General features: G+C 40.5%; 2 protein-coding genes and 1 long non-coding RNA gene across 5 annotated transcripts; all 3 read right to left on the reverse strand.

Moving 5' to 3' along the window:
- Positions 1-2,181: 2,181 nt before the first annotated feature.
- LOC311299197 (uncharacterized protein) lies at positions 2,182-13,386 on the reverse strand. 2 transcript variants are annotated; one of them, XM_084422633.1, is made up of 7 exons: positions 10,530-13,386; positions 9,255-9,842; positions 8,976-9,163; positions 7,063-7,322; positions 3,723-3,758; positions 3,506-3,602; positions 2,182-2,747 (listed from the first exon to the last, which is right to left on the reverse strand). In XM_084422633.1, the coding sequence occupies exons 1-7, from the start codon at positions 10,536-10,538 to the stop codon at positions 2,741-2,743; spliced, it is 1,185 nt and encodes a 394-aa protein (XP_084278759.1). In that variant the 5' UTR covers positions 10,539-13,386; the 3' UTR covers positions 2,182-2,740. The 2 variants fall into 2 exon arrangements, with proteins under 2 accessions (XP_084278759.1, XP_084278758.1); XM_084422632.1 differs by lacking the exons at positions 2,182-2,747; positions 3,506-3,602; positions 3,723-3,758 and having other exon boundaries at positions 6,766-7,322.
- A 2,128-nt stretch (positions 13,387-15,514) lies between these two features.
- LOC311299198 lies at positions 15,515-30,568 on the reverse strand. Its single transcript, XR_014629083.1, has 4 exons — positions 30,450-30,568; positions 30,078-30,201; positions 28,493-29,627; positions 15,515-15,554 (listed from the first exon to the last, which is right to left on the reverse strand). It is a non-coding gene; the product is annotated as an uncharacterized lncRNA (long non-coding RNA).
- Positions 30,569-32,612: 2,044 nt separating this feature from the next.
- Positions 32,613-38,374, reverse strand: 42sp43 (P43 5S RNA-binding protein). Of its 2 annotated transcripts, none has more exons than XM_084424377.1 (9): positions 38,161-38,374; positions 37,971-38,071; positions 37,489-37,585; positions 37,297-37,382; positions 37,105-37,178; positions 35,703-35,783; positions 35,340-35,569; positions 33,534-33,587; positions 32,613-33,361 (listed from the first exon to the last, which is right to left on the reverse strand). In XM_084424377.1, the coding sequence occupies exons 1-9, from the start codon at positions 38,296-38,298 to the stop codon at positions 33,104-33,106; spliced, it is 1,119 nt and encodes a 372-aa protein (XP_084280503.1). In that variant the 5' UTR covers positions 38,299-38,374; the 3' UTR covers positions 32,613-33,103. The 2 variants fall into 2 exon arrangements, with proteins under 2 accessions (XP_084280503.1, XP_084280502.1); XM_084424376.1 differs by having other exon boundaries at positions 32,916-33,361; positions 35,703-35,798.
- Between the last annotated feature and the right edge of the window lie 33,715 nt (positions 38,375-72,089).

Below are 72,089 nucleotides of genomic sequence, written 5' to 3' on the forward strand. Positions count from 1 at the left end.
AACTTTATTAAAACTGCATATAATCAAATTGCACGTCCAAAAGTCATACATTTGTGAAAAAAAAAAGAAAAAAAAACCGAATATACAAATTTATTTTAAGTATAATAAATAAAACAGTATAAATAAAAGTATAAAAAAGCAATGGCAGATCAGAACATTTAATGAACAAAACCGGGTCTGTATGGCAGACTGTAGCCGAAAGCTGGTGTCACCGGGGAAACATCCACAAATCCAGAGGAGCAAAGAAACGAATGAGACTAAATAGCGGAAAAATCAAACGAAAAACTAAACAGTGCGAGCGATGCTACATTAATCACATTAGAAATTAAAGTTGTAGGTTGTGTTTGATAGCTGAGGTAACTGTTAGGCTAAACGCAATACTCACGTATCCTTGCTCGATCGAGACAACACAATGAGCCCAACAGGTGGTTGGAATTTAAAAGGCTGATTTTCCCGCTTCAGGGCAGTGACGAGTACATTATGTAGTCCAGTGGTTGTTCAGACACCGTTGGCACAACCTTAAGCAATGGCCCTGAACGATGGTTTAATGTCAACATTGTGACAACGCTGTAACAACCTCACCACACAACGTAGCAACACTGTTAGAAAAATCTGTAGAAATTACAGTATTACTGGCAGCTACTTGCCAGTAACTTACTGTAGATTTAAATTGATGTTATTTACTGGCAACAATTTGTTCAAAATTAAATGAACATTAAACATTAACAAGTCTTTATCTTTACAGAATAAAACTAAAATAACAGCCTCATGCAAAGCATTCTGGGAACCAAAATCTGAAGGAAAAAAAAACAGAAAAAGGTTGATGAAGATTTCTGGTTCCCAGAATGCTTTGCATTAGATTGTTATTTTATAGTTTTATTATGTAAAGACAAAGACTTGTTAATGTTTAATGTTCATTTAACTTTGAACAAACTGTTGCCAGTAAATAGCATAAATTTAAATCTACAGTAAGTTACTGGCAAACAGCTGCATAACTACAGCAAATTTTTCACAGTGAACCTTTTGGCCATGTTGTTAAAACGTTGTTAGAAGGTTGGCTACGTTGTGCCAACGTGTTTGCTGGGAAACAAACACGTGCCAACGTGTTTGCTGGGAAGGTACACCAGTAAGAGGGAGATGAAAGAAAGAAAGAAAGAGCCATACAAATATATCAGAAGCTGTCATTTAGTCTTTATTTACAAACTTGGACACCACACACAGCTAGTGACTGACCACCAACAGGTAATAACTTGCATGTTTCATTCGGTAATGTCTTGGTGTTTTTTTCTCCCGTTTTTTTTTTTTTTTTTGAACAATTAAATTTTGGGCTAAAAGTGTGTTGTAACGCAAGCGTTACTGAACATGTACCGAGTAAAATATTACTGAAAATTGATTAGTAACACCTTACACTACTGCATTACAGCAAAAAGTAATGTTACTGTAACGCATTACTCCCAACACTGTTGTTGCTTGAGGATAATTAGTTGGAGGCAATTTGTCGTCAATATTTCCCTTACGAAAATTAACCATGGTTTTACTATAGTAAAACTGTAGTTAACTACGACCGTAGTAGCCGTGGTATTTTGGCGGAAACCATGGTTTTCAAAAACCATGGTTTTGATACCATGGTTTTACTACAGTTATATTGTAGTAATACTATAGTAAAACGGTAGTTAACTACGACCGTAGTAGCCGTGGTATTTTGGCGGAAACCATGGTTTTCAAAAACCATGGTTTTGATACCATGGTTTTACTAGTTATATTGTAGTAATACTATAGTAAAACGGTAGTTAACTACAACCGTGGTAACCGTGGTATTTTGGTGCGAACCATGGTTTTTAAAAACCATGGTTTTGATACCATGGTTTTACTACAGTTATATTGTAGTAATACTATATTAAAACTGTAGTTAATTACGACCATAGTAACCATGGTATTTTGGAGCAAACCATGGTTTTAAAAAACATGGATCATGTACCATAAAATTGGATGTATTACCATAGAATTATCTACATTGAAGCATTTAGTTACAACAAACATCTACAAAATAACAACAAAGAAGTGACCATTCTATGATACAGACTTTATTGCAGAAATTACATAATCTGAAAGAAATATAAACCTGCATTTGTTTTCACATGTGACCTAAAACAAACTACAAAGTTATACAAAGTTATTGGTCATAAAGTGGTGCTGTGCAATGGTTAAAATCAGTTGCTAATTTACAGATAAAAAAACAGCAATTTTTTTTCACTGTAATAATGATGTACAAAAATAAAATATTCATATAACATATAAGCACCTTTAAAATACACAGTATCTACCTCCTCTAAAATGTCTATAACCTGTAAACACGTGTCCAACACAAGAATATGTTTGCAAATTACGCTGTGCATACATTAACAGGATTACAACAACATTACTTAACAATTACTTCATTACTTAAAAATATTACTAAAAGTTTTTTTTTCTTTTAATGTATTCTACATAATACTACCAAGTAAATTCAGAAGTAATGAGCAGTTATTTTAAGAATGTTTTAAATTATATCCACTCACAAGAGATGAAGAAATGGAGACTCCTTATGGGGGATGAACACTTTAAACTCTAGGTGAAAAAGTTGTTGTTCAAAAACGTGATGCAGCATCTATGCCAGTAGCTGTCAGGGTGATGTCTGTCTTATAGGCCAGTAGGTTACAGTCCAGCTGTGGTTCTATCTCGACCTTCAGCCCAAATGGACTCAGGAGCTGAAATGAGAAGAATACACACCACATTAACACAAGACTTGCTGGAATACTCAACTGTACAATTGGGTTGCCGAGTAATAATGTGCAATAATGTCCATTCAGCCAGTGTTTTCATAACCCATAAATTATTAGGGCTCCAAAAGCCAAGCAGAAAGATTGTACATTTATATGATCAGCTGAGTGTATTCTCTTTTACTTGTACTTTTTTTCTGTTTAACCTTTCAAGAGTATAAGTCTCATATATACATCATTTGAAGAGAAAGAGAAAATGATTTGGAATAAAGGACAAAAGAGATGGAGAAAGTATTGGTTTGAGTAGAGACATCTGTAACCAACAAAGGGATAGAGCTCTAGACACTCAATTCAATCTTAAATGCAGAATAATAGAGAATTGAGAAATACCCAGACAGATAATCAAAGGGTTTTTCTCACCCAAAGCTATTGTATTGTTTCAACCTGGAAAACAGTGCATGAGTCATGTGGACCTATTCTATGGTGATTTTTCATTCCTTTTAAAGTTTAAAAAAAGATTGGCTCTGTAAAATTTCACTACATGAAAAGAACAAATCAGAACATTCTTCCAAAGTTCATGTTTTGTGTTCCACAGAGTGATAAAGGTCTGAAAAAAACGTGAGTAGATGACGACAGATATAAAATATTTTTTGGTAAGTTACTTATCCCTTTAATGTTTATCATATTTTGGGGAGTTATACTGACATTTGTTAGACAAAAATTAATTGGTTTGTAAATGTACTTACCACTGATACACTTGAATTGCCAATAGAACTCGCTTTCTTCCAGTCCAAGAATTCTTTTCTTCATGTTGGTATAGATTGGACAGGTTTTTTTGGCAGGCTGGGGACAAAAAAAGAAAAAGAAAAACAATTTTAAAAGACAGAAAACTGAGATGTACAGTACATACCATATAATCATTATATGTTTATTAATGGTATTCACTATGACTTCACTATTTACCTGGCAAACAGCTGATGGTTTCACACTCTCTCTTGTCTGTATTAAAGAAGATGATAATTACATTTTTGCCGGTCACAAATTGTCAAAAGTCTTTAAATGTAATGCTTAAGACCTGTGCATGGTTAAACAATTCTGTGTGGATGTCAAAATATATTAACAATAGACCCTTTGCACGTGACGTCACGCTCTACTCGCGCGAATTCTGAACGCCATGACGGACGGCGGAAGAGCTATTCTGTAGATGGACGGCAAGCCAAATGAGTACGTGTTTGAGTTCGTTCTAGTAGTAAAATGGTTATTTCGTGTTGTGCCGTGGGCTGTGCTAATAGACAGGGTAAAGCCAATATATCTTTTTATCGAATACCATTTGATGGGGAGAGAAGGCAGCGATGGGTTGCTGCTATCAGCCGAAAGGACTGGCAGCCCTCCAAGTAGGCTACTCCAGGATTTGCAGCGAGCATTTTTTACAAGGTAAGGTTCATGTATTTCCCAGTTACGTTTACTTAATTTGTGTAATACCACACCGTCATCCTTGTCCAGATGGAGACCCAGTCAAATTGTCATTTGTAACATGAGTAACCTAAGTTAGCTATGTAATGAGCAAGTACCAGCTAGCGTGATAAGGCTGTGCAGTCTAACGTTACCCATTCACAAAGGTAGCTAACGTTAGCTTAATGTCAGGAATAGCAGATTTTGGTGCCACTTAAATGTCTACGCTTCTCTCTGATGCTCATAAATTTACGTTAGAGGCAATGTAAACATTGACACATGTGAGGCTATTTAAAGGGATAGTTCGATCACTTTAAAATGAAAATTCTGTCATCATATACTCACCCTCAAGTTGAAAAAACAACACAGAGCAGACCTCATGCTGCATTCAAAGTGATTGTAAATGACCCTTTTCCCATCCAGAGGTTGTTTTTGTAATTTACTTTACAAATAGAAAATGGATGATGTGTCAGGAGGATAGTTATAGGCTGGGACCATGGTTCTAAGCTCCCTCTTGGTGGTACTCAGGCAGATGATTTGTTTTATCAGGACAGAAGAGTGATGACCCTTTATCCCCTGATTATGTGCCGTCAGTGTTTGCGCACACAAAGTCCCCCGAGAAGCGGCGAGCCCTGGGAAGTCTAGGGAAGTATGAGGTCAGAGAGGCAATGAAGAAAAAAAAGCGTCAGGCGTCGTCCAAACGTGAAGCTGCCAGGGCACTCCTCAATCTGTCAGCTGAGATGAATGTGTTATGTGAGGTTGAAGAGGAGATTGTAGAAGAGGCGATTGTAGAAGAGGCTAGTATTAGTGAAACTAGTGGCAAATGTGATGCAATGTGCCAAACCAACCTCACTTCAGACTACATTGAGTCTCTTGAATTTGAGTGTCAGCAACTCCGGGGTGATACGTTTGCTCTGAAGGAGAAGCTGAAGCCCTCAGATCTGGAACAGAGCACTTTTGAAAACAGTGACAAACTTAAAACCTTTACAGGACTGCCCAACTATAAAGTGTTTATGGCAATGATTGATCTGGTAACTCCATTACTTAAGGATACGGCAAACATCACCATCTTCCACCAGCTACTGTTGACATTAATGAGGATCAGGCTTAACCTTCCGATTGCTTTTTTGTCATATCTGTTTGGTGTTCATATGTCTACAATTTCAAGAGTGTTTACAAATGTCATTAATATACTAAATGACAACTTAGTACCTGTGTGTGTGGTATGGCCTGACAGAAATGATGTCCAAACATCTCTGCCAATGTGTTTCAGAAAGTCTTTCAGGCATTGCATGTCAGTAATAGACTGTTTTGAAATTACCATTGACAGACCTAAAGATTTGAAGGCAAGGGCCCAGACATACTTTCAGTATAAATCGCACAACACCATAAAATACCTAATAGGTATAACTCCACAAGGGATAATCTCCTTCATCTCCAAGGGCTGGGTTGGGCGGTCAACTGATGCTCACATTACAGCAAACAGTGGGTTTTTGGATAATCTCCTACCAGGAGACTTGATCCTAGCAGACCGTGGCTTTAGGATTCAGGAACAAGTTGGCTTGTACTGTGCAAGGGTTGAAACTGCTGCCTTTACACGGGGGAAAAAACAGCTGGGCGCTGTTGAACTGGAAGATTCCAGAAAACTTGCAGCAGTCCGCATACATGTTGAGAGGGTAATTGGTCAAGCACGATCCAAGTACAGAATGTTGCATGGACCTGTGCCCATTAGTCTTCTGATTAAGTCATCAGAAGAAGAAGAGTTCACCTCTCTTGACAAAATAGTCAGAGTGGCTTGTGCCCTGACGAATCTGTGCCCCTCAGTGGTGCCAATTGATTAGCTAAAAAAAACTGTTATTCTTTAACAGAGAAGTTTCAAAGTTAAACACATTTATTTGAGTAACAATTCCAAGTGTAAATAGTTGAATAAATTCATACAGGATTGAAACAACATGAGGGCGAGTATATGGTGACAGAATTTTCATTATAAAGTGGAGAATCCCTTTAACAATCAATTGTTTACTTATCCATTAAAATCAGCTGAAATGTAACTGAGTTATTAGTTAGTAGTTGCATAGAACCCATATTTGTGGATGAGAGCTCTTTTAAGACCATCTATTATATACTATTATTGAAGTTATGTATCAGGCTATTGGCTGCGTAATGTAAGATGGTGTGTACAGTGGCTACTGTATCACTCTGCTGTTTTATAAACCTCTTAAAATTGTCATGTGTCAGTTCCCTTAACACATTCACACTTTGTATTAAATTGAAACATGCAGGACAAACGTTATAAAAGTTGTATATGAGTGTACATTATGTAATTTAGGTTGGCTTTTATAAACGTGTTGAAAGATGTTTTTGTAAAATAAACCAGCCCTCAAACTTTTGACTATGCTGTTGTCCTTTATAAAAGGATATTAAATGTATGTAGAATTACACACTGGCAAATCTTACTAATAATTCAATTACATTTTATTTATAGTATCAAATCATAAGAAATTAAAAGAAAAACATTACAAATGGAGTAGGTCTAGACCACACTATAATTTACAAAGACCCAACAATTCTAGTAATTCTATTCATGAGTCTGTGGACTGCGTTTTGTCTGACAGCAGTCTATCTGGGCATGTATATGTCTTGGCCAATAACTCAGATAAAATGGCTGACCTATAGAAGGCCTCAACATTCTGCACTGCTTCTGTAAAAAAGTCAGCATCAGGCAAAATTCTCTGTATAAAAAAATCGGATGTAGACCACACCATGAAGTCACAAAACTTCCGCTTCGTCACAAACAACTGGGCTTGCACCTGGTAGTGGTATTGATGATCTCTGTTAAGTGCATGTGTACCATCTGTGTTCTCAATGCAGAAATGTTTCTTTTCAGTGGCACTGAGGACTCCGGTGTCTTTGGCACAGTGTGGGCACTTGATTTCCAAAATGCCATCGCCACAGCAGGAGCAGGACAGCAAGGCATCTGGAGATGCTCCAAGGTAGGGACGGGAGGTATCAATGTGGAGACCGGCATCACGAACACTTAGGTCCTGATGCCGTTGTGCAGCGTAAGCCTCATATGTCTCTCTGGCTTTTTGTTCATGTTCACATCCCCATCTGAAAATTAGAAAAATAATGTTATTAAAGGAATAGTTCACTTTAAAATGATAATTTTCATATACTCACCCTCATATTGTTTCAAACCTGTATGAATTTCTTCTGCTGAACAGAAAGGAAGATATTTAGAAGAATGTCAGTAACCAGACAGTTTCTGGGTCCCATTGACTTCCATAGTAGGAAAAAATATACTATGGAAGTCAATGAGACCAGGAACTGTCTGGTTACTGACATTCTTCTAAATATCTTCCTTTCTGTTCAGCAGAAGAAAGAAATTCATACAGCTTTGAAACAACATGAGAGTGAGTATATGATGACAGAATTTTCATTTTAAAGTGAACTATTCCTTTAAGTCATTGTAGCTCTTTGAGTGCCCTTTTCATTGGATTTGTTCTCTCATTTCCCTAAGAACTATAAGTACTATAGATGTCAGTACCCAAAATTGGCCTAATCTTAAAGGAGAACTCCGGTCAATTTTAACATTGAGCTCATTTTTTTGTACATTTGGAGTGCTGTCAATACAGAGAACAACGACAAAAATCGGTGTTGCCTACACCGTGTTATCCTCTTTTTAAAATTTGCACCCTGTTGACTTCAATGGGGCAAGTTTTAAACCTGCTTTTAGCCTCTTAACATCCTTGATGTGTCATTACAAGTGCACCAGCCATGTGAGTGATTCCTTCAGAGTGAACGCGGGTAAATCTGACTGCAGTAGATGTGAAAGATATGAATAAAAATGATGTTTATTCAGCCAGCGCACATACCTGTATTTACATCCTGTGTTCGGTCGAAGTCCATAGTAATCGATTGTCGAGTTCACGCGCGTGATAATAGGTAACTAAACCAATGCGCGTGAACTCGACAATCGATTACTATGGACTTTGACCGAAAACAGGATGTAAATACAGGTATGAGCGCTGGCTAAATAAATATCATTTTTATTCATATCTTTCACATCTACTGCAGTCAGATTCACCCGTGATCACTCTGAAGGAATCACTCACATGACCTGTGCACTTGTAATGACACATCAAGGATGTTAAGAGGCTAAAAGCAGGTTTAAAACTTGCCCCATTGAAGTCAACAGGGTGCAAATTTTAAAAAGAGGATAACACGGTGTAGGCAACACCGATTTTTGTCGTTGTTCTCTGTATTGACAGCACTCCAAATTTACAAAAAAATGAGCTCAATATTAAAATTGACCGGAGTTCTCCTTTAATAGCACATAATATTCTCTTGTATCATATTCTATCACAGATATCACAGAGTAGTTTAAAAAGGTGTAAATGAAATATAACAGGAACCATTTAAAAGGAAAAGGACCTACACCATACACCTGGGATTAAAAATAGATAAGGGCACTCAAAGAGATTGAGGGATGTAATCTGTCATCATGTTTGTAATTTAATGTTGATAATTTGTAATACTGACTATAATAAATATTCCAATGATAAATGCATTTCTTTGTCTTGTGTTTGTTTCTTTGATGTTTTTTTTTTAAGTAGGGGCCCTCTACATTAGAACACAGCATGTACTGTATACATTTCCATAGTTGAAACATAAATTCAAAGAACATCTAATTTCTTTACTCACTTAGACTATAGTGAAATTAAAAACAGTAACTGTATGTTTGTGTCATTATGTCACACATGCCTGGTTGCAACTGTTGAAAATCTGCATAGGTCAGGGTAACAGATCTGCCTAATTAGGGATTTGGAAGGATTTGTAGGGTCTGTCCTTGCAGCTGACTTGAACCTAGATGCTGTCACCCTACCAGCCCTCATGTCAAACCATAGCCTTGACTTTCCCTGTTGTCGTGTCTCTTCCTCAACTTTTACTGCCTACAACATTGTAAATTATAGAAGATGAAATTAATGACATGACACCTTCAAGCACATTTTAATCATATGAGATTAAGAGGGATGACTATACCTGCTCTGGTGTGACTTCCATATCATTGAATACCGCATCACATTTTTTCTCAAGGTCCGAGGCAGACAGCTTCCGGTTCTGAGCACTGTATAACTCAGTCAGGGGCTGTGGTAGACCCAGAGACACCACCTTTGGTTGAAACTGTTTACAGTAGTGTGGCAATATGCGTAGGATACCACTCTTCTCTGAAGGGTTTGGAGTTGCATTATCCAGAGCCTTGTAGAATTGTTCTATAGCTGCTGCAGACACACCCACTTTTTTCACAGATGGACAACCTGAATGGCTTTGGTTGTTTACACCACAACGCTTTTTGGCAGGATTTGAGAAATCAATTCCTGATCCCTCTTCGTACAAAGCCTTGCCCGCTTTCAAAGGAGGAAGTCCCCACTGTCTGGGCCCATCAGTGCAGCTTTTGTCTTCCAGATGTTTAACAGCAGAGTCTATTGCGTACAGCAGAGCTGTCACGTGGGAGCACACCTCTCCCAGGCCCGCTTTACATGTACAGTGGCCGCACAAGACTGTCCCATCCTTCTTCAAAGATACCCATGGTTGTAGTTGGGTTTCAGACAGTGACTGACTGTGATGCACCTACAATTACAGAAAGTGGCATAAATACATTATTCTTACATGAATGTTATTGTGATGTTATTATTTACTGCTGCAGTGACACCATAAATGCCCCTTGTGAATACATATTAATCACTATGATAGTCAAATCTTAACATAGGCTACAGCGAATATAATCACAGATAAGATGATGGCTAGATGTAACAATTATATGTGGCTACTGATCACAGACACTCCGTGGTTTACTGGCTATGATGCACCTACAAATACAGAAAGTGGCATAGATACATTATTTTTACATGAATGTTATTGTGAAGTTATTGTTTAATGCTGCAGTGACACAATAAATGCACATTGTGAATACTTTGCTGTGATTAACTGGTAGAATCTTAACATAGGCTACTGCGAATATAAATCACAGATAAGAAGATGTCTAGATGTTACAATTATATGTGGTTACTACGGATCACAGACACACCGTGATTTACTGTCTGCATGGATTAACGTGTGATCGATAATTAATGAATGCACTTCCCAGAGCTGGGATGCGTCCAGGCATCCATTAAAAAGCCACGGCCGACCATGTCCTCTAAAATCATAGGCTACGTGTTATATAAATATTTATCAAGAAATAACAGACCGCATTCTACATTAGAATTCAACTAAGCCATGTAATAATACAAAATAAACCATAGATCGATGTCTTACCTTTGCCATTATGAGGTACCTCCCCCCGCCGTTAGCGTAGCATCGCGTTCCTGTAACCCAGCCAGCTACAAAGAACTGGTAAGCATCCAGACTTTTAAAAGCTTTGAGATCAGCACCAGTGTATGGGGATACCCCGTTTATCACATAAGCCGCTTTCCGACCAAGTAGTTATAGGAACTTAGTTCTAGGAACTGTCCACTTCTAAACAGTTCTAGGAACTACTCTCCCCCAAACTCGGTTTCGCTGTTTGCGTTCGCACTGGCCAAGTGGCCATAGGAACTGGTAGGAGGGGTAAGGGAGTGACGCAAGCACGCTGACTTTTATTTTGACGGCGCGACGAACCTTTATTTTGGCGGCGCTGAGAACGCCAGAGCAAACAATGCTCGCATTCTCTGTGTTTATTAGTTAGCGATCTGTCTAACAGTACTGTTTAATATGTTATTAGATAGAACTGTTATAAAAGTAGACAGTATGTGAAAAAAGGTTATTAGCCTATGCTGTGTGGTTGATGTCCAGTGTTGCTAGCTGGGCAGATAAACATAATCATGTTTGACTTGGTCCCCTCAAAGTTGCGTTGGATTTTCTCTTCAGCATGAAGGTTTAGAGACCCATCTATCACTGTTTTCCATGTTTGTATAGTTAGTTTATGGAGTAAATATATAGGCTATAATCTGTGTGTTTACATTCTAGCTGTTTTAAAAATGGCGGGTGCTGGTGTTCCGCGTGCGTTCGGTCAATCAGCGTACACTAACGTCACGGATAGTTCCTATAGTGCTGGTTTAGACCCTACTCTGAAGTAGGACCCAAATTAGTTCCTACAAATGGAGTTCCTAGAACTAAAATCGTTCCTAGTTCCTGCGGTGCGAACACGCCGACATCCGGGTACTTTAGCCAATAGTTCTAGGAACTGTGAAAAGGTTCCTCCGGTCGGAAAGCGGCTATAGTGGTACAAATCGTGTGGGCCGAAGTCAGGCAGACTCGGCGATTTAATGAGGTCCGTGAAAACTGAGGGAGGAAGAAGGTAAGGGTCTGTATCCAAACCTGCTATCTCCAACTTCTCCAAATATCGCTCTTTGTGAGCACCTACCAGATGCCCTACCTCGACCGATAACGGCACTACAACTTCTTCAATAGAAGAAGCCATGAAGTTTAGTGGTAACGTTAACGTTATCTATTTTAATCTGTTTAAAACTATTCAAATTTCCCGCTCGTCTACTACTGCTCAGCCTGCGCGTCCAGTGATTTTGCCGTCCAGCATGGCGTCGTCACGTGGTCGTGGTCACGTGTTTGCAAAGGGTCTATACTCAGGCATGAAAACAGGTCAGGGGTAAAAAAGGTGAGAAGGATGCGGCATATATGCAAGGCTGGTGCAAATTAAACAAAGAAAAATTCAAAACTCTTTTAGTTACAGTGTCTGTCTACATTACTACTACAAGAATAGTTATAATATTAATCCCATGATAGTAATAGCCATATTGTAAAACAAATGCACTGAAAAATAAAGGAAACTTTCATAATTAGTTTTGTACTAATTTCTATACTTGGAAGAGTATATTTCTATACTTCACATTAAAGATGTGATTGGGCTAGCCCAATGTCAATCAAGAAAAGAACCAGTGGGCCGCTGAACTATGTGTTTCATCGGGTGTCAGAGAAAAAAAAAAAACTATTTACTACTACTATTTATCACGCATTAAAAATGCCCCAAACAAGTCGTCTGTATGATAATCTGAAACAAGGACTGGTGAGCTGTTGTCCTGCTTCACTTCACAGATGCTGAGTGAAAGGAGAATTATAGAATTAAAGGATACTCATTCATTTATATGACACTTTATTCATCAGGAGAACAGCTCGTTCAGCGCGTCATACGTCGTACTTTCAGTTTCGGTTTTCAATCGATCAAGTTTTTTTCACGTTCTCTCGATAAACCACCCCTTTCAATCCGATCGAAAATATTTGTAATAGAGCTGACACTTTGAGTTTTTAATGGGTTATGTTAAAGCCCTACTTGTTATAAATGTTTTTATGAAATATCTCTAGTGAATGCATTATCATATCACCGTATTATTTACCGCCATGCGAGCCACAAATTAAAGCTTGGTGAGCCACATGAGGCTCGCGAGCCGCGCAATGAATAACACTGCTACTTGTTCCTGCTCACTCAGCGCTCACGGCGCCCGCGCCCGCTCGCGATATTATCTCGCCCACTTCTATATCAAAATATAAAAATAATGACATTGGCAACATCGCTGTCTATATCTGACAGGACAGTTAACATTGTAAGCTAACTTACCTCAGGCTTGCTTTCCGACGTGCGGTTTGTTCGGCAGTCCAGTTGTCAGACTCGCGGTGTAATAAAAGACTTTGAAAACATTTCTGGCCTAACGTTACTCTGACTCGTATTGGCTGTCATGTTTCGGCATTAGGAATGATGATTGTTTTTTTAAAGCTGCGAAGTTTATGGTAACTTTATAGGGGATAAATGCTTGCCTCGGCCTCAGCCTCAGCCTCGACCACGACCCTATGACGTATGCGTATTGTGTTGACTCAAGACCGGAAGTTGTTCCGTGAATGTGCTTTAGATAATATTATTTTGTAAATGTTTTTTGCGCAAAACAAAGCACTCGCTTCATTAAATTGAGGTTAAACCACTGGAGTCACATGGATTACCTCAATGGTGTCTTTACTACCTTTCTGGGGTTTGAATGCATTAGTTGCGTAGGCTACCAATGGAGGAACAGAAAGCTCTTGGAGTTCATTAAAAATATCTTCATTTGTGTTTTGTAAAAAAATTGTAAAAAATTGTGTTTTTTACAATTTTTAGCTGAACTATACCTTTAAGGAATCCTGGAAACACCTACATGGCACACAGGTTCAAACTACCTTTCAACCTGTCTCTTGCCCAAGCAACTGTACCAACATGCTTTAAATGCACTTCCATTGTGCCAGTGCCAAAACACTCCAGCCCGAAGTGCCTTAATGACTACCGCCCTGTAGCACTCACACCCATCGTAATGAAGTGCTTTGAGCGGCTGGTCCTGGCACACCTAAAAGACTCTCTACCATCCACATTGGACTCACACCAGTTTGCCTACCGTAGCAATAGGAGCACAGAGGATGCAGTCTCCATGGCACTGCACTCTGTGCTCACACATCTGGACAATAAGAACACTTATGCACGCATGCTGTTTGTTGACTTCAGCTCAGCATTCAACACTGTCATCCCAACTAAGTTAATAGCCAAACTTGGAGACCTGGGCTTCAACACCTCCATGTGCAACTGGATTTTGGACTTCTTGACCAACAGACCCCAGAATGTTCGATCAGGCTCCAACTGCTCCACATCCATCACACTCAACACTGGTGTACCACAGGGCTGTGTGCTAAGCCCGTTCCTCTACTCCCTCTTCACCTCCGACTGCAAGCCTGTGTACGGATCTAATTCCATCGTCAAGTTTGCGGACGACACTACGGTGATTGGTCTCATCAGCAACAACGATGAGACTGCCTATAGGGAGGAGATCAAGCACCTGGCCACATGGTGCACCGAAAATAACCAGCTCCTCAACACCACCAAAACGAAGGAGCTCATCGTGGACTTCAGGAAAGTGTCAAGAGGCACACACGACACCATCTACATCAATGGAATGGCTGTTGAGCGTGTCTCCAGTTTCAAGTTCCTGGGGACCCACATCTCGGCGGACATGACCTGGACAACCAACACCTCCAGCCTGGTCAAGAAGGCTCACCAGCGCCTCTTCTTCCTGAGGACACTGAGGAAGAATCAGCTTTCCTCCACTATCCTGGTGAACTTCTATCGCTGTGCAATAGAAAGCATCCTGACCAACTGTGCTACAGTGTGGTATGGGAGCTGTTCTGTTGCAGAGCGCAAGGCACTGCAGCGGGTGGTGAAAACCGCCCAGCGCATCACTGGGACTCCACTACCTGCCATCGAGCACATCCAGAGGAAACGCTGTCTGCATCGAGCTCGCAGCATCCTTAAGGACTCCTCTCACCCAGCCCACAGACTGTTTTCTCTCCTGCCTTCCGGCAGGCGTTTCAGGTGCCTCCGGACCAGGACCAGCAGACTAAAGAACAGTTTTTTCCCCAGAGCTGTCTCTTTATTAAACTCTAACCCTCATTGATCCCACTCCCCTTATATACTGATTGACTCTCCTCTCCCTCCTCACACCTGCCTCCATTTTGTTATTTGCAATACTATAATGTTCATTTGCACTGCTGACTGTTATTACAGTAACAACTGTTTACATATGCATCTTGCACTACTACCTTGACTGGAATATGCTCATTTGCACTGCCGACTGTTTATTTACAGTACCGACTGTTATATATACATTGCAATATCGTACCTTAACTGTAATATGCAATTACTTTCCACTGCACTCACTCGGATAGCTTCTGTCCAAACTTTATTTGCACAACTTTATTTGCACTACTTTAAATCCATTGTTATACTGCTCATTAGCCTAACTTATACATATATCTATTTGTAAAATTCTGTTTATAGTAATATCCATCTGTATATTATGCTCACATTCTGTTTATAGTAACAGCCATCTGTATATATATTCATAGTACATATCTATCTGTAAAATTATGTTTATAGTAACAGCCATCTGTATATTATATTCAGTACATATCTATCTGTAAACATTCTGTTTATAGTAATAGCCATCTGTATATTATTATATTCAGTACATTTCTAGCTGTAAATTCTGTTCACAGTAAGAGTTATCTGTATATTATATTCATAGGACAATCTATCTGTAAATTTTTGTTTATAATAGTATTCAACTCTATATTTATTCAGTACATATCCATGTTCTGCACTTATGAACCACTGTATATCCTGCACTTGCTGCTATTGCACTTCTGGTTAGACCTAAACTGCATTTCGTTGCCTTGTACCTGTACTTGTGTAATGACAATAAAGTTGAATCTAATCTAAAATCTAATCTAATCTAATTCAACCACAGCATGCACTCGGTCCATTTTCTGGAATGACTGAAATGCAGATAAGAAAACAACAGTTTCACAAAAAAGCACAGCAGTTTTAAATGATTCACTTAAAGCTTCATATAAAGTACCAAGAAAAGTTAAATGTTAGCTGAGCCCTATTTTACAGCGCAAATCCTCTCCATACTGTGCACTTTTATGATAGAAGCTTGTTACCACATTTGAGAAATTGTGTTTACACAAAAATATTGCTTTAACTTTAATTTGTCATGCACTCTTGAATGTGCAAAGTAGAGCTAGGGCTACTGTTTGATGAAAGGCAAGATGTTCGCTAAAAAATAAGATGAAGTCACATGGACAATATTTTTGATACTTTCAGTATTTAAATTAAGTAAATAAAGGGATAGTTCACCCAAAAATGGAAATTCTGTCATTAATTACTCACCCTCATGTAGTTTCAAACCTGCAAGACTTTAGTTCCTCTTTGGAACACAAATGAAGATCTTAATAATGATATCTGAGAGCTTTCTGACCAACCATAGACAGCTACGCAACTACCACTTTAACGCTTTAAAAAGTTCATAGAGATTGTAAAACTAATGCATTTGAATTGAGCAGTTTAGTCCAAATTTTATGAAGAGACATGATCGCTTTATGATGAACAGATTTAATTTAGTCTTTTCTTCACACTTAAACAATGATTGGCGAACATAAACAGAAGCTCAACCAAACATGCTTGACACGTGAGAGCAAACCTCTCTCAAACGTGCTGCGCAACACACAAGAATGAACCTCGTTTGTTCTCGCATGTCAAGCGAACATGCTTGAGCTTCTATAGTAGCTTCTTGAGCTACAAATAGTTGTATTTTAAAACACCATGATGATGGTGGTTAGCGTTTGCTTTAGTTGGACTCTTGACCCATGACTTTTTAGTAAAAAAAATAATTTTCTCTGGCTGCTATAATTGTGTGTTTATAAAGCACATTTGTTGTGGCAAAAGAGCCATGAGAAAATTAGATCAGGTAATGTTAGTGGTTTATTGATGATGAAATCATCATCATGTAATTGCTTGTGTTGAGGCAAAAACAAGTAACTAACAAAATAGCATCAGGCATAAGAGACATCAGGATTCAAATTGTCCTTAAAAGATATTTATTCTTGCAAGAATGTTCCCAGTCCATCCACAGTCCAGCTGCAGGTGGAGTGAGACTCAGAGCAGAGGTTGACCAGCTCCTTATAGTGTTCTATTCAAAAGCTATCTCCTACAGCCCCCACTAAACAAAATAACAAAAGGGACCCCCCCCCTTGAACCCTTCACAGCACAAGGAACAAAAGGGACCCCCCTTGACCCCTCCCCAGCACGGGAATCTCCTTACCTCTGAAATCTCACACACACACACCCTGCAGCTGTATCAATATCATAAAAGAAACTCAAAATACAGCCAAAGAACGCATGGCATTCGTTTGTTAAATCGTTGAAAATAAAATACAAAGAAAAGATGAATTTTTCCACAACATTTCCTCCTCTTTATCATTCTCTGATAAACAACATAGAAAAATTCACTCTTGTTTTCTAATCAAACCCATTATACTATTAAATCTTTAAGAATAGAATTAATTCAAGTCTTAATTCAAGAACAGTTATACCCTTCATGTATATCAATACTAAGCCCTAATTTGATTCAATCAAATAAAATCGCAAAACTTTTCTTCAACCATTAATTGGTCAACATTTTCTCCAGATATGTTGATCATCTCGTTGCCTCATGGACGTTCCATCTTCACCAATATGACACTTTGCATGCCGTAGAGAGGATTTTTTCCAACGTTGGCAGGGGAGATTTGTTTCTAGCACATATCATTGATCCCCTACTTTATTCTTTGCGCTGGCGTGTGAGGTTGTTGATGTTGGTTGGTATAGTTTAGGTCAGATGCTCGGACCCAGGTCTAACATCCTTCAATCATTTTCAAATCCTTACAAGATTTTCCCTTAGATCACGATCGCACCCCCACTGGAATGAGTCATTTACTGTCTACTGTCACCTGCGAATGGAGGCCTTAAGTGATTTTGTTAGTGAGCGCGTGTCTTGTCGTCCCTTTGGTGTGACCTGTGAAATTTTCAACCTGAAACATATCACCGGATAATTTCTTGCTCATTGAATAGCACTCAGGGTCCTTGTTCCCCTGAAAAAAACATTCAACCCATGTTGTTCATGTTAACAAAACAATACAGAATCAGTTCTGTTTGGTTCAATCCATCCTGACATCCTGCAAAATGAAAATTTTAAGTTAGGCATTACACAGGGTTAGGCACTGTTTCTTCACTTTGCTCATGCCATGTGCGCAAAAGTCTGCATCTTCTGTAAAGAAAAACAAATGTTGAGGTTATTGTCACATAGTTTTCCTTTGTCTGCTGTGCTGCCACATCTGCTCCGGCGTTTCCTGTCAAAACAATTCTTGTTATTAGCACACTTAAAATACAAACAATGCACACAATTAAACCCAATGTCCTCCCAACATTTATCTTCCCACCTGTGCGATGGCTTGCAGCAAATGTGAACCCCTTAGTAAACCAGATCTAGCTGGTTAATACAAATAAAGTTCTTCAAATAAACCCCTTCTGGACTTTTACTGTCCTCATATACCGATGAGGTCAAAGCTAGATAACCTCTCAGCCTGCTGTGAAGACAATGGGTTTAGCCCTCCCCCCCTGGATTTACTGTTTTTCCCACCTGTGAGGCCGAAATGTCTTTGTTTGTGGCCTGAATACAAATTATCCATACTAAAAAGTTCAAAGACTCATCTGACCACTTGTTTTACTGTGCGTTCTCTTGTTCCTGCCATGAGCATATTCATCCTCCTCTTGATGCACGACACCCATCTCGTGCATAAATTTAATATACTTACTTTTATCAGACGCTTTTATCCAAAGCGACTTACATTTCAAGGTACACATTTGCATTCTTGTCAGGTCAGGTCGTGGTGTGCACACTTCGTCAACGTCAGTCGAATAGCAATCTCCCCCTTTTTTACAATACATAACTGTTAAGGGCTCTCTGGATAATCTGATATTTACTTAGCCTACGTGTTTGTTGCTGTCAAATCTATAACTTTTTCTCAACACATGACTGACGGCTATCTACGACTTCACAATTCTAATTTACACATCAATACCTAAACCTGTCCAGAAAGTAATTCAAATCTACTGCACATCATAAATGACCAAAATAATAAATAGACAGAGCTCGATGATCAATCAACTTAAAGCTCATCCTGTTCTGTGTTGCCTTCTCATCAGATTGACTCACAATCCTCAGCTTACTTTTCAAATTTGTCATTCGCCTTAACCCATCTATAATGCTAAAACACTCTTTCCAGAGGTTAATGACAAATTTATACACACTATTCAGACAGAATAGTTGTCCTAAACTAACACATACTGTACAAACATGAATTAACACTCACACTCATCCCTGACTATGAACTGCTCATATTTCTTATTCATATCTTTTCTCTAAAAAGATTTAAATTTTAAATGACATTTTAACCTTTTCCTGTATCTTTTATCTAATGTTTTTATGGCCTTTTAACCAGTTTCAAAGCATGTCTGTTCATTATTCATCTGATTTTAGAAAAGTCAGCTGGATTGTTTTGGTGCATAATTATTACTTTGCTTCAGCTTTCTTTGGCTGACTGATAACAGAAGAACAGACAGAGTACCATCCTCTTCCTCCACTCAAGCAGTCTCTTTCTCTCTCATTATAAGCAAATAATCTTTTCAACAGCCTCCTAGGACTGTAACTAAAATAATCATAGTCATAGTCAATCCTTAATAGTTCACAAATGTCAAAATACAAATGTTTGACTCAAATTAGAACCGTTACAATAATCTAAAATACATTATGCTATGATCTTTTTTCTAAGGTTATTTTTAGTTTAAATACTCAATTCACCTAACCTTCGTTTTTCAGAAATTTCTCTTGACTCATCACAAGCTGTTCTCATCTTTAGCCACCACCATGTCTAATGACCTTCAGGAGTTAAAAACTAGTTCAATATCAAACATTTTTCTTTGCCCATAAGGCAAACAACATCATGTTCCTTATGTCACATCTTTGATCTTCTGTTAAAACAGAACGGTCAAATGTTTAAGGTGACAAGCTATTCGAAGTCCCCGTAATCAAGATGGTTGTTGGTTGTGCTCTGTGATTCTATTTACATATTACTGAGATTGGATGTAATTGTCTCTATATGATAATTAAGCTCTTTTAAGTGAAGGAACATTTTGATATATATATATTGGAGTGGAAGTTGTAGGGAACAGACCCCTCTTTGATGCTCTTGGCCCCAAGTAGCATCACAACCACTCCCTTCTTGTAGGTAACACCTCCCGAACCTGGTGGGCAGGTGCCCCAGTGGCGGCGATAATCCCTGCCTTAGGTTGTTCCCATCTATGGCCATCAGAGAATCTTACCCGTCTTTGGGATCTACGCCTCCTGCACACTGAGTTATGGCTCTACTTCACTTGAGCAAAATTATCATAGTTTGTGGTAATGAAAAATTTTTTTTTTTTTTTTTTTTTTTTTAATCGAGGTAATCAAGAACCATCATATCCACTTGGAACATTTAATATTGACATTCAGTGTACTGTTACTTCTGTAGCCGGAGCCATCGGCCCTGTTTTATGGTGGAGGCTAAAATCAGACAAAGAAGCGGTCAAAAATGTCACTTCTATCATTTAAGGTCTGCATTATTATTTTAAAGACTTCTTTAAAATCATTCAGTTTTACTTTTAAAACATTTACAAATTGTCCTCTAAATTTGTCAAATCTGATTTGTTTTAGCTTTTCCACATCTATGAATCTTTTCAACTGAAACACTGTGCTTTACACAGCCTCAGACAACAGCTTTCAGCTGATATTGAATGAGAGAGAGACGCTTGAGGCATTCAGGACTGGTACACTGCATTCTCATAAACTTTTAACTTCAGACTTTATCTACCATCTTTTTCAACTGTAGCCCATCTTAAGGCATCTTTTCCATGAATTACATGTATTGTAATTTAGACATAATATCCACTCAGAATGAGTCTCTGTTGCACTGAAACTGTGGCAGTTTCAGTCACAGCACATGCCAGATTCAGATAAGCAAACCTGTTTTGGCCAAATCACAATCTTATCTTTTAAAATCAACATTAACAAGCCTTTGTTTAATCAAATGCCTTTTACACATTTTACATTTAGCAACTGTTAATCCTGTAACACTGCTTCTGTTTATTTTATCTTAAAGAAATAATACGAATTATTCTAGTTCTTAATAACAATTTCATTTCAATTTTACTTCAATGTTTTCTCTAGGAGTTTATCAATCTGCTTCTATGATTCACTTTTGAGGCTGCTCCCTGCTTGTGATACATTTTTTTGATTATCATTATAAATCATTCATTAGATTTGTCTCTCCATATCATCTAAAACCTTATCAAAGCATTTCATTCAAAACACAATCATCCTTTTAGTGACCGGTACTTTTAAAATATTTTGCAACTCATTTAGTCTTATCCGTAATTTTATGTCAACCGGTACTTTTTATAGTTCTTTCCTTTCAAAAGGAATTCCTTACACTTAAATCTTTCAATCTTCTTACAACTTTCAAAAGTTCCAACTATCAACTTTATTTCTCCCTCATTTACTTTTACAGTCATACAGTGCGCATACAGTCACTGAATGACCCAGCTGACTGCAATAAAACACTCTCTGTTATTCTGCCTTTTATCTTTCTAACAGCTTCACCCTATTTTGCACTTCTGAAACATTGTGTTGTATTCAGGAAATGCAAACAGAGCCACTGATAAGTTCTCTGCATTCTCCCCCACTGTCCCAGCTGCAAATTCAATTACAATAGCCGAATTATAATCTTCATCATATTAACATTGATCTACTTTCTAACCCATATTAACACAGACTTTTCTTTAAATTTGTGTCATTTTGGCACTTTCTTTCTTTGGAGCCAGTTAAGTTATTGTTTATCTTTCTAATTACAATCAAACTTTTACTAAACATCATCTGCAAATCTCTTCAGAGCGTGAGCAGAACTGCTTACAGCATTTGCTCTCTATTATCTCACTATTTATCAGGACTGTTCAGTTACTCTTCATACAGTATTAAAACTTTAACGTGTCATTAATTTCATCAACACTGGTTTTTAAAAGCTTATTCTTCTATCAAATGGTTAGTTTGCAGATTCAACTTAAATCACAAAATTGTATTATAATTATTCAGTCCTACTTATCTCTACTGTTTCACAGAAAACACAAGATTCTCTAAATCTTCTCAGTCTCTAAATTACACAGACAGCTATCTTAGCCGCTTGCACCTTCAACTCTTGTTACAAAAATATGGCAATCTATTCTTCAATACTCTGTTCTCTTTTCATAACATTAATACAATAAAGCACATTCACATCACTATTATTGGCAGAACATTAATTTTCATAAGCGACACGGAAAATCTAAATATTCTAAATGGGTTTCACAAAATTTCTGATTAACTTTAGTCACACGTGTCTGGGGAAATTATCTCCAACCCATAATTTCCTTTATAAAACAATATATTTCCTTAAATGGCTTAATATCAACAAAATATCCAATCTATGGACATTTTCTAATTTGATATTATCATCAACAACACTGATTACAAAACAAGTATACATTTAACATCCAGAAGCTGGTTTGAACAAGCAAGCGCTGTTGCTGTACTCCCAGCATAGCTGGACCCTTTAGGTTCAAAAGACAATCGTTTTACTTAATGAAACATTCCTTATCCTTATATCATGCCAATCCCTGTTAATCATACTCAACGCCCCATTTCCATCTAAAACTCACTTTTCGTACCATTTCAACTTAATTTGACTTAACTTAATCAGGCGTTCATAAATAGTTCCATGAATTCTATCGTCCCCTACATGTCAGTTCCTTCTGCATCTGCTCAATTCAACAATTCACTGTTTCCATCAGGAAAAACATCCTATCTTCCCCTACATGTCAGTTCCTTCTGCATCGACTCTGTTCTCTTTTATCTGCTTCTTTCCCATCCAACAATTCACTGTCCGTTCACAGTTTTACACTCATGAACAAACTTCAACAACCCTTTCTGACTAGTAACGGATAAGTTAGCATTTCAGAAAACCCTGTAGGCTACCTTTGTACAATCTCATATGCTCATCATTCACAACACTGCTCAAATCATCAGTCATAGCTTTGCTCAAAGTTTCATCAGCCATAAAGATTTCCAACCGTTTTTTTTTTTTTTTTTTTTTTTTTTTCATTGCAGGTAGCAGAAAGTAAATCAGCGTATGCATTCGTGTGTGCGTCCTTTACACACATGTTTAACACACACATAACAACCATTCTGTTTTCCCTCGTTCTTTTCTATTGATTCTTTTACGACATTGAGTCTTATCTTACTCAAGGTTCCCGCCTCGGGGAAATACATTTACATTTACCACCATCATTATTTCTCCTTTGACAGAAAATTGGTGTATAAAAATGATCTACTTTACTGTTAGATGACCCCATTTTGGCTGAGTTCCTCTTTTCTGGATTTCACAATTCGACACGTGTCTTACAGAATCTGTCAAACGTCTTCGACAGACCCGATCTTTTACTCCGAGATCGGACGGACCTCTGCTTGTTTACGTTCCACTCAAAGTTTTCTCACGTGCGCTTATTCGCTCGCTCAATTCTTTTTACTTGATTAATTCAACCTGGTCTTGTAATTACGTTCCACTCAAAGTTCCCCCACGTGCGCTTATTCGCTTGACTCAATTCAATGTGGTAAAACTTCGAGTAGAGCACAATCACCCAGAAACTTCTTTTTTACTTGATTAATTCAACCTGGTCTTGTAATTACGTTCCACTCAAAGTTCCCCCACGTGCGCTTATTCGCTTGACTCAATTCAATGTGGTAAAACTTCGAGTAGAGCACAATTACCCAGAAACTTCTTAATCCTGTTTTAAACTTTCTCTAAGGTTTACATAAATTTCGAGTAGAACGTAATCATCTCAGCAGCTGTGATTTCTCTGAATCACCAGTGGATCCCCTGTCCACTAACGAGCTAAGTGAGGCAGAAACTGGTCTGCTTTGTCAGATCGATTTCTCCCCATAAAATTTGTGATTAACTCACCTCTCGCTCGTACCAAAAAGCAAAACTCAGCCAATATGGTTCACGTTCACTCACAATTATCAAAATAATTTGACTGTCTCTTACCCTAGATGCTTTTACTGCCTCCGAGTTCTTTCTGAATCCAGTGGGTTCCTCCTGGCCCTGATAGCAGTTTTGGCTCTTCTCTCTCAATTCGGCGAGGTAAGACTAAAGCCTTTTGTGCTTTAGGGTGATCAGTCCGTCAATACGCTTTCTCAGGGCCAGAAGAAACCTCATGGTTCGCACTTCTGACACCAACTTGTTGAGGCAAAAACAAGTAACTAACAAAATAGCATCAGGCATAAGAGACATCAGGATTCAAATTGTCCTTAAAAGATATTTATTCTTGCAAGAATGTTCCCAGTCCATCCACAGTCCAGCTGCAGGTGGAGTGAGACTCAGAGCAGAGGTTGACCAGCTCCTTATAGTGTTCTATTCAAAAGCTATCTCCTACAGCCCCCACTAAACAAAATAACAAAAGGGACCCCCCCCCTTGAACCCTTCACAGCACAAGGAACAAAAGGGACCCCCCTTGACCCCTCCCCAGCACGGGAATCTCCTTACCTCTGAAATCTCACACACACACACCCTGCAGCTGTATCAATATCATAAAAGAAACTCAAAATACAGCCAAAGAACGCATGGCATTCGTTTGTTAAATCGTTGAAAATAAAATACAAAGAAAAGATGAATTTTTCCACAACACTTGAATCCCTGATCTTATTCAGTGTCTAATGTTTTGATTATATAGGACTAATTAATTAATTAATTAATTAATTAATATTGTGTTTTAATGTTGTTTTATAATAGAAGCCATTTAATTTTACAGCACGAGAGCAATGTTGTTTGTCAAATAATATAAAGGATTTTAAAAACATTTAGTGCATTAAACTTTTTCCTCTACATTATTACTTAGCCATCAAGAATCAGTGTATGACTCTCAACAATGGTGACAATCAATGAAATGCTTCATGCTGCAGTGCATGCTGGGTACTACCAATCAAAACTCACCCTTATCTCCTAGCATGCATTGCGGCATTAATAAATTATGCAGCTGAATTTTTTGTAGCTTGTTTTATGCTCAGAGTTGATCTGATTGTCTGGATATTTTGTTTGATTGTCACCATTGTTGAGATTCATATGCTGTTTCTTGATGTCTGTGTGTGTCTAAGGGCTCTTACATAGTCAACGCATCGATACGCATACGCGCCTGCAAGGCTACGCATCGCTACGCTTCGGCCGCCATTATGCGTCTATGCGTAGCAAAATGTGTCGTCCCAGTTTTTGATACGCGACGCACCGTTGCATGCAATACTACGCGTTGTTGGTGGGGGCGATACTGCAAGTATTGTACATTATTTCATATTTACAGAAGAAGAAGGTTTGAATACAATGGCGGGCGAAGAGGAAAAACTATGCGAGCCTGTCGGTAATTGTAAATACGCTTCCTATCTTGCAGGTTCGTGCCTTTAAAACAAATAAGTGTCATGCAGGAACTAGACAGAACAGATGACAACACACACAGGTCTGGTTAACTTAAGCAGTAGCCTACTTTAAATAAGGTAGTGTCATATTTTCTGACTAAACAAATTACTGACACAGTAAAGGGTAGATTTAAATAAAGAAAAACGAAATTTAAATAAAGAAAAACGAAATTGAAATAAAGAAAAACGAAATTGAAATAAAGAAAAACGAAATTGAAATAAAGAAAAACAAAATTTAAAATAAAGAAAAAACGACATTTAAATAAAGAAAAAACGACATTTAAATAAAGAAAAACGACATTTAAATAAAGAAAAACGAAATTTAAATAGGCTAAAGAAAAAAACGACATTTAAATAAAGAAAAACGAAATTTAAATAAAGAAAAAAACGAAATTTAAATAAAGAAAAACGAAATTAAGTTCAATTAAAAACGAGATTAATTCAGATTGATAATAACGGGTAAAAAGCTTAATACATTTTGTTTCTATTATTCTATTTTCCGAATACCAACCCACCGAACGAATATTCGGGTCCAGCCCTAGTATAGGCTAATGGCCAGCTGTGCCATTGGGCACACTGTGTGCCTGAGTATGCATTTGTTCCGTTATAAATCCATTTTTCCGACTAATTTATGAATGCCATTAAAAAATAAATATATAACAATCTATAAACGAGCTAACACCAGAAGCCATAGTGCACGCTCTCTTTTTCGTAAAATACTGAAAATGTTTCTCCTCGTCCAGCCTTCGCATGGGAAGCACCAGAGTCACAAACTCCCCATCCTCGTCTCTTGTTGTGTTCAAAGGGCGAACATACCACTGCCTAACTCTGCGCTGCCTATTTTGTTGCCGCCGCCGACGACGTAAAATTAGCAATAGGATGCACTCCTCTTCAGTTGCCATTTTGATCTGAATATCACTCGGAATGTCACCCGCAAAGTCACCAGTGACTCTGCTGCCCCCTGTTGCGTGAGTGGTGTATTGCATTTCACGTATCGCCCGCGTTGCTTGCGTCCGACGTGTAGACTATGAAAGGGAGCACGTCGCTCGCGTCGCTAGCGTCACTTGCTCGCGTTGACTCTGTAAGAGCCCTAAGTAATGCCATAGATGAAAGGTTTTTGTGCACTAAATAGTTTTTAAAGAAGTTTATTATTTGATAAACAACACTGCTAGATATGCTGTAGAATCAAATGACTTATATTATGAATAAAACAATATTAAAACCACAAGTCCTATATAATCAAAGCATTAGACACTGAATAAGATCAGGGATTCAGGCAATTACATGATGATATCGTCATCATCACCAATAAACAGCCAACATCACCTGATCTCATTTTCTCATTGCTTTTTTTTAGCTACAACAGTTGTGCTTTATATACACACAATTATAGCAGTCAGAATTTTTTATATTAAAGAGTCAAGGGTCAAGAGCAAAACTAAAGCAAATGCTAACCACCATCATGGTGGCTTTAAAATGCAAAATATGATTTCATTAAACGTAACCGGAAATTAAATAAAGTAAATCTGGTTAGTTTTAAGTCAAGCTGGTAATAAGTGTACGGCCATGCATTTCACCTTTTTGTTTGGTTTATTCCAACTAAAATTCAACGACTGCCCAACGTTGGAGCTTGACGTCAAACAAACATTGGATTTAGACGTCAACCTGACTTTCAACCTGACGTCTGACCGATGTTGTAGTCTATATCCTGTCCCTGCTGATTTATCAAGATTGACATCACTCAGTCATTATGGCAAATAAACTCTTAGCAGGGCTCGAGACTAACGGCGTCCTATCGTCCTGGGGACGATAGAAAATGTATTTAGGACGAACAGAAATATTCTCCTGGACGCCTTCAGGACGAAAGACATTTTTGTATGTGTGTTCATTTATTACTAGCCTATTAGGGTAACTTACTTAGAAAATGCCAAAATTAACCGACCAAGCGCTGACTACAACGGAGCGCGTCTTCTCATGCTGTTACTATAGTTACTATCACTGGCCGGCTACTCACCCGGAGACTTGTTTCGCGGTACATCTATCACATGGCTTATTTTCACAGACGAAAACGAGACGATAACTAAATAAAAACTAGTTTTGAATTACAAAAACTATGACGAAAATCTATTTGACATTTTCGTCAACGAATAAAAACTAGACAAAAAAGGTTAGATAGTGACGATTTGCGAAGCGATCCAGTCAGAAATGATGTCCTGCGTTTGTGGTAGATGCGCACATTTGTACTGTAACGTGCTGATCTACCCAGCGGCACACGGGTTGACATGCGCTGCATGTCTCATAAAACTTTTAAAAAAGTAAACGTATGGGAGATTGAGTAGAGCAGACATATAGATCTGAATAAGAGTGACGACAAAAAAAAAAAAAAAAAAACCTCTATTCGGTACGGTTTTCTGTGCGCACACACCCGACCCGAAGCGTGCAGCCATACTGAATTGAGCTCTCTTTCGTGTCTGAATGGACAAATACACACAACATTATGTCGAAATGTCCGTTTTGGAGAGTATTCACGTAAACTATGTTGGTTATGTCTTAAACAGTTTTGAGTGTATCGGATGTGCATCAGTGCAATTGGATCCGCATGTCATGGACATGATCCGATGTCTTAAAGTGACAGTGGGTAATAAACCTAATGCGGTCTGTGTCCGACTCCTTAATATTGATCAAACAACAAAAGAAAAAGAGAAAAGCATTCACTGCTCGTTAATAGCTTTAATAAGGATTCATTATATTTAATTCATACAAATAAATAGCCTATGTCTGCGGCTTGAAAGAATAAAAACTGATGATATTTTTGAGATATGTAGTCACCAGTATTTATTTGTTATTGTTTAATCCAACCAACTCAAAAACGTTTTGAGCTGTATGTATTTTTCTCTTAATTTTCGTATGTAAAAAAAAAAAGAAAAAGATTTGTTCTGCATGAATACAAAAAAGCATTTAACTCCTGTTATTTTTTATTAAATCTGTTTTTTACCTGTTTACAGATAACTACTTTGAATGGAGCTAAATAAATATAATAATATATATCATACACATTTTAATGGTGTTTTTATTATGTGACTAACAACTATAGATGATAATAACAAAGTACAGAAACAACATGTTTATTTTGGGACGGTTGACATTCACTTTAGGACGGTTCAAATTGTTTTTCAGGACGGTTCCAGGACGGAGGTGAAAAAAGTTAGTCTGGAGCCCTGCTCTTAGGACTAAAAATTCAACCTCACCAGAAAAATATCATAAGATTCAAAAACTCAAATAACTCATTGTACTGATACTTGCCTCGCAGCTGAGGATGCAGGATCAGTGTTGCCAGATTGGGCGGGTTCCCGCCCAATTGGGCGGTTTTGAATTTGATTGTGCGGGTAAAAAAGGGTTTGGGCGGGTGGACAAAATTTGGGCTGGTTTGGGGTCAGTTCGGCGGTTTTCAAACATCTACATTTTAAAGTCTAATTGATTAAAAAACTAAACTAAAGTGTGCATGTAGTCCATAAAATCAGTCATCATGACATTACTGTGTACACACACGCGCGCCCATGCAGAGTCAGCTGGCGTTAGTGTTGACATCACCGACGAGCACGCACTTTTAGCCAATCAGTGATCAGCAGGCAGATGCGATTGAGCGCGATAAGTTGTAGCTGTATATTGAAGTGATCGCTAATGCCAAAGTGATCGGCTTGATTCGGCTAGCTATAGCCTTCTAAACAGTAAGTTTTAGCTACACAGTAAAGAGTAAGATAGTGAGCAACTCTAAAAACGTACACCTGGTGGGAGATAGATGGTGAATATAACTCTGAGGAGAGCACAGTTGAATGACTTGAAATTAAATGAAATATGGGACGTGAAATATGTCCATGGCCATGTGCACACTAACCTAACCTTACCAGAGACATCGGCAACTTTTACACCGTCCAGATTGCACTATACTCGACCCTGACAGCTGCTGAAAAAGGTTTGAATCAACGATGAATGAGTTTGACTGCTAAATTCTGCGTTATGTTCTGCAATGTGTAACGTTACTTCCGAGGGTTAAAGTAATCGGTTCATTTCTTGATTGCCGTTTTGACAGTGTCCATCTGGACATTTTAGTCATATTGGCTAATTCTCCTTTATTATTGCCCTGTTTTGATCTGTTTTCCTGGAATTTTATTTTTTATTTTATTTTATCATTGTTATTTTGTTTTAAAGAGATACAAATTGTTGTTATCAACCTTGAATGACATAGTAATGAATTTATATCATATTATTTTGGCGGCAGTAAAATTTTGGGCGTTTTTTTCTTGTAGTGGGCGGGTTTTGGTGAGCTTTTGGGCAGGAAATCACCGTCCCAATCTGGCAACACTGTGCAGGATGACTTTCAGATGTGTGATGATCAGTGCGACCAGCACTGGCAGTTTACCCCCATCATCTTCATGATCTAAAAATCAAACACACATTTGCTTAGTTTCAACAAAGTTCTCTGTTAAAATGAATGACCTATATGACTTAGGGCAGAATCAGGTAATCGCGTTCATTTAAACACAGAGAACGAGTGATCAACTATGTTATCTGTGTAACGTCACTGTTCGGTGGTGTTCAGTCACGTTGTTCAACTGCATACAGTCTTGTGGACTAATGTAAAGTGCACCGGCACCTCTGGTTAAGCATTCATTTACAATAATTACCTTGTGTACAATAATATTAAATGTGTACTCACGACACAGAAACTCAATTGCTTTAAAATATATTTGCAGACTGTTAAGTTAATATCACCGACTCGATTCGTACCTAATTACGCAATGTAACTGTTACACCGGTTATCGTCATGTTGAGTAGCTGTAACGCTTTATACATTTGTTATTTGGTTAAACATAAACATAAAACCCACCTTTGAATTTCCTCTTCTCTTCATCTTATAATTCGAGTGTGTGTTCTGACGAAGTTCCCGCTCTCCATCTATTTGAAAATGCAGTAACGGCAGCAGCGACCTTGGGCAATCAGTTTTATGTCGCCTAATAGCAAAGTTAACATTTAACAGTTAGCACTATAGTGGATAATGGAGAACAAACGCTATATTATGTACACGCAATGACTAAATACTAGTCAAAGATTACAAAGTGTAACGTTAACTTAGTCAAACATATGGCTAAAAAGCATTCGGTGCAAAGCTAGTTTAACTCGCTAAATTAACGTCAAGTGGCTGAAACATTTATATTTTCGACTTGTGAATTACATATAAACATAAATTATCAGAACTCACCTTTAAAATTCGTCTTCTTCAAGTTAAATATTTCAAATAAACCAATAAACTCGACCGCGCTTCTGCTGTTGTATAACGATAGCCTGCTTCCAGCTGTCAGTTCGGAAAATTCCTTGGCTGATGCGATTTCGACCAATCAGCGTCTTGTTGCTATGCCAAATATTAAATACATCAACCAATCATGAATGAAACTATAGTATTGTTTGCACACACTTCATTCATATCACCAGATTTTTGTCTAACCAACTACACTGTTGGGCATAAAATCACTTTAGTATGCTTTGCCATAATACAAAAATAGTTCAAGTTGTAGAAAATTCTTCAGATTATTCACATACATATTTGCAGATACACTACGCTGTTGAAACTTTTTTTTTTTTTTTTTTTTAACAAACAAGTCAGTGCAACATATGCACAGCAGATAGATTTACATTGGACTGAACAAAAACATGCTCACAAAAAAAAAAAAAAACAGGACACTGAAAACCATGGTTCATTTTGTAGTTACTATGGCTTTACTACAAAAACCATGGTTCATTTTATGGTTACTAGGTTTTACTACAAAAACCATGGCTAAACCAAGGTTATTGTAGAAAAACCATGGTTCATTTGTAGTTACTATGGTTTGACTGCAAAACCCATAGTTAAACTATGGTTCATTTTGTAGTTACTATGGTTTTACTACAAAAACCATAGTTAAACCATGGTAACTACAAAAAAAAACATGGTTAAACCACGGTTATTGTAGTAAAACCATGGTTAATTTGTAGTTACTATGGTTTTACTGCAAAAACCATAGTTAAACTATGGTTCATTTTGTAGCTACTATGGTTTTACTACAAAAACCATAGTTAAACCATGGTAACTACAAAAAAAAACATAGTTACTACAAAAAAAACATGGTAAATTTTCGTAAGGGTTAATTGTCAGTTTCCAAAATATATATATATATATATTTTTTTTTACAGTGTATATCCTAAGAGTATCAGCATAACAGTGAAAACTCCTTGATTCCAAGTATTATCTCCCAAGGGAAGCACATACATGGTGGAAAACTGGTCCTAGAAAGTGTGAGGTAAGAGCTTCCCTGTAGCTACAGCAAATCAGATGCAAAGTAGGTAGGGCTGTGCAATTAATTGAATTTCGATTTTTGCTCCCAACGATCACCAAAATAGTATAATCGAGTAAAAACGATTATTTTGCCATGTTCTGTTTTGAAAGAACGCTCTTATTTTGTCTTGTGTTCTGAATGACGCGCGCACTCGCACATCCGCCCCTCCCGATGCCATAAACTCTCTCAGCTTTAATGTTTAAACTGATAAAACTTAAAAAGAAGTGAAAATGATAAACTTTAGTTACGATGCAATGCTGGCCCGATTGTACAAGTGACAATTCCATCATGTCCCGACTCCTAAACGCGAGAGTGTAGTTTCGACGCTTGCCTTGTCCAGCGCATTTTGAGAGACGGAGAGAGAGAGAAGACGCATCACCGCCGAACGCTCACGCGGTTTGTGAAATTGCGTCTTGGAGAAAGTTTTAAAATTATTGATTTGATTTTATAATCTGTGTGGATTCATTTAGGCTACTCATACAATCTACATGCTAAAGTGAATCAATGTTTGCGGGGGAATTCCCCGCATTGTAAGTGGTAGACCTGCGGGAATTATTAAAACACTCATTGAAGTATTATCTGTTATATATTATTTTAATAGTTCAAAAAGTACAATCAATGTTCAAATTTCGATTTTTTTAAGAATTGTTGAAAGGTGTCTTTGGTAACACTTTACAATAAGGTTCATTAATTAGCATTAGTTAACCTTTAAGATTAACTAATAATGAACAATACTTCTACAGCATTTAGTTAGTTTACCTAGTTAATATTAATTTCACCCTTTACTAATACGTTATAAAAATGAAAGGTTGTATTTGTGAACATTAGTTAATGCACTGTAAACTAACATGAACAGCTGTATTTTTATTAACTAGCATTAAAAAATAAATACTGTAACAAAAGTATTTCTCATTGTTAGTTCATGTTAGTTAATACATTAACTAATGTTAACTAATTAACATTATTGTAAAGTGTTACCGTGTCTTTTTAATAAATGCAACACGTTCCCAAAGTCATGTGAAATAATCGTGTTACATAATCGTGATTTCAATACTGACCAAAATAATCGTGATTATGATTTTTTTCCATAATCAAGCAGCCCTAAAAGTAGGCTATGCAATACACTTGGCAAACTTTGTGAATGTCACTTTACACGTCTGCAACTTCAAATCAAAACACCTGTGTATTGAATTATTTACGTGCAAATCGAAACATGTATCACATAAGATACATGTAAGGTGTGATACATGTATTGCACCTTTCACATAAGAGATGTAAGTGTAAATCACTTTCAAAAACCATATTGCACAAACTAAGGAACTACAAACCATATGAAAACGTGCAGAAGCCAGACTGACAAAACTCCTTTTATTTAGCATAGCGAACTCAAACTCACAAAAACTAATTTCTGCTCTCAGTAGCCCAATAACAGAAAAGCTGTACTTCAAGTACTAACATTAAACAAAACAAATTTTCAACAAACTGAATGCATGTCAGCACAGTATTTGTACATAAAAATAAAATAGTGGGGGGGGATTTGGGTCTATTTTTTTTTTTCTTCATCAACCACCTTTGGTGGAGTCGCCCGAATACTGAACAGATCTTGCAAATTTACTTCAGGATCAATGTGGTGTGGGATTTTGCGCTCATTAAACAGGCCTGTCAGATCAGCTTCCAGTTTGGCCCTCTGAGTGAGGTTCATGCGTAATGAAAAAAGAGAGTGAAGGTCTTCAACCAGAGGACGTCGATTCCGCCCTTCCAATCGTTTCTGCCAACTCTTACTGCTCCGCTTATGTGGATGCTAAATAATACATTTACACAAGTTACAGAGACAGAAATGGCTGCGTTTTATATATAAAAAGAAACCTGCATAAAACTGATTTGTTAATCTGGCAATGTACAGCATGTCATAGATGCCATTGATGTAGTTCAAGCAACTGTTAACCCATCATACTCTTAAGGGATATAACTACCTTGAGTTTGGCCACATCAGGTTCATGACGCAACATGTGGCGGACAAGGCTTTCCTGTTGAAAGAGCACAGGTAAGGGTTACCAACACAATAAAGAACTCCAACATGTGAACACGTGTGGCCCTACAAGTAAAAACTTGTGCGGTCAATTGATTAATTTTTAATTAATTGATTAATTATTGGTTGATTAATCCGCTCCTAACATTAAAGTTAATACTTTTCATTTGTAATAAATTTCAAATTTAAACCAAAACCATTCCAAATTAATGTAGAAAGAGCAAAGACAGTAGCATGCGTTTTTAATTTGTTTCATGGCAAATTTTAATGAAACATCCCCAATACTGCTAAAGGTCTATGAAAGATTTTCCTTCAATTTTATCCATTAAGTATAGCCATTCAGCATTAGAGGTGTAACGGTTCAAAATTAGTTAAGTCACCTTTATTTATATAGCGCTTTACAATACAGATTGTTTCAAAGCAGCTTTACAGAGATAACCGGAAAATGCACATTGCAGCTCTTCCAGGTTCTACGTCAAAATGCCACCTCACTATTCAGAGATATTGTAGGTCTAACAGGTAGGATATATACAGAAATTGAATCAAGTTAAATACGTCACAGTCTTCACTGCATAAACTATAAATGGAATAGATTAATCCTGGTTAAAGCTATATAAAAGTTATTCAGTCGAGAGCAGCGAGTTGGTGACTTTGTTATTTGATTATCCTTAATGAGACAGAATCAGCGGGTTTATTAGGCTGCTGTCACTTTAAAATCTGCATTGTGTGGCAGGTATGACACGCATAACATTCTCACAACTCTTTACCTTCATTTAACTCATTTAAGACTGTGCTTGCGAGGATACTCTACAAAACGGGCATTTGACATAATTGTGTGTTTTCGTTCATTCAAGAACTTTCTGAAGCAGCTTTCTGGCCGCACAAGTCGTGTCACACAGACAGGAGATCCACAGATGTGCGTGCCAGTACTGCACTGAATTCTGTCTTATCGCACTTGAATAGTTTAAGAGCATTTGTATGATTAAGAGCGTGGCCATTTAACGTAACGCTGGGCAAAGGACGACAAAAAAAAATAAAAAATATATATATATATATATATATATATATATATATATATATATATAATAACAATAATAATAATAATAATAATACCATATCAGGTCGATAATTTTAAAAAACAAATGTTTTAATAACTTTTTTTAAAGATTTCTATAAAATGTTTAAATGAACAGTGCAGCAGTGCGCATTTTGTGGGTTCAACTGGATAGGCTAAACCTTAATGCAACAATGACAATCATTGCATTGTGCGCCACTGATACGGCTCCCTGACGCACACCTAAAATTCAACGTGTCTGTGCTCTAGTGTCAAGTGGCGCAACCAAACCTCACAGCAACAACTTGTCTCTTTGCTTGTCACTCATTAGCACATGTCTTTATGAAATGAGCGAGAAACTAGTTATACCGTATTGCATGCGTTAACGCAATAATTTTGACAGCACTAGTAAAACCAAACTTTTAATATTAAGACAAAATTGGATCTGTGACAGTAGTTTAATGCTGGTCCTGGGGACCCCCTTTCAGTGAAGAGATGCACAGATAAGATACAAAATGTGCAGAGTAATGGGTCTCAGGAATAGGATTTAAAAGGTAATCCTATTTCTTTACAAAAAGGGGGATTTCAACTACAGTTCGACTGCATGTGAGTGCAGTAGTTTCAATTTCTTCAAAAAGACTAATAGACATCAGAAGACCGTTCTACAATCCCTACCACATTCCTCACTGTACTCACACGCATGGCAAAAGTCTTGCTGCAGCCAGGGAAGGAACAGCCGTGTGAGAGCAGCTGCAGATGAACCTTTCGAATATGGTGCTGCAGATTGAAGGTTGTGGAAAAGTATGCCTGGCAACCTTGACTGGGACATAGCAAAACTGGCTTTTGCAAGGCATGTGTCCGCTTGTGCCTTCTCAAGGCATCACGTTTCCGGAAGGCCTTTTGACATACCATACAGGAGAATGAGGCTGTTGACGACAGTAAGTGACTTTAGAACTTGTGTAAACCATTACGGTCACAAGGAGCATGCATAGCACTCATGGGAAATGGAAAGGTACTGGCAGTTTACGCCCTATAACTAAAATGTTTGCACTGGTTTACCTGGGTGACTCGCCATGTGTTTCCATAAATTCCTCCAGGTGTGCACACTGATGGGGCATTCAGCATAAAGACAGTGATAACCTGAAGAAACAGTTACTGGGTGGCCATTGTAAAACCGTTACGGATAAAAATCTTTTTCTGCCTTTTTTTTTTATATACAGCCAGTTGGTAATAGCAGAGGTGTTTGAGTAATTGTACTTCATTACAGTACAAATAGATTAACCTGCTACTGAAAATTCTAACAAACTTTAAAAGGCAGAAACTGCACATTGTCAATTGAGTTGTGACCAAGATGGTCTGGGTTTGACCCAACTGTGTTTTGATTCAAAGAAAATAGATGGCATAACCTTTCATGCTCAATTCAATAAAAAGCCATTTTTTAAGCTGCAGTATTGCAAAATTTGCAATGGTCACCGCAGGGCACAACCTAAAGCGGGGCTAGTTGTAACACGTTTTAAATACTTTCATACATGCTAGCATGACGAAACTTAGTGTATTTACTAGTTGACATTTCAACACTATATAAGAATCTTTGGAAGCTATCACTGAACATTTAACAATAGCAAAAGTAAATGAACATTTTTCCAATTATGTTTATGTTTTTCAGATTAGACAAATCTGATATTTTAATTTAATTATATTTTAACAGAGGCCATAGTTGCGCAAGTGGGGCACGTCATCACCCTGTATTACAATGTGCCCATATTAGAACTATGCTACTCTGTGATGTTAGCGATGTAATTCACATTAACAACTTATGAATTCTATTGAGGGACCATAAAAAGACATGAAAAAAGACAGTCAATGTTAAGAAATTTTATTATGTTTTGAACTATACTGTAGCCTATAGCGGTGTTTTCCGGTGTGTTTGTCAAACTCAATTTTTATAAAAAGCACCATTATTTTGTATGAAAGTTAATTGCATTTTATTGAAAAATATTTTAGTCTCGTATTTTTTTTATTAGATCAGATAACATGTTCCCTAAGGGGCATGTCCCATTTCACAACAAGAAAAAAAAAAAAAAAAAAAAAAAAGAAAAAAAACCCACACACAATTAAACAAAACAATAGTAGACATGAGAAATTAATGCAGGGAAAAATAACTCTGAACCCCAAGTAGGTTTACACAAACTGAGAAAGTCAAAAAGCACTAGGTTGTGCCCTGCTCTCCCCCATCTTGCCTCAGTAGGGTAGAATGGTCAGGACCCTCAATTTTAGATGCTTGGGAGTTGAGCTTGTACATCAAAAGTTACAGAATATTCCCTTCAGTGCACTTTACCTTGTCTCGTTTTTATAAATAACTTGACAGTACATATACTTACCATAGAAGAATAAAGTAAATAAACAATGGTTATTCAGTTAATGCCAATAAAAAACACTTAAAGAATTGATGAATCCTCACCTGCGTGTCTTCTATCATGAGCTTTCCGCGCAATGTGAGACTCAAACCTCATTCCACAGCCGCTTTTCGAGCATCTTGTGCAGAATTTATTTTTATATACATTTCCTCCATATTTTACTTTCAGCAGTCAAATGTATAATTTATAGCATTAAAAAAAAAAAAAAAAAAAAAAAGTTTAGGCTGCAGACGCACCTGAAACTTGAAGTGCCGTGCGTCGCCATGTGCAGTTTTAACGATCGTCTTTTCCTGAACATCTTTGCGCACTGATGTTCTTTACACTGGGGAAACAGACTCAGTTTTGGTAAGCTTTAATTATTTCGCCAACAGCAAAATGCGACAAGAGCCAATAAATGGGTGGTGGGAAGAGAAAAATGGGAGTCAAACCTGGAAGTAATCGCGTTTTTCGCTGTGCGCGAAACGCACGTGCCTCTTAAGTTTATCTGCGGCGTAGAAGTTTTTGCCACAAGCAGCAGCAGTGCACCTGCTCAATAATAAACATTTTCAAGTCAATAAAAAAAGAAATGGTTAGTCCATTAATAGTAGGTTTATACATTAAGAACTTTAATTCTAAACTGGCCAAAAGTTCAATCATTAAAACAAAGACTTTAAAAACAAAGAACTCCCTTGCAACACATGACTAAATCAGCCTACAAATAATCCACATAGCCCCTCAATTAATACGATGCCATAACCTTAACCGAATTTGAAAAATGGTTACCCAGGTAAGTCACCCAAATGTGTACATGTGTCTAAAGTGTGTCTAACATGTGCCTTAACTGGTCTAACGGCAGGACACGCCGGACAAATATACTAAATATTCTAACCTATTTTAAACTGATCGCATTTAATAATCCTATTTTGCCTACTTGAAGTTTTTCTCGGTGCTGTGTACCGAAGCATGCCGAGTCAGGTGCGATTTACGGGTGAAGCTGCGTCCACATCCCACAAATACACACTTGTGAGGCCGCTAAAGAGAACAAAAAGAAAAATCTTATAAATGTGATCATAAATACGTGATTTTTTTTCTTCTTACACTTAAAGTGTACTACAACTCACCGCACCAGTGTGCACAGTCTCGTGCTCCAGCAGACGCCATTGTCGAGTGAATGTCGCGCCACATTCAGTATAAGAGCAGTTAAACAACTGCTGTCGCGGCACAGCATCCTCTTTCTTAACCACCTGTGTGTTCATCATTTTACAAACGTGCTTGCCACTACCAATGCGTTTTTACCGTTATATATATATATTTTTTTTCGTTGTGTTCGAACTATTAATTGCTTGATGACCGTGTCGGCTTTAAGCTTTTTACACTCCTACCACCTGCATATGGTTGCGCTAATGATGTTTGCCAATAATAAGGGAGAGTTAATGAGAGCACAGCGGGGGCCTGTTTCAATAAGGAGGTTCAAACAACTCTGAGTTAAAACTTACCAGTTGTGGATCTAGAAATCGCAAATATGTTAAAACAATACAAGGAATATGGTGTGATAAATGATTTGGTAAAACAATATCTAGGTATCAATTATAATGATAGTATTCAAATATTTACAGACGGATCAAAAGACCCAAGTACAGGAAAGACAGGAGCAGCAGTATATATACCACATTTTCAGAAATCAATTTTAAAAAGAACTTCAGATCATTTAGCAGTGTACACTGTGGAGCTTTTAGCTATTTTACTAGCACTCACATGGATAGAGGAGGTTGGGCCTAATCAATATATTATATGTTCAGACTCTATGGCATCATTAATAAGTATTGCAAATTGCAAATCTGTTTGTAGGCCTGACTTGATTTATGAAATCTTTCATAGTTTATATAGATTACAAAATCTTAATATTACAGTGTGTTTTATGTGGGTCCCATCTCACGTTGAAATAGAGGGTAATGAAGAAGCTGATCGTTTGGCTAAAAAGACTCTCAAGTCAGATATACAATGGACAGTTCCATTAAGTAAAATGGAAATTAAATGTATCATTAAAACAAGAATCAATAGGTTATGGCAAGAACAATGGGAAAATGAGACAAAAGGTCGTTTTTTATATAAAATACAGAAACAAGTGAAAACAAGAAGGCAGGGTGGTTGGACACGAAGGGGGGAATCTGTTATCACAAGACTAAGAATTGGACACACAGGTCTTAATCATAATCTCAATCGTTTAGGGAAACACGCAACAGGACTATGCATTAATTGTGACAGGAGAGAAACGGTAGAGCATTAATAGAATGTGAAGCATACAGAACAGAACGAATCATACTGTTAGAACAAGTTAAAGAATTAGGTTTCACTCATTTATCAGTAGAGGGTTTACTTTCCTTTTCTACATCAAAACCATCAGCATGGCCAGCTATCATGAGATATCTTAAAGAAACAGACCTATTTGATCGAATTTAAGAATAACAAGAATATATATCTACTATTATTATTTTATTTGGGTTTTTTTTTTTTTTTATTATTATTATTATTTTTTTTATTATAATACATGTTAGTAGAAATCCGCATTGAAGCTCCACACCCCAAACAGTTGGTGGCGGTAATGCACCAAAATGGTATGCCAACCGCCAATAAAAGAAGAAGAAGAAGAAGAAGAGTTAAAACTTGAACTCTGAGTTGACTTAGGCTACGTTTACACGGAAACGATCTGAAGAGAAAACGCAAAAGTGATCACTTTTTATTCTGCGTTTAGACGAGCGTTATGGGGGGGAAATCTGCGTGCATATGGTGACGCAAAAGTGTGTGAAATTCAATGTAGTATGCACTCCAGGCGGCTAGGTGGCAATGTGAAGCACTGATCGGTGCCTTCACTGTCTAGCAGACTTTTGCGTTTTTACCAAGGGGGAAGGAAGTCGACCGGAAGTTGAAGTCGGCCGCGTGCCGCCATCTTGTAGCAGAACTTCACCTGCAGTTAGCATCCCATTGACTCCCATTCATTTTGGCGTCACTTTGACAGCGAATAACTTTACATCTGAGGCGTTTAAAGACTCCATTTGTCCATTATTTATTTCTAAAGAAACACGACAATGTATAAAATGCTCCATTACCTTGTAGCTTATGTTATGGCCAGGGTTCGAATTATGATTTCATCTTTGTGGGGGTCTCTTAAAAAAAAAAAAAAAAAGAGTAGCCTATGAGCAGGCGCGGCGTAGCTTAATAATGTAATATAAAAATATAAAAATTTGTAAATATAATACAAATTTAATTAAAAAAAAAAAGCGTTGGTACATTTGGTTTAATTTGTCGTTTAATGAGGTCTAAGATGTTGTGAGTTGTAGAATTTTCACGTGAGTAAATAAATAGATCCGCCAAGTTTAAACGTGTACTTAAGTGGTCCAGTGGTAAAACTTTTGCCAAGCGTGTCAGAGGTTCTGGGTTCGAATCCGTACTCATATAGTTTTTTTTTTTCTTTTTATCAAATCCGATTATGTTTATCAGTGGTTGTATATCAGGCAGAGACACGTTTGTGTGCATTTTGTTTTGTAATTTCACTGGAACGAATAGAGAGTCTCCACAACGGATTGAAGCGAGTGAAGACTGCGCGAGCCACAAACAAACACAGTATCCGCGCCACTGATCGCAGCGGCAACGAGCACTTTGATCACTTGATTTAAGCATAAGGATGTAGTGTGATGACGATCCGAGATCCCGTGAGATCCATGTGTTTGGCATCTTGTCCTATCTTTTAAGTCACGCTACAGTAGTCCGAAGGAAAAAGTGCTTTATTTGTAATTTAAAATAATGGTGCTGATGATTTTTAGAGACCCCCACAGGTGTATGATTTTAGTGCTTTCATGGGAGCTCATCCTCTCTCTATGGGAGCTCAGCTCCCACTGGCTCCCACGTAATTCGAACCCTGGTTATGGCCCCGTAGATGCAGTTTTTGTAAAAGTAGGCTAACGATTGCGTCATAACCACGCGACTCTCTGTCGCACAGTAGAGAGATTACCGTATGGACGGGAGGAGAAGCTCGCGGGCAATCGGGGGGACGTGGAGGCAAAATGACAATATAATTTATCAGAATACCTAGCAAAAGTTGCTCCTGCTCCAAGCTCATGGACAGCTCTTACTCACTCTCTCCGTCTCTGCAAGATTCGGAAGGGAATGATTCAGATTTCTCTTGGCACAGCTACTAGAAGACAGACGGGTTGCTCACGTGGTCCGTGTAACGCTTTGCTTGGTTTGAGTCTGCGCGTCAGGAAAGGAAGTGCTAAGAAATCGCTAAAAATGGGCTTCACTTGTCTCAATTGAGTTGCAATGGGGTCGCTGTGTCCATTTCTATGGTTTTTACCGTTTAGACGTAAACACGATGGTGGAGCGTTTTTAAGATTTCCACTCTGGAGGGTGGTTTCACTTTTTTGCGTTTTTAAGCCCCAAAAACGCCGTCGCCGTCTAAACGAAAGGCACATCTGATAAAATATTTTTACGTTTTCACCCGCGAGCGTTCTCGTGTAAACAGGGCCCCAGATGGGAAACTCTGAGTTTTCGGTTACAGAACAGCTGAAATGAGTTAGTTCAATCAACTCTGAGTTAAGCGCGTGCACCACAACTATAAAAAGCCATTATCAATGGAGTGCAGATATTATGAGTCACCATGGCAACAGTGCCAGACAAAAAGAGGTCTGCATAGTTCTTCTTTTTAAATAAAAAGCAGCGAAGGACAGAGAGTTAGCTTGAAAGAAAATAGTTGCTCGAGTCAATGCATAAGTTTACATTTTAATTAGGCCTACTGTTATACAGTTGGGTGTAATTAATTACCAAGTAATCTAAATACTGTAATTTAATTAAAGGGATTATTCTTAATTATTCTGTGATTTAAAGTAAAATCTGATTTAATTGCATTAAATACTGCACAGACTATAGAACAATTCTGTGTATTTAACATGCATTTAAAAGGTATATTTTTAATGTAACCTTCTCCCTCTACACACTTTGGTCAATTCAAGAATAATTCATGCAATTGTATATCGTTTATTTGAAAGCATTAAAAGGGCAGTTTCTTGTCTCTCCTTGTATTGTTCAAGTGGTTGAGGTTGATATGGGATTCGGTAATTAGTAATAAGTAGACCAATACTTTCTAAAGATAGTCATTATTACATTAATCTAATTACACTGTTGAAGATGAGAGAGAGTATAGAGCAGGGATAGGCAACTCCGGTCCTGGAGGGCCACTGTCCTGCAGAGTTTAGCTCCAACCCTAATTAAACACACCTGAACAAGGCAATCAATGTTTTCAGGATTACTAGATAGATACAGGCAGGTGAGTTTTTATCAGGGCTGAAGCTAAACTCTGCAGGACAGTGGCCCTCCAGGACCGAAGTTGCCTATCCCTGGTATAGAGGGACCCCATGTGTCACTTTTGAGTGATTTATGGCCCTCTAAGCCCCGCCCCTTTTTGACGTGGGAATATTCCCACGCTTGCTCCTCCCATTTATGGGCTGTACGTACACCGTGGGAAAATCGGACTTGTGCCACGCCTCCTTATGGGTTGGACATCTGAATCGTGGGAAAATTTCCCATGCTCAGTAGTTTTAAACGGTGTATATTAAAACTTTTTAAGAAATGTACAATAAAGACATAGTCAGAGTGTGAGATCGGAGTTTTTATTTATTAAAGAAGACATATGTACATTCGTCACTTTTAAAACATCAATGAAATAAGTTAAAATTGCATTTTCTCTAAAAAAGAGTTATTAAAAAATGAGTTAGTGTTATTTTAAGATGTTAAAACATTAAAAATACAATGTTCAGTCATATACAGAAAAGTAAAAACAACTTAAGAGAGTTTTTTCATAAAAAAAAAAAAAAAAAGATCTAACTTCAAGTATTTGTAAAACTTTTACATAAAACACAAACTAGTTTAAAAAGCCTTACGTTTTTACATACCCAATTGTTAAAGACTCGGAGTTTAAAATATATATGTTTCCTTGTGCTGGAGCAGTGTAAAAGAATGTCCACTCACTCCAGAGATTTGTCAGAACTGTCACTCTGTGAGGCCTCACAGAGTCCGGAGGTGGCTCCACCCCTACCCCCTCCCACAACAGGTGTCCGTGGGAAAACCCTACACCCCCTTCGAGCTCAGCTTCACTTCCCAAATAGAAAAACACGACCGGTCAGTTCGCTGTCCGAACTTAAATGACAACTGAACCAGTGTGTAATGGGTCAAAGAGACCACGCCCCCTAACACACCCCTCTCAAAGCTGAGAGGCCAATTTCGATTTAAGGACGTCCCTAAAATATGACATCATTCACGGGGGAACCCCCTCCCTCAGCGTGACAGTTAGAGTTTAAAAAGGAGCGCAAACTCGACGTGAAGAAATACTTGTGATTTAGAAGGATTAACTGAGGCTATGGAGGATTTGACTGTAGCTCAAAAAGTAGAAAAAAAGATGCACACGGATCGTATGGAATATACTTTTGACTTTTCAACTTTTAAATCAACAGAGAAGTCAGACTGGTTAATGGATAACGACGAGCGATTCGCAACGAATACAACAGAGGATCCCGATTTGTTTTTTTACGCAAAGGGATTGGATTTTATTTTATAGGCCTACAGGAGTATGGAGAGATTTGAAAGATGATGGAAGTGAACCGGTTTTCATTGCGGATTATATAAAAAAAATCACCCAGAGGATTACGTTTACATACTTTGCAGTGATTTTGGAATGGATATACCCGAATGTTTGTGGCCTAGCTATTTCTGAGGCTGACCCGTGTGAATTCTTCCCATAGCCCCCCTTCCCAAACACCCACCCCACTTTTGGACTGAGCCCTCCAACGTGGAAAATTCCCCACGGTCCACATTTCAAGTTGTAGCCTACTTTTCACAATCACATACAAAAAAGACATTAAAACAATGCATATCATTTAAATACAACGGCTGGTAAACACACATTTGTAAAATGTTAAAAAAGTTTGAATTGCAAACATGTTCTAGAATTAAAACAAATTATATCAACCAAATAGTTCTATTTTCTAACATACATTTGCAGAAAAGTTGTACTTTCACAATTACATAGTGTTTTAAGACATTAAAACGTTGCATCAGTTTAAAATACACGTCTTTAGCGTTCATACATTTGTAAAATGTTAAAACGTTAAAAACGATGTGCTTTAAACTTTTAAAAAAGTGAAGCAATGTATTGGGTAACAGATCAGAGAGTTGTTTTTTAATTAAAGAAAAGTTTTGTTTTCCACATACATTTAAAACTTTTTAAAAACACTGTATAAAGTTAAAATGCAATGGTTTAGTATTCGTACATTTTACAACGTTATCTGAAAAAAATTAGAATGTGGTCCTTCACATACAGATTTAAAAAACGTTCAAAACAACATCAACTAAAATACAATATGCTACTAAAGTTTAGATTAGTTTTAAGTTCCGTATGATACATCACTCATCGACGGTAGAAACATGCATGAGTATAGGCTAGATCAGTGTGTGAAGCCGAGTCTCCGCCCACCTTATCACTAGATTTATTTATAATTAGGCTACACTAAATAACATTTATAAAAATAATAGTTGTTTAAAAAAATAAAAACTCATGTTTTAGTTAGTTTTGGACTTTTAGTGAAGTTAACAAATATTCACTAACTTACTGATTTATTCACTCTTCGATAGGATAATCCACCTAGCCCAATGGAGAAATATGATCATTGTTTGAGAATGCGTTTTGGAGTAAAAAATAATGAATTTGTTCAAAACTATGTGCTTTAAACTTTAAAACCGTGAAACGTAAGCGGTAGGCAAACAGTTTTTCACAGACATGTAACACTCTCACATACAACTTTAATAACTTTTTTAAATGATACACACCTTTAAAATACAAAGGTGTATAGGCTAGTATAAAAAGTTATCATAATAATGTAAAACAAGTTAGAATGTTTTCCTTCACATACAGATTTTTTATTATTTTTTTAACTTAAAAACAAAAAAGTCAACGTTAAATCATTTAACGTTATAGAATGTCTTTCACGAACGACTTTTAAAGATACCAGAAAAATGGTAAATTATGTTTTTTAAACAATGTTTCAAACGTGAGCATTAAACATATCAAACAACAACAACAACAGTTAAAAAATACATCAAACGAATAGATTATAAGCAAAACTTTTTAACATAAACTTTTGTTTAGTTTTTAGCTAACAATATCTCTTACGCTGTCCCGCAAAGCACATTAATGAGAAATAGAGTCTCCGCCCACTTAAAACTCCGCAGGGCATGAGATTACACATGTGCAGCGGTAGCCTATAGAATCTTGGTAAAAAGACTTATCAAAACAACGTTTTAAATTTTTTTATGTTTTATTTAGGCTAATTTAGTTATTAATTTATTAGATATTTCTAGCCTAATATTTTCAAGCATCTGTCCACACACACACACACACACACACACATACGGATGAACGTCTTAACTTTTACGACATCATAGAGAGAGAGCATCACTTTGTACCATGCTGTGTTATGCCTAGATAACGAGAAATTATCTCTTGTGAACTCTGAATGGCATTGTGAGCTTTGGGTGATACTGTAAACTTTTGGTTCTCTTACGAGAGGTTCTCTCGTACTGCGTAAGTCTTACGCTAGGGGAAAATCTCTTTTCCGCGAGATACTGAAGCCAAAAAGTATCCTTAATTTTGAAATAACCCACTAAACATCAGACGTCTATTGGACAGGCAGATCATGTCTATATTGCGTCAGTCGGTCCAAGACCAATTTTTGACCTTTAGGCAACGTGCAATCTAGGTCTGCTATTTGGACATCTAACCATGACCCCACCTGGACGTCAATATAATGTTCAATATTTGAACGCCGGAATAGGTAATTTTCTGGATGTTATGTGGATGTCTAAGACAGGTGCAGGAAATTGACATGAATATTTTTTATTTTATTTACAAATATCAACATTGTTATTATCAACATGATTAATATATATGAATACAGATTATTTATATTTATTTAAGATCATTTTCCAAAAACTCTATTTGATCGTCTCAGCATCAGGTGATATAACTGGAGACACGTACAAAGGTGTGATACTGTAGCTCAAACAGTAGAGTGTTGGCGCTTGTAACGCTAAGATCACGAGTTTGAGTCCCAGGAAAAGCAAGAATAGTGTGTGTGTGTGTGTGTGTGTGTGTGTGTGTGTGTGTGTGTGTGTGTGTGTGTGTGTGTGTGTGTGTGTTCGCTCTCATGAGAAAAAACCGCTGTTTTGTTTGAGCACGATTATTGTTTGGAAAAGACGCACAGTATCTAATAAAACACACGATCCACAGCAAGCCGACCCCGTCTCCTTCCTTCTTCCCACAAACGAACTTTTGTGGACGGACGTCAACATTGGACGTGCGGAAGACGTCGGAAAAAGACGTCATCTGGCGTCACAGTCTGCACCTTCAAGGGGAGCAAAATTGGACGTGCAAAAACGACGTAGAAAATACGTCGTTTCGACGTGTCTATGCGCAGTGGGAATGTAAAACGCGTTGCGGCAGCATGCAGACACAGGCGAGACGGCTCGCGCACCTATTGGCTGCCCTGCGGCAACTGCAGCAGCCTATCGATAAGGCCCTTTCGTGGCGTCAGCTCCAATGGGGGCGCTTCGCGCCCAATACGTCACGTCCCGCCAGAATGGGCGTGGCCTAGGGCTATAAATATAGCTTCGAGAGGCTAGCTCACTGATTTTTCATCTCTTCAGCGAAGCTCTCGCATCGCTGGATCCGGAGAGAAGCCGCGCCGTCTGAAGAAGCCTTTCAGCGGGACGAGTCGACACTCTGAAGCCGCTGGCCGTGCCGCCTTCAGTCGCCTTCCTGCTGCGCTATCCGGCGTTATATCTTTTCTCTGCTACTATGTTTTGTGTATGTATGTGTGCTCGCCGCCGCAACACACACTCTCATTGCACTAAAAGAGCGGGCGTCTTTTTCAAGACGCCCCTTTCCTGAGGATCACGCAGCTCTCGCGCTCGCTGACGGCGACTGCGAGCCAGTTACTGCCTATGGTGACTCTGAGGAATCACCTGGCATCCTTCTCCGAGACTGCTCCTCCCGTCCTACCGTTCGGCTTGTCTCTAGCACCCCGTACATGTACGATGTGCATGGACGCAGCGCTCGCACCCCTCAGACTACAGGGCATGCGAGTATTGAACTACTTGGACGATTGGCTAATTCTAGCTCAATCTCACTCGGTGCTCATAGAGCACAGGACCATTTTGCTCGATCACCTCGAGAATCTGGGTCTCAGAGTCAAGTGGGCGAAGAGTTCTCTGTCTCCCAGACAGATAATATCTTTTCTGGGCACAGAACTGGACTCGCTGTCTATGATAGCGCGACTGTCACCACAGCGCGTACTAGACATTCAGCGCGCAGCGAGCTCTTTCCGCTGCGGCGCATCTGTCCCGCTCAAGAAATTTCAGAGGATGCTAGGTCTCATGGCCTCAGCATCATCAGTACTTCAGCTGGGCTTGCTTCGCATGCGCCCGCTACAGTTCTGGCTGAAAGCGCGAGTACCGCGCCGAGCGTGGGCTTCCGGTCTGCTTCGTCTCAAGGTCAATCAGAAATGCATCGCAGCTCTGAAACCTTGGAAAGCAAACGACTGGTACCAATCAGGTGTAAGCCTGGGGACTTCCTCGAGTGTGAAGGTAGTGTCTACGGACGCATCCACCTCGGGATGGGGAGCACTGCTCAAGGGCAGACCGTTCTTCGGCCAATGGTCAGAACGGGAGAAGCTTCTACACATAAACTGCCTCGAAATGTTGGCAGTAGACAACGCGCTGATGCGTTTTTGTCCCCAAATCCTACATAAATCGCCAGGGCGGCCTCAGGTCCCGAAACCTGCACAGGCTGACAGAACGCCTCCTGGTGTGGGCTCGCTGAGAGCAGCGCATGTGCCAGGGCTCCTAAACGTAGGACCGGACAGACTGTCCAGGAACAATGTTCCGACAGGCGAGTGGCCTCTACACCCACAGACAGTCCAGCTGCTGTGGAAGAAATTCGGCAGAGCGGAAGTAGACCTGTTCGCGTCTCAAGAAAACGCTCACTGTCTGGAATTTTTGTATGCTGGCTCATGTATGGCCCCGCCGCCCGCTCTATGCCTTTTCTCCCGTCTCTCTCCTGCCTCAGGTGATAGAACGGATCAGAGAAGGATGCTCAGTGCTACTCGTAGCGCCGTTCTGGAAAAACCAACCCTGGTTCCCAGTTCTGATGCAGCTAGCAAGCACTGCCCCATGGCCAGTGCCAGTGAGGAGGGACCTCCTCTCTCAGGCCAAGGGCTCGTTTTGGCATCCGCGCCCAGAGCTGTGGTCCCTTCATGTTTGGGCCATCAACGGGTACCCGCTGACCTCCCAAGCGGAGTGTTAAACACGATCACACAGGCTAGAGCTCCGTCTACGCGACGTCTCTATTCCTCGGAATGGTCAGTGTTCTCCAGCTGGCGCACAGCTTGTGGCGTGTCGCCCCTAGACTGTGGGGTGACGGAGGTTCTCTCCTTCCTACAAGAGCTGTTGGACAAGGGCAGGACCCCTTCCACGCTCAAAGTGTATGTGGCGGCCATAGCAGCGTTCTCAAAAACAACGCTGGGTCAGTCAGTAGGAAGGAACGATTTAGTCATCCGCTTCCTTAGAGGAGCTAAGAGACTGAATCCTCCCAGACCTCCCTCAGTCCCTGTATGGGACCTTTCTACAGTGCTGGAAGCCATGAAAGGTGACCCATTTGAGCCTTTACAGACGATTGATCTTAAACACCTGTCTTTCAAGACAGTGTTTCTTCTGGCTCTCGCTTCAGTGAAGCGCATAGGGGACTTACACGCGCTCTCAGTAAGCGCGACGTGCATGGAGTTTGGGCCCAATGACTCAAGAGTTATACTCAAACCTAAGCACGGTTATGTTCCAAAATCCCTCAACACACCGTTTAGGGCGCAGGTCATTTCCCTGTCAGCCCTACCGGTCTCTGACGAGGAAGGAGACGCAAGCTTCCTTTGCCCAGTCAGGGCATTAAGAGCTTATGTGTCTCGCACGTCTGTTTTCAGACAGACAGAGCAGCTCTTTGTTTCACTCTACAGACGTTCTAAGGGACTTGCCGTGTAGAAACAGAGCCTATCCAGTTGGATAGTTGATGCTATAGCGCTGGCTTATACCTCTAAGGGCTTACAGTGCCCATTAGGAGTCAGAGCACTAGTGTCTAGTGGGATTGCCTTGCAAGATATCTGTATGGCGGCAGGCTGGGCCTCCCTGTCTACATTTATAAGGTTTTATAACCTAGAGGTTCCCGCCTTGCAGGCTAAGCTGCTTTTGGTCTAAAATGGGTACTGTCTGCCCTGATGTGTTCGGGCCAGAATACTGAAACTGCTTGAGCAAACGCTCGCTGTTTGATCGCGCAGCTCTATGGGCAGTGTGTAAGACCCACTATATTCGTCAGTCCAGGCCGGGGGTCGCCCTGACTGTACGACACATCATCAGTATAACTGCTCCTTATAGGATGTTATATTATTACAGGAATGATGCTAATTTAGCCACTCTTTCCTGGGCTCTCTGTGAGTCCCTTATGATCATGTACTATATGAGCCCGGGCACTTGCCCTTGGGACTTTGGTGCTGGATCTTAGCATGCACGGCGTTTTACACTGTGTTCCCCTAGCGTAAGACTTGCGCAGTACGAGAGAACCTCTCGTAAGAGAACGTACTCGGTTACTAACGTAACCTCGGTTCTCTCTAGAGAGGGAACGAGTACTGCGTATCTTGCCGTGCCTGCACACGCTCTGGTTCGCTTCGGCGATGAAAAACCAGTGAGCTAGCCTCTCGAAGCTATATTTATAGCCCTAGGCCACGCCCATTCTGGCGGGACGTGACGTATTGGGCGCGAAGCGCCCCCATTGGAGCTGACGTCACGAAAGGGCCTTATCGATAGGCTGCTGCAGTTGCCGCAGGGCAGCCAATAGGCGCGCGAGCCGTCTCGCCTGTGTCTGCATGCTGCCGCAACGCGTTTTACATTATTTCAAAATTAAGGATAATTTTTGGCTTCAGTATCTCGCGGAAAAGAGATTTTCCCCTAGCGTAAGACTTACGCAGTACTCGTTCCCTCTCTAGAGAGAACCAAGGTTACGTTAGTAACCAAGTACGTTTTCTTTACAAGAAATTGATGAAAGCTATTTTTAGAGTCGACATGAAATCAAAATTGACCCTATTTACTTTGTTAGCGCATATTAATGGTCTTGTGGTGAACAATTAATCCGTGCAAGTTAATACACAGGAAAAATTGTTGGCCATGGTAATCTTTACCAGCAGGCACACAACGTCATATGACGTTGATATTCGGTTTAATTTTGGTTGCGACGTCGGATGACTAAAATCCAACATCAACTCAACGTCTAATGTCAACGTTAAGCTGACGTCCAATACCGACGTCAGCTGACGTTGATATTTTGTTGTTTTTAGGTTGTGTTGTAAAGTTACCAAAATCCAACGTCTCTTTGACGTCATAATGGTAACGTCCGCACAACGTCAAATTCTAACATCATTAGACGTTGATATTTTGTTGATTTTAGGTTGTGGTATTTACTAACCAAAATACAACGTCAAGCCAACGTCTCCTGACAACGTTATATTTGCGTCAAACACTGACATTTAGTTGTGAGGTATGGTGACCAAACCCCAACGTCACCTTAACGTCATAATGTTGACGTCCGCACAACGTCAAATTCTAACATCATTAGACGTTGATATTTTGTTGGTTTTAGGTTGTGGTATTAACTAACCAAAATACAACGTCAAGCCAACGTCTCCTGACAACGTTATATTTGCGTCAAACACTGACATTTAGTTGTGAGGTATGGTGACCAAACCCTAACGTCACCTTGACGTCATAATGTTGACGTCCACACAACGTCAAATTCTAACATCATTAGACGTTGATATTTTGTTGGTTTTAGGTTGTGGTATTAACTAACCAAAATACAACGTCAAGCCAACGTCTCCTGACAACGTCATATTTGCGTCAAACACTGACATTTAGTCGTGAGTTATGGTGACCAAAACTCAACGTCACCTTGACGTCATAATGTTAACGTCCACACAACGTCAAATTCTAACATCGTTTGACGTTTATATTTTGTTGGTTTTAGGTTGTGGTATTAACTAACCAAAATACAACGTCAAGCCAACGTCTCCAAACAACTTCATATTTACGTCAAACACTGTCATTTAGCCATGAGGTATGGTGACCACAACCTAATATGTTGTGGTCACCATACCTCATATCCTTTTCTACACGCATTTCTCAAAATTGCACATAAATTTTTATTCACATAAAATCGACTCAGATCGATTGCGCATTAAACGTAGCAAACGTGCCCACTACCCAGTGCCCACAAACGCTACTTCCCACATGTCTCACGGTCTCTGTAAATACGAGACCAGTATGCATACGCTCTGCTCACGCGAGCAATGCTGTAAAAGTGGTGTATGTGCCCGCTGCTCTGCGCCCACGCCCACACACAGACATGGAATTAGCCCAGCCCCTCCCCCTCTCAGTTAAACACAACAGAGGAGTCGAGCGCGGGCATTCTGCCCGCTGTTATCAGCGCGCCCCCTGCCTCAGATGTCATGAGCGCGACGCTTATGTCACAGCACACCGAAGCCGCTGTATCGCGAGCCGATCAGAGCGTGCTTCGCATCCAGCCCCTAGCTACTCGCGCACTTGCGTGGGAAAAGCTTCCCGGGGTTTCGAGATGGGTGCTGAACATCATAAAAGAAGGCTATTCGCTGCAGTTTCGCCGGCGTCCACGCCGCTACATAGCGCGCGTCGAGACCACGGTAGAATCGAAAGAAGCTCATCTACTTCGAGCCGAGATTCTGAAACTGTTGAGCAAAGGGGCTATAGAACCCCTATCTCAAGCTCAAAGCGAAGGGGGGCTTTACAGCAGATACTTCCTGGTGCCCAAGAAAGACGGGGGTCTCAGACCCATACTAGATCTGCGGCAGCTGAACAGAGCGCTTGTGAAGCGCCAGTTCAGGATGCTCACGACCGGAAAAATCCTCGCGCATGTCCGCCGAGGGGACTGGTTTGTGTCAATAGATCTAAAGGACGCGTATTTTCAAATACAGATAGCGTCACGTCACAGGCGATTTTTGAGATTCGCCTTCGAGGGCCAGGCATATCAGTACACAGTCCTGCCTTTCAGCTTGTCCCTGGCACCCCGTACATTTACGAAGTGCATGGACGCAGCGCTCGCACCCCTCAGACTGCGGGGCATACGAGTGCTGAACTATTTGGACGACTGGCTGATTCTAGCCCAATCTCACTCGGAGCTCGTGGAGCACAGGACCATTTTACTCGATCACCTCGAGAATCTCGGTCTCGCAGTGAACTGGGAAAAGAGCTCGCTATTCCCCAGACAGATTATATCTTTTCTGGGAATAGAACTGAACTCGCTGCTAATGACAGCACGCCTGTCATCTCAGCGCACACTGGACATTCAGCGCGCAGCCGGCTCGTTCCGCTGCGGCGCGATAGTCCCTCTCAAGACATTTCAAAGGATGCTAGGTCTGATGGCCTCAGCATCATCAGTTCTCCAGTTGGGCCTTCTGCGCATGCGCCCACTGCAGTTCTGGCTCAAAAAGAGAGTGCCACGCACAGCGTGGGCCTCCGGTCGGCTTCGCTTCAAGGTCAATCAAGCGTGCATTGCAGCTCTGAAACCTTGGGAGGCAAAAGACTGGTACCAATCAGGTGTAAGCCTGGGGACTTCCTCGAGAGTGACGGTGGTGTCCACGGACGCATCCACCTCGGGATGGGGAGCGCTGCTCGAGGGCAGACCGCTTTTTGGCCAATGGTCAAAGCAGGAGAAGCTCCTACATATCAACTGCCTCGAAATGTTGGCAGTGAGCAAGGCGCTCACGCGCTTTTGTCCCCTGATAAGGGGACACCACGTACTAATACGTTCAGACAACGTCTCAGTGGTGTCCTACATAAATCGCCAGGGCGGCCTCAGGTCCCTGACTCTGTACAGGCTAACCAGGCGCCTCCTGTTATGGGCTCGCAGCAACCTGCTCTCGCTGAGAGCAGCGCACGTGCCAGGGCTCCTAAATATAGGGCCAGACAGACTGTCCAGGAACCAGGTTCCGACAGGAGAATGGTCTTTGCACCCACAGACAGTCCAGCTGCTGTGGAGGAAATTCGGCAGAGCGGAAGTAGACCTGTTCGCGTCTCAAGAAAACGCTCACTGTCCAGAATTTTTCTCGAAGAGCAAGGACGCGCTGACCCACGAGTGGCCTCGCCGTCCTCTCTACGCTTTTCCCCCCGTCTCCCTCCTGACACAGGTGGTAGAACGGGTCAGGGAAGAAAGATGCTCAGTGCTGCTTGTAGCCCCACTTTGGATGAGCCAACCTTGGTTCCCAATTGTGATGCAGTTAGCAAGCACCGCCCCGTGGCCAGTGCCTCTGAGGAGGGATCTCCTCTCTCAAGCCAACGGCTCGATCTGGCATCCTCACCCAGAGCTGTGGTCCCTTCATGTGTGGGCCATCAACGGGTACCCGCTGACCTCCCACAGGGAGTGTTAAACACTATCACGCAGGCTAGAGCTCCGTCTACGCGACGCCTCTATGCCTCCAAATGGTCGGTGTTTTCTGGCTGGTGCACAGCTCGTGGTGTGTCACCCCTACATTGCGGTGTGACGGAGGTTCTCTCCTTCCTACAGGAGCTGTTGGATAAGGGCAGGTCCCCTTCCACGCTAAAAGTCTATGTGGCAGCCATAGCAGTGTTCTCTTCGACCACGCTTGGCCAGTCTATTGGAAGGAACGATTTAGTCATTCGCTTCCTTAGGGGAGCTAAGAGACTGAATCCTCCCAGACCTCCCACAGTCCCTATATGGGACCTTTCTACGGTACTGGAAGCCATGAAAGGTCATCCATTCGAGCCCTTGCAGAAGATTGATCTTAAACACCTGTCTTTCAAGACGGCGTTTCTTCTGGCTCTCGCTTCAGTGAAGCGCATAGGGGACTTACACGCGCTCTCAGTAAGCGTGACGTGCATGGAATTTGGGCCTAATGACTCTAGAGTTATACTCAAACCTAAGCACGGTTATGTTCCTAAATCCCTCAATACACCGTTCAGAGCACAGGTCATCTCCCTGTCTGCCCTGCCGGTCACTGAAGGGAACATGGACGAAAGCTCCCTTTGCCCAGTCAGGGCATTAAGCGTTTATGTGTCTCGCTCGTCTGTTTTCAGACAGACGGAGCAGCTCTTTGTTTCATTCAGCGGGCGTTCTAAGGGACTAGCCGCTTCGAAACAAACCCTATCCAGATGGATAGTGGACGCAATAGCGCTAGCTTACACAACCAGGGGCATGCAGTGCCCACTGGGTGTCAGGGCGCACTCCACGAGAAGCATGGCTTCATCGTGGGCCTGGTCAAGTGGGATTGCCTTGCAAGATATTTGTATGGCGGCAGGCTGGGCCTCTCCGTCTACATTTATAAGGTTTTACAACCTAGAGGTTCCCGCACTACAGGCCAGACTACTGTCGGTCTAGTGCGGCCAAATCTCATACACTGACGCTGTCAGTTATGCAGCTATTGAGTATTGCAGTGCTGCTCTATGCTGCCATGTAGGAAGATAGTGGCTAAGCCCCTCCTCTTCCAGGATTCCCTGTGAGTCCCCTGGGTGATTGTGTACTGTATGAACTCCGGGCTGTCACCCTTGAGTCTATAGTATCAGATCCCAGCACGCACGGCGTTTTACAGTAGGTTCCCCTAGCGTATTCTACGCAGTAATAGAGTATCTCTCGTAAGAGAATTCGCGCGAGCTGCCTCGCCTATGTCTGTATGCTGCCGCAACGCGTTTTACATTAATACAAAATTAAGGATAATTTTTTGGCTTCAGTATTCTCGTGGAAAAGGATTTTCCCCTAGCGTATTCTACGCAGTACTCGTTCCTCTCTCTAGAGAGAACCGAGGTTACGTAGTAACCGAGTACGTTTTCTCTCCAGCTGTTGTACTGGCGGGCTGGGCACTGCACAGTGCACACATTTCAACATCCTGACACACCTGCTGTGGACGATGAGTGAACAGAGGTAAGGAAAATATAAATAGATATTGGTGTTTATTCGTTTTTTTTTTCTCTGTGAGGCAGCAATGGATTTTTGTGAACTGGCGCGATTTTCCACCTACTATTTAACTACCAGAGTACCTTTAATAATGTAGTTAAAAGTGACTTAAATATAATAACTATAACTATATATATATATATATATATATATAGTATAAGTAGTGATAGGAATGTCGCCTCAGCGCACATTTTTCTGACTGAACTGCACGTGCGCCGGCTGTCCGGTTCGCTGGGGGTACCGCTGTTGTTGAGGGAGTCGGGGAAACGTGACTAGCACGTGAAATGCATTAATTTATATAAATTTTACGGAGCCCTCCACATGACACGCATAATAGTGGCCATACGTGTCCTTTGCCGTGGATTCTAGATCACTTTATTGTGTAAAATGTGCTAGTGGGTCAATTTAAAGGGTCAAAAGATTTTCGACATGCCAATTTTAAAATACAAAAAATAATAATATCTATTGCAATTGTTCTAACATTAAGACTGTTGTGTACACATAAATACTGAGTGTTTATTCATATAGATGAATTGGTCGTAGCCTTAAAAAATGTAATGTGGTGCAACCGTGATTTATCATATTTTATTAACTAATAGTGTCAATTAATGTGTTCATTACCACAATGGGTCAAAGCTAATGATTTGCAAAGGTATCATTATGTGTCCATTAACTAATTGTTAAGTAATATGTCATAGTAAAATCCATAGTGTGGATGTCAAAACCAAAATGACATATTACAATTAGTTAATCATTTGTCTTAAACTGTAAATTTACTCTCTGATTTTTGTAGCCCCCCGGCAAATTCAGAAGCCCATCTCAGAAAAGCAGACCAGACCACCTTCTCAGGGAGGACCATCTCTCCAAACAAAACAAAGTTGAAGATCAGGTTCACCTGTTGATCAGCAATCTACGCAAAGTCAACCAACACATGGGAAACATTCCCCGTACCCAATCCCATTAGCAAGTAAGTATATAGTAGTAGTTGTGTGTGTGTATGTGTGTGTAGAAATGTCAAATCATTTGAATGGGTTAGTGTTAAAAACTTAGACCCACTTAAGGGCCCATGTCATCCTCAGTTATAATATAAGGGAAAAATATAATTTGTGCATTTTATTTATCCTTTATTTTACCAGGATAGTCCCATTGAGATATAAAATCTCTTCTTCCAGGGAGTCCTGGCCAAAATGGCAGCACAGAAAGTTTCACATAAACAACATACAAACATAAAACTCGTGGTCAATAAGAGATTTTTAAAAACTTTTAAAGAGGGGAGTGCTTCTATCATTATTATACTCTGCAGCTCATTCCATAACCAGGGAGCATAGGAAGAGAAGGCAGTTTTACCAAGCTCTGAACGTACTCTAGGAACCTTTAAAAGCAATTTAGCACTAGATCTAGTACTATAAGTACAGGTGTAATACGATAAAAGACGACAGATATAAATTGGTAGTTTTCCTAACAATGCCTTAGCAATAAACATCAACATGTGTATTTTTCTCCTTTGAAGCAAAGAAGTCCAACCCACCAATTCGTACAAGGTACAATGATGAGTGCGTGAAGAGGCACTCGTCACAAAGCGCAAGGCAGCATGGTATACACAATCTAACTTTTTTATAGAAGATGAACTTGCATGCATATAAATCACATCACCGTAATCTAATATGGAGAGGAAACGTACTCGGTTACTAACGTAACCTCGGTTCTCTCTAGAAGAGGGAACGAGTACTGCGTTTTATCAAAACCCTACGGGAAAAGTCTCTTTTCACGAAACACTGAAGCAAAAAATTATCCTTTAATTTTCATATATGTAAAACGCGTTGCGGCAGCAGCAGTCAGCTATGGCGAGACGGCTTGCTCGCTCATTGGCTGCTCTGCGGCAACTGCTTAAGCCTATCGAGCGAGGCCTGAGATGACGTCAGGCCGCTTCGCGCCCTCCTCGCCACTTCCCGCCGAAACGGGCGTGGCTTACCTCTATAAAAGGAGCTCGAGAAGGCTGATTCACTTGATTTTGATCGCCGAAGCGAACCAGAGTGAACCGTACGCACGGCAGAGAACGCAGTACTCGTTCCCTCTTCTAGAGAGAACCGAGGTTACGTTAGTAACCGAGTACGTTCTCTTACGAGAGTTCTCTCGTACTGCGTTTTATCAAAACGCTACGGGAACCCCTTGCAAAACGCCGTGCGTGCTGGGATAAAAACACTGATCACCGGAAGCTATTTCAGGCATACAGTGCATAATCACCAGATTGACTCACACAGAGTCAGGGAATAAGGGTGGGAGCCTTAATTCCCTATACTGTAGCGTCGTAGAATAGACATGTCCACAGACGCAAGTATAACATCACATAGACAGGGTAGGGAACCTGAACTAATGTGGGAAATGTGGGTCTTACACAGTTCTGCCCAAGATAGTCGGTAGCGCATTGCGCATGGGTTTCAGCGGTCTGACTAGACGGCTGAACAGATTACACCGACAAAAGCTTAGCCTGTAAGGCGGGAACCTCTAGGTTATAAAACCTGATAAATGTAGATGGAGAGGCCCAGCCTGCCGCCGTACATATATCCTGTAGGGAAATCCCGCTGGACCAAGCCCACGAAGAAGCAACGCTTCTCGTAGAGTGCGCTCTAACTCCCAACGGGCATGGAATGCCCTTGGCAGTATAAGCCAGCGCTATGGCGTCAACTATCCATCTGGATAGACTTTGTTTCGAAACAGCCATTCCTTTGGAACGTCCGCTGAACGAGACAAAGAGCTGCTCTGTCTGTCTGAAGACAGCAGAGCGGGACATATAAGCTCTTAAAGCCCTAACAGGGCAAAGAAAAACTCGAGTCCCCTTCCTCACTCGATGCCGGCAGGGTAGCCAGGGAAATAACCTGAGCCCGAAAAGGCGTGTTGAGGGATTTCGGCACATAGCCGTGCTTAGGTTTGAGTATGACTTTAGAGTCATTAGGACCAAACTCCAAGCATGCCGGGCTCACAGAGAGCGCGTGCAGATCGCCTATGCGCTTCACTGAAGCGAGAGCCATCAAAAACACTGTTTTGAAAGACAAATGTTTGAGGCTAATAGACTGGATAGGCTCGAAAGGGGCACCTTTCATGGCCGCCAGGACCGTAGAAAGGTCCCACATAGGGACTGAAGGAGGTCTGGGTGGATTCAGTCTCCTAGCTCCCCTGAGGAAGTGGATGACTAAATCATTCCTTCCCAGTGACTGACCCAGCGTTGAACCGGAGAACGCTGAAATAGCCGCCACATACACTTTGAGCGTGGAAGGGGATCTGCCCTTATCCAACAGCTCTTGTAGGAAGGAGAGAACCTCCGTTACCTCACATTCGAGGGGTGAAAGGCTCCGAGCTGTACACCAGCCGGAGAAAACCGACCACTTCGAAGCATAAAGCCGCCGAGTCGACGGCGCTCTAGCCTGAGTGATGGTATTCACGACTCCCTCTGCGAGACCAACGGGTATCCGTTGAGCGCCCACACATGAAGGGACCACAGTTCCGGGTGTGGGTGCCAAATCGAGCCCCCGGCCTGCGAGAGGAGATCTCTCCTCAACGGCAGTGGCCATGGAGCGATATCTGCCAACTGCATCAGAACTGGGAACCATGTCTGGTTCTCCCAGAACGGAGCTACAAGCAGCACTGGGCATTTTGTTTTCCTGACCCGTTCCAACACCTGTGGCAGGAGGGAGACGGGGGGAAAAGTGTATAACGGGCAGCGCGGCCACCTTCGGGACAGCGGGCTGTCGGTCTTTGAAAGAACGCGGGGCAGTGCGCGTTTTCGTGGGACGCGAATAGGTCCACCTCCGCTCTGCCGAATCTCTCCCACAACAGCCGTACTGTTTGTGGGTGTAGAGACCATTCGCCCGGGGGAAGATTGTTCCTGGACAGTCTGTCTGGGCCCACATTCTGAAGCCCAGGTACATGCACTGCTCTCAGCGAGCGTAAGTTGTGCTGAGCCCATAATAGGAGGCGTTTCGCCAGCCTGTACAGGAATATGGATTTCAGACCGCCCTGGCGATTTATGTAGGACACCACAGCCATGTTGTCCGAACGGACTATGACGTGGTCGTCCTTGATGTGGGGACAAAAACGCGTCATCGCGTTGTGCACTGCCAGCATTTCTAGGCAGTTTATGTGTTGGAGCTTTTCTCGTTCCGACCACAGGCCGAAGAACGGTCTGCCTTCGAGCAGCGCTCCCCATCCCGAGGTGGATGCGTCTGTCGACACCATCCTCACTCTCGAGGAAGTCCCCAGGCTTACACCTGATCGGTACCAGTCGTCCGCCATCCAAGGCGCCAGGGCTGAAACACAGCTCTGATCGACCTTGAGGCGTAATCGACCGGTCGCCCGCGCTTTCAACCAGAACTGCAGCGGGCGCATGCGGAGCAAGCCCAGCCGGAGAACTGACGATGCTGAGGCCATGAGACCCAGCATCCTTTGAAACTTCCTGAGCGGGGTGAAAGCGCCGCGGCGGAAAGATCTCGCCGCGCGCTGAATGAGCAACACGCGCTGTGGTGACAGCCGCGCTGTCATAGACTATGAGTCCAGAACGACGCCCAGAAACAAAATCGTTTGACTGGGGTTCAATGAACTCTTTGTCCAGTTGACCGTGATACCAAGATTCTCGAGGTGATCGAGTAAAATGGTTCTGTGCTCCACGAGCTGTGATCGTGATTGAGCTAGGATCAGCCAGTCGTCCAAATAGTTCAGCACTTGCATGCCTCTGAGTCTGAGAGGAGCGAGCGCTGCGTCCATGCATTTCGTAAATGTACGAGGTGCCAGGGACAAGCCGAATGGCAGGACTGTATACTGGTATGTCTGACCCTCGAAGGCGAATCTCAAGTATCGCCTGTGACGTGACGCTATCTGTATTTGAAAATACGCGCCCTTCAGATCTATCGACATAAACCAGTCTTCTCGGCGAACATGCGCGAGAATTTTGCTGGTTGTGAGCATTTTGAAACTGCGTTTCACTAATACTCTGTTCAGCCGTCTTAGATCCAGTATGGGTCTGATACCGCCGTCCTTTTTGGGGACTAGAAAGTATCTGCTGTATAGCCCCCCTTTGCTTAGAGCTGGGGGAACGCGCTCTATCGCCCCTTTGCTTATCAGTTTTGATATTTCGGCTCGAAGTAGGTGTGCTACTTCCAACGAAACCGTAGTTTCGACGCGCGCTATGAAGCGGGGAGGGCGTCGACAAAACTGTAGCGAGAAGCCTCTCTTTATAATGCCTAGCACCCAGTCCGAAACCCCTGGAAGCGCTGCCCATGCTTCTGCATGGCTGGCTAGGGGCTGGATACGGAGCGCGCTCTGTTCGCCGTGCGACAGAGGCGCTTCGGGGGATAAAAACATAGGCGTTATGCCTGTGGCATTTGAGGCGGGGCGCGCGCTTAATACAGCGGGCGGAACGCTCGTCCTCAACCTTACTACAGTGCTTAGCTGAGTGAGGGAGGACTGAGAAAGTCTCATAGGACTCATGTGAGCGAGTAGATGTGGGCTGGGAGCGGGCACATTTACTGCTTTGGGCGCGCTGTCTGCCTGAGCAGAGCGCGCGCTCACAGGTCTCGTTTTTACAGAGAGCCTGTGATCTGTTAGACATAGTGTTCGTGGGCACTGGGAAGTGGGCACTTTCACTATGTTGGAAGCGCAATCGGCCTGAGTCGATTTTATGTGCGCGAGCCCTAAGTGTAGGGCTGTGCTTGTGTGTAGTGATGGGCACTGAGGAGTGGGCATCGACACTACATTTATAGCACCATCGGCCGTGGCCGGGCAGAATGCCTGCGCTCGACCCCGCTGCGGTGTTTAACCGAGCAAGGGAGGGCTGGGCGAGTCCCGTAGGACATATAATGGCCGCTAGTAAGTGTGGGCGCGGGAGAGCGGGCACAATTACTGCAATGAGTGCACTGTCCAGTGTGAATGCACACAGGTTTCGTCTTTACAGAAACCACAAGGCATGCAGAACATAGTGTTTGTGGGCACTAGGCAGTGGGCACGTTCACTATGTTGTGTGCGTGATCGACCCGAGTCGAATATATGAGCGCGGGCCCTGTGTGAAGGGCTGTGCTAATGTGTAGGGATGGGCACTAGGCAGTGGGCATCTTCTCTACACATACAGCATCATCGGCCGTGGCCGGGACTTCGGTAGAAGTCCGGCCATGTACCACGTGCTCGTGGGCTGCAAAAAACACGTCTGCAGTTGCCTCTCGGGGAACAAACAGAGTGATTTGCATTCGGCGGCATAAATATTTTCTGCCGGCAGACCCGGGATTCGAACTCGGATCCCCCGTGCAAGAGCCTAATAATCTACCACTGGACCACAGTGCAGATACATAGACAAAGTCAGCGCAAGTATTATCCACACTGGCGTTTGCTTGCAGGCATGTACCATGTGCTCGTGGGCTGCGAAAACAAACACGTCTGCAGTTGCCTCTCGGGGAACAAACAGAGTGATTTGCATTCGGCGGCATAATATTTTCTGCCGGCAGACCCGGGATTCGAACTCGGATCCCCCGCGCGAGAGTCTAATAATCTACCACTGGACCTTTCAGACGCCTGAAATATGCCAGAATGTGAGAAGAGTGGATATCGCCCGGTTTCAGCGGGGCTGAAAACACTCCATTCTCCTTTCCCCAGTGACGCACGGGAATCGTAGAAACGGCGTTCGGTTGCAGGCAAGCGGGTACTACGCGCTCGCTGGCTGCAAAATGCATCTCCGAAGTCGCCTTCAGGGGACTGACAGAGCGAAGCATTGGCGGCATAAAAATATATGCCGCTAGACCGGGATTAGAACTCCGGTCTCCCATGAGGTTAAACCTATAATTCCGCCACTGAGCCACAGGGGGATATAGGCTTTGAATGTGAGAAGAGTGGATATCGCCCAGTTTCAGCGGGGCTGAAAACACTCCATTCTCCTTTCGCCAGTGACGCACGGGAACCGTAGAAACGGTGTTCGGTTGCAGGCAAGCGGGTACTACGCGCTTGCTGGCTGCAAAATGCATCTCTGCAGTCGCCTTCAGGGGACTGACAGAGTGAAGCATTGGCGGCAAAGGCGGCGTCAACATGTATTCTTCGGCGTTTGCTGGCAGGCAAGCGTGCTATAACAGACTCACTTGCTGCAATAATATTTCCAGTCGCCGAACAGGGAACTGAGAAATATGAGAGAAAAGAGGTGAGACCGACCAACGGTGGGACTGAGAACACTCTTTTCTCCTTCGCCGGTGAATGACGCGTGCGGAGGCAGGGTAGCTTTTCTTGTAACGTAAAGAAAAACTAATCCCGCCGTCCGCTTCCAGGAAGGGCAGCCTCGGAAAGGATGCCTGGCGAGTCCTCAGAGTCACCGTAGGCAATTGGCTCGGAGTGAGGGCGTTTCGCCGTCAGCGAGCGCGAGCGCTGCATGAGAAGGCGTCTTGAAAAAGACGCAGCTCTTTTAGGGGTGAGTGTTGCAGCGAACACACACACACACAGAAAACAGAGCAATAAAGGATATAGGCGTCGGAAAGCGCAGCAGGTACGGCTGTAGAAGGCGGCGTTGGCCAGCGGCTTCGAGGGCTCGTCCCGCTGAAGTGCTTGCTTCGAACGACGCTTGCTTCCGTGATCCAGCGATGCGTGCGCTTCGCTGAAGAGATTAAAATCAAGTGAATCAGCCTTCTCGAGCTCCTTTTATAGAGGTAAGCCACGCCCGTTTCGGCGGGAAGTGGCGAGGAGGGCGCGAAGCGCCCTCATTGGCCTGACGTCATCTCAGGCCTCGCTCGATAGGCTTAAGCAGTTGCCGCAGAGCAGCCAATGAGCGAGCAAGCCGTCTCGCCATAGCTGACTGCTGCTGCCGCAACGCGTTTTACATATATGAAAATTAAAGGATAATTTTTTGCTTCAGTGTTTCGTGAAAAGAGACTTTTCCCGTAGCGTTTTGATAAAACGCAGTACGAGAGAACTCTCGTAAGAGAACAACTCTGAATAATTCTCTTTCTTGCTTCAAAAGGAAAACATTTCTTTAAACGAAAGAGGAAACCCAGTTTTGGTCTAAGCTTTTTCAAGAGATTTTCAATATGTGCATTGAAACCTAATTTTTCATCTAACCATATGCCTAAGTATTTATAACAATTTACTCTTTCTATACAGTCCCCTTCTAAAGTTAAAATCGGGCAATCTGTTTTAATGGAACCACGGGTGAAAAGCATATAATTTGTTTTTTTACTTTTGCTTTCAAATTGGCGGCAATTGCTTGAATGGTGGGTTCATTATTGATCTTAATGCAAAACAAAATAATACAGTACAATGACAAACTTGCTTAAATAGGCGCTTTTACATTTCGTTTTCAAACCTAAATCTTCCGGCATCATCTCGTCAGTCAGCTCCTCACTAACGCTGCATTGAGCAGACAATTTCAGGTTTTAAGTGTAGCGTCTGTTCTCTAACTTTTTCAACCTTTTAGGACCCACACTAAAACGTTGTGTTTTTGCTCACCCCCGAAAGTATCAATTTTAACATGTTATAAAACCAGTGTGACATCAAGATATGACAAACCTACTAAACTATAACAACCGCTTCATAATGTGTTGTATATAATTAATTATTTGGACATTTAAATCCTCTTTCTTTTGTATCCACAGGTTGATGACAAATGAGGTAATGGCCAGTTTCAATATGAAGTGTGGGAAGGGGAAGCTTGCCTTCACCAAGCTCCATCTTTACAATGTTGTCACAGGTAAAAAAAAAAAAAAAAAAAAAAAACAGTAACCTCATAGTACCTTTCCGTTTGATATCTTTAATTTTTCAGAACTCTAACGTAGGGGTGGGCAATCTGACAATTTTATATCGTGATCGATCTTGAAGATGTCCACGTTCTACTTTTCAAGCGAGTCTTAGAGATTGCAAACTTTTATGTCCTCATAACAGCAGGACTTTTATTTTGACAATAATGTGTCCCCAGTGAAGCTGACTTTTATTTTTACGGGCGACCCTGACCACACAGCGCTCCTATTCTTCGTCTTCATTAGTTTATGGTCTCTGTTTAACAGTTTTGTCTAATACGTTACTGGATAGAACCTGTTGTTGGATAGAACAAAAAGTAAACTGTATATGAAAAAGTATTATAGTGTTTGCTTTTATATTATTTGTAACAGAAAGGCAAACACTATTAATACTTTCTCATTTACCATGAGCATTCAGCAAATATACGCATCATTTAAACAAATCTTTGAATATTTAAAAAACATTTAATTTCACAATCCTTGCAGACTTAGTCGAATCCAGCTGTCAGATATTCTGAAGTGTGCATAGACGGTCAGTCCTGGTCAGTCCATGTGAATTAGTTCAGCTTCACTGGGGACACATGATCGACAAACTTTAAACCCTTGATTTCAAACTATGCTGGGGCTATATTCAGTTGCCCTCTGTCATATTCATGTCATTTACACTGTGTGCTAAATGTAAAATGAGTGTCACCATGTCTTTATTTGAAAAAATATGATTCCTAGTGCGCACAAACTTACTGAGTGCCCAGTTAAAGGACAAGTTCGGTGGGCTTTAAGTGTAAAATACAGAACTTGTCCTTTAATTACACTATTTTTATTCAAATTTTTTTAAGCGATTTCTTTTATATGTGAAAAATTCGGTAATAGCCTATAATTACAGAATTAGGAAGTTACAATCTAAAATAAGGCTGTTTAATTTATAGATTATTTTTTTTTAACTTTTTTAATTAATTTTCACATTATTTATTTAAATATGAATTCATATCTTAGTATATCAGATTGGTATCGGTCGATGCCAGTCTGAATTTTCTTGATGAGAGTTCATCTCAAATTTGGGAAGATCACGATTATGATCATGGATCGTGATTGTTTCTTATAAGATCGTGATATGAAATTGTGATTTTTGTAAGATCCCCCACCCCTACTCTAACTGTTGTTTTTACATTCATTCTGATGTCTTTTAAATGTTCATTTAGCTTAAGACACTCTGCAAAAACACTTAGGCTTTGCACCTGTGCATTCACATTTTTCTGCTTAGAATGTCTGATCGCTATTTGTGAACAGCATCAAAAGTTAAAATTTCTCTCTTTTGATGAGTTACAGCATGTAAATGCAAGAATGTTACATGTGTATGGCCCTTAAAGCTAGGGTAGAATTTTTTTTCCAGAAACTGGTTGAAAGTGTGTTCCTATCTTGGTAGATATATATATATATATATATATATATATATATAGATAGATATATAGATATAGATATATAGATATATATATATATATAGGATGTCCTACCTGTTTGTCAATATATACATTTGCATACCTCTACGCAATTTGTTTGCAAAAACAAACATGTCATCAGCGTGTTCATTGTGCAGAGAAAGTGAGAATAGATGCCAAACATTAGCAGTTCCTCTTGAACCAACAAGTGAAAAAGGTTTTATTTAAAAAAAAAAAAACTTATGACATTATATTATTGCAAAATGTTTTTTTTTTTTAAACCTTTTTTTCATTATTCACATTCATTATTATTGTTATGTCTCACCAGTGAATAAGACATGAGGTAATCTAAAAGCGTTGCACTTTCCTCCACCAACTCTGTCTCTCCTCCTGGCTCTTTGCAGAGGAGGCATGCCTTTGGAGACACTCTGAAGGGAGGGTGGGATCGTATGCTTTCAAAGCTAGCTTGCTATTGCTAGCCTCTGTGAAATTTCCTACCCTAGCATTAAGACTGTTCGCAATATTTATTGTTTTAATGCTTACTGTAGTGCATCATATCCTATATTCCTCCCCATACATTTTAATTTTCTAATATTTCTTACAGAGAGTGTCCAGAGGACTTCAAAGGAGACGGAGGCAAACATTGGAGCGGTTGTCGCCTTATGTTTAAAATATGCCCCAGACAAGGTGGGCGGAGGTGGCAGGAAAAACATTTGTACGATTTTAGAATAAGGATAATGTTAAATATAAATGGTTATTGTTGAAATCCTTCTGTTAAAATAATGTAAATGAAATAAAATAAAAGGTTATTTTAAATCCATTTAATTTCTTTGTCATTTATCTAATAAACAACATTTGTGGATTCCAGTTTCACTAATGGTTCCAGTTTCATTGGATCTTGCCCTCTGTTCGATCTTGTTGTTACATGAAGTTTCTTTGTATGTTGATTTTTATTTTACAACGAAAACCTGGCTTTGCCAATGCCAATGCCAACAAAATAACCATATATTTCTTTAAGTTGGAATTTGACAGCTGATGTTGTGTTTTGAATGATATCTGGCCCAACATGTGAGTTTGATGTCTAGTTTAACATTGGGTTCTGACGTCAAACTGATTTCCATTTTCAACCAAAATGCAATGTCCAACATGGGAGGTTTACCCAACATCGAGTTGACGTCATAACCCAACGTCAGACTGACGTTTACTTTCAATGTTGGACAGACATTGCATTTTGGTTGAAAATGATAATCGGGTTGACATCATAACTCAACGTTAGATTGATGTCTACATCAAACGTTGGATAGACGTTGCATTTTGATTGAAAATAAAAATCGGGTTAACGTCATAACCCAACGTCAGTCTGATGTCAATATCCAACGTTGGAAAGACGTTGCATTTTGGTTGAAAATGAAAATCGGGTTGACATCATAACCCAACGTCAGTCTGACGTCAATATCCAACGTAGGAAAGACGTTGCATTTTGGTTGAAAATGAAAATCGGGTTGACGTCATAACCCAACGTCAGTCTGACGTCAATATCCAACGTAGGAAAGACGTTGCATTTTGGTTGAAAATTAAAATTGGGTTGACGTCATAACCCAACGTCAGTCTGACGTCAATATCCAACGTAGGAAAGACGTTGCATTTTGGTTGAAAATGAAAATCGGGTTGACTTCATAACCCAGCGTCAGTCTGACGTCAGTATCCAACGTTGGAAAGACGTTGCATTTTGACTGAAAATGAAAATCGGGTTGACGTCATAACCCAACGTCAGTCTGACGTCAATATCCAACGTAGGAAAGACATTGAATTTTGGTTGAAAATGAAAATTGGGTTGACGTCATAACCCAACGTCAGTCTGACGTCAGTATCCAACGTTGGACAGACGTTGCATTTTGATTGAAAATGAAAATCGGGTTGACGTCATAACCAAACGTCAGAATGACGTCAACTTCCAACGTTGGACAGACGTTTTTCCAACGTTTTACATTTTCAATCAAAATGCAACGTCTTTCCAACGTTTGGGTCCAACGTCAATCTAACGTCATATTGACGTCCGGTGCCTGCTGGGTTTAATCAAAGTCTGAAAAGCGACTTCCGGTCTGGAAATGGCGTTTCTTTTCTGATGATGTCAGTTTGACGGCTTAACCACTCCTTAAACAGGAGTGGACAGGAGGAGCGTTAAAGTAAAACCCTGCCCTCTGTTCAATATTCCCTTTCACTTGGAAATACGACACAACAGTGGAGAGAAGTTGTCTGTTTGTTATTAACTAATACCTTTATCTTTTAACCCTTAAAGGGGCTATATGCAACTTTTTCCCCAAAATGAACGTAACAATAGCCTTTTTATTTGACCATTTATGACTCAAACATCTCCTGATGAGCATACTGACACCTTGTCAGCTCACAGTGGGTGCACCTATAAGCCTGTGTCCTATTTTTCCTATTTTCTGTCGGGTCGGATTTTTCGCGCGCTGTCTGCGGATGTGACGTCAAGCGCGTTCATGTTAAACGTTTCAGATCACTCTGCCACCACCGCTAGTCAGCAAACAAACTTAGTTTCTCAAACAATATATGTATTTGACTGTTCTTACCTCTGTAAACATAATGTTGACTTCTTTGCAGCGGATGACTTGTGACGTGTGCACGTACCAGAACGAGCATAAAGGAAGAGCAGTTCCGTTTTTTGGCCACAGGTGTCAGTAGCGAGTTTAAATTTCAGAAAATCGCATATAGCCTCTTTAAAGACCGATACGGCCGCCCGCGGCATAAAATAACTATCGTTCTAAAATGTTTAATAACTTTTGAGTCGCTAATCCAATCTAAAATGCACCGTAAAGATGAGATTCACAGCTTTCCCGTGTTATCACGGTTGTCTCTATTGGTCATTCATAGGCTGCGTAGTGCCGGTGATTGCGTCATCAAAATCTGCAGCAGTGATTCGTCAAGGAAACACATGTGGTTTCTTTCTCTGAGCCAAACAGGAACGATTGTTGATGCTTAGTCCCACCCCCATGCCCAGATTCGTCCAAACGGTCATCAACTCAACCAACAAACATAGTGATTGGTGATTTTAACAACCAATCACGTTTCTTTATACATTTTTAACAAACGCAATTCATTGAAAACTACGCGAAAGAGCATAAAACACGAAAGAGCATGAGTATGTAAAAAAAAAAACAGCAGTACAAATCGGAGGATGTGTTAGAATTGATTTTTTTAAACGAGTCGTTAGACCTGGTGGAACCTTCCGATTCAGAAGATTGTTTGAATCATTTGCACTGTTTATTTATCTATTTGTATTTAGTTTGTGAAGATTATTTGCACTATTTGTTCATTAGCACTTAGTATATTTCCCTCAATGAACCATTTCTTCATTTGCACTGTTTATTTCTTTTTGTATTTAGTTTGTGAAGATTATTTGAACCATTTGTTCATTTACACTCTGTATAGTAGGCTATTTATATTGCACAGTTGTCACTACTTGTTATATTGTTTGCATTTGTTGTTCATGTTCAAATTATAATATAATTTTCTGAAGAAAAATGTTTGCTTCAGTGTTCTGTTGTAATATAACAAATTTTCTATTTACTTTACCTCCTGAACTTATTTGGACACATCTACATTGTCAGTAAATGTAATACACCTGTTTTTACTCAAAAACGCCTAGAATAATATTATAATAAATGGCTATAACTTGCTGAGGGATTGTTACATGTAGACAAAATTTCATCTGGAAGTCTAAAACAACCAAGTCTAACTTTCTAAAAGAAAAAAACAAAACTTCAGGAAGTTCTGTTTGAGTTCACACTGAAAACACCACATTTTTTGCTGCCGTTTTTCTTAAAATCCTGTTAATTTCATAAATTCTCTGACAAAAGAAATGTAAAACTGGGACTTTAAATGAGCTAGCTGGAAACTTTAGGTTCTCCTGTTTAAAATGATATATGGCACTTGATGCTTGCTGCTAGAATGGGTTAGAAAAACAAAGAAAAGTACAGGTGAGTCAGGCGCCCCAAAAATGTTCTAGGTCTTTAAGGGTTAACTAACACTTCAACATCCAGCACAAAATTAAAGAGATGTATGAGCTAAGCATGTTCTCTGACCCCAAATAAACAGATAATGGAATGTTCACAATCTACAAGTTAGATATTCTCCTACTTAGTACGTGTGTAAATAGATGTGCTTAATTCTTTGGGTGTATTTTTACACACCCTATGGACTAACTTTAAAACATCATCTTTATACAGGAATCACACGTGTCCTTACAATCCATGTAAGATTCAAAAGACCAAATCACTAAGAAAAGAGGCGTTTATAATAAATACACAAAAGTTTCCAAATGATGGTTTTATTACTCCACTAGATTTAGTCATCTTGTTCAGATAGCACAACGCTGTTTCACATGTTGTAGGTTGGACTGTATGTGTTTTAAGTGAAGACGTTTCTTTGAGAGCTGTCTATAGAAATAAATGACAATTAAGAATTTAAGTGATAGTCTTTCTGTCTGACTAAATTGATACTTCATTTAGTGCAACTTTCCCTCTGTCTACGAATTACACAAAGTGCATGCTGTTTTACACTTAAACTATTACAACAGAATCACATCTGACTATTGCACTGAGAGAGGCATATTCATCCAAGCTCGAGGCTGTTAAACAAAGTTCCACACTTTGGTAAAACCTAAATTCTAGAGGTCAACTGGGTTAAAAGTAAATGCATCATCATGAGCCATTTAAAACAAATACAGAAAAGCCACTATAGTGATCAGGTTTAGCGTTTGAATTGACATTTTACATATTACGCTGTTTACATCTTGTTTTGTACAGTTTTTGCAAAAAGTATATAGTCACAGAGCATGGTCAAACATGTTCATATAGGAATGTATGAAAAACATGAACAAATATTGCATAAAGAGAATTAAACGACGGTCCTTCTAGCATGAGAGTGTTTAAGACTAAACAAATCATATTTATTTTAGAACATCTTTCTGCTATGTCTACGAAACATTGACGTGAAAGATGACTATTACACTTCAAACTCGTCTAACTATTACACTTATTTTGTTATTATTACACAGTTATTTTGTGTGTGTCACTAAACAACATGGTTAAGCTAATGAATTACAGTTGATACGTGGTATTTTTACGTGAAAGGAGGGAAAGGAATATTTAACATATACAAATACAAATATTTTAACCTATCGTCAATTTCAATTGTTAGATAAATCATCTAACAATCAACAGTTATATGTGAAACAATTAGAGTTGGTTAGAATTAGTCGCATTAGAGCAGGATTCTTGTTTATTAGGGCCCGAGCACCGATGGTGTGAGGACCCTCTTGGAATTGCTCTGTTTATTAGGGCCCAAGCCCTGAAAGGGCGAAGGCCCTATTGTTTTCGGTAGGATTATTAGGGCCCAAGCCCTGAAGGGGCGAAGGCCCTATTGTTTTCGTTAGGATTATTATTAATTAGGGCCCAAGCCCTGAAAGGGCGCAGAGCCCTATTGTTCTTCTAAGGATTATTTATTATTATTATTTTTTCAACCTTTCGGGCACTTTTGGGGCCCTTAACGTGCTCGAAAACTCTTGAAACTTTGCACACAGGTCAGAACCCGCGGCCATTAGGGCCGGGCTGAAGCTGGGACACTGGCGTGGCAGGGAGGCTCGACAGCGCCCCCTGGAACGGGGTCCGAAAACTTGGTCCATAAATCAAACACGCTTGCATGTAATAATATGAAACTTGGTACACATATAGATCTCATCGGGCCAAACAACTTTCGTACTTTTACTTTTTACGCCAGCCCAACAGGAAGTCGGCTATTATGGGTTGTTTGGAAACGCATGCTGTGGAATTTAATGTACTCCTCCTAGGGAATTCATCCATTCGCCTCCAAACTCAGTCAGCATGAAGTCAAGACATTGAGGATGCTAAATTGCGGACGGATTTTTGATATCTCGAACGGTTTGGCTGTGGCGAGGACACGAATTTATGGCGAATAATGGAAACAGGAAGTGTGTTATAACTTCTGCATACATTAACTGATCTTGATTAAACTTCAGCAGTGTGTTCGTTGTAAGAGGTCGATCACATGGATGTGACTATTGTGAGTCAAAGTTATAGCGCCACCAACTGGCAACAGGAAGTGTGTCCCTTTCAAAATGCTTTGAAATCACCCTCTTATTTTTACCCGATTTGCTTCAAACTTTATGTGTATAATGTAAACACACGGCAGATGTAGACCTGTGAAAGGATTTTTGATATCTTTAATACTGTTGCCATGGCAACGCTTCAAACTTTAATATTCTTTTTTGATGCTTTTGAGACTCTTAACATACTTGAAATTGGATGAAACTCGACAGACACATCACATTTATTAGCCAGTAGACATGTGCAAAGTTTCAGAAACGGGCGTGGTGAGGGGCTCAGTAGCGCCACCTTTAGTCATAAGTGGGGGGGTTAGTTTTATCAACAGCAACAAAACTTGGTATGTGTATTGTTCTCATCAAGACGGACAACTTTCTAATTTACATGAACTATCTCTGACCAACAGGAAGAGAGATATTTTGGTTTGAATGTGGATATTCTGAAGAATTTTCTCTCCCTCTCTCTGTGTCTCTGTGTGTGTGAGGGGAGGGGGGGATTTGACTATTGCTTTTACATTGTTAATCAAGGTTTCAGGGGCTTTTGGGGTCCTTAACGTGCTCAAAAACTCTTGTAACT

Source organism: Rutilus rutilus (assembly GCF_951802725.1).
Source record: "Rutilus rutilus genome assembly, chromosome: 11".
NCBI classification, from domain to species: Eukaryota; Metazoa; Chordata; class Actinopteri; order Cypriniformes; family Leuciscidae; genus Rutilus; species Rutilus rutilus.

What these genes read in the sequence shown, in the direction of transcription:
- LOC311299197 (XM_084422632.1), bottom strand. An exon ending in TGGAAGTCACACCAGAGCAG is followed by an intron (nt 9,164 to 9,254) that starts GTATAGTCATCC and finishes ACAATGTTGTAG; the next exon opens with GCAGTAAAAGTTGAGGAAGA. An exon ending in TTTTCAACAGTTGCAACCAG is followed by an intron (nt 7,323 to 8,975) that starts GCATGTGTGACA and finishes TCTAATTTTCAG; the next exon opens with ATGGGGATGTGAACATGAAC.
- 42sp43 (XM_084424376.1), bottom strand. Translation starts at nt 38,298, where the DNA reads ATGATGAACACACAGGTGGTTAAGAAAGAGGATGCTGTGCCGCGACAG. An exon ending in CACGGCACTTCAAGTTTCAG is followed by an intron (nt 37,179 to 37,296) that starts GTGCGTCTGCAG and finishes ATTCTGCACAAG; the next exon opens with ATGCTCGAAAAGCGGCTGTG. An exon ending in GCAAGACTTTTGCCATGCGT is followed by an intron (nt 33,588 to 35,339) that starts GTGAGTACAGTG and finishes CTCTTTCAACAG; the next exon opens with GAAAGCCTTGTCCGCCACAT.